We start from the raw sequence: 72,089 nt of genomic DNA, 5'->3' as shown, positions 1-72,089 counted from the left end.
CTGGACGCATATTCGGGTTACAACCAGATCAGATTGAAAGAAGAAGATGAAGTAAAGACAGCGTTCATCACACCTTATGGCATGTTTTGCTACAGAACAATGCCCTTTGGTCTGAAAAACGCGGGAGCAACATATCAGAGGATGATGCAGAAGTGTTTGGCGACACAGATTGGGAAAAACGTGCAAGTATACATCGACGATGTCGTCATAACGTCAAAAAAGGGGGCGACGTTGATCGAGGATCTCAAGGAAACCTTTGACAACCTCGACAAATTCTGCCTCAAGCTGAACCCGACAAAGTGTTCTTTCGGTGTCCCAGCAGGAGAACTTCTGGGGTTTCTAGTTTCAGCAAGAGGGATTGAAGCAAATCCCGACAAAATACAAGCTATCGTAACAATGAGGAAGCCAACGAAGTTGAAAGAAATACAGCAGCTAACTGGGCGAGTCGCAGCTTTGAGCAGATTCGTCGCCAGGCTGGGAGAAAAAGCGTTACCATTTTACGCTCTGATAAAGCAAGGAGAGAAATTCCAGTGGAACGAAGAGGCCGACAGAGCTTTCGAGGATCTGAAGCGCACAATCTCGACACCACCAATCTTGGTGGCGCCGAAGGAAAAGGAACCTCTCCTGCTGTACATTGCAGCCACTCCCCAAGTGGTTAGCACGGTGCTAGTTGTTGAAAGAGAAGAAGAAGGAAAACTCCATGGAGTGCAAAGGCCGGTATATTTCATCAGTGAAGTTTTATCGCCTTCCAAACAGCGGTACCCGCAGTACCAGAAACTAGCATATGGAGTAATTGCAACGGCAAGGAAGTTGCGCCACTATTTTTCGGCACACCCGATAATAGTAGTCAACAAAGCACCTCTTTCAAATATACTGAACAATCTAGAAGCTACAGGGCGTGTCTCCCTTTGGGGAATAGAACTTTCCCCTCGGGACATCACGTATGAAAAAAGAAAGGCAATCAAGTCGCAAGTTCTGCCAGATTTCATTGCAGAGTGGATGGAGCTGCAAAACACGGGACCTCCAGATTTGTCGAGAACTTGGACCATGAACTTCGATGGGTCCAAGAGAGTAGAAGGAGCTGGCGCAGGAGTGGTACTTATATCACCTGAAGGCGACAAGTTAAAATATGTCCTCCGGATGACGTTCCCTAACGCATCCAACAATGAAGCAGAATATGAAGCCCTCATACACGGGATGAAGATGGCGAAAGCTTGCAGAGCAACTCGATTAAAAATCTTTGGCGACTCACAATTGGTGGCTCAGCAAGTTATGAACCAATGTGACGCAGTCAATGATAGCATGATGGCATACAAGGAGGTGTACAATGAGCTCGAGAAGCTGTTTGATGGGTGCGAGGTAAATCACATCAGTAGATTGAGCAATGATGAAGCCGACGTTCTCGCAAACATCGGGTCACAGTGCCTCCCAATCCTGCCAGGAGTATTTTGGGAAGAAATAGCGGAGAGATCCACGAAGCCGAAAAAGGTGCAGAAAAAAGCAAAGGAAGAAAAAGCTTCGGCGCCTCCCAAAGAAACCACGGAGGACGAAGAGGACCAAGAGCTTGTGATGATGGTAGAAGTTCCTTGGATGCAAGCATATATATCATATATCCTCAGAAAAGAAATACCCGACGATCCAGTTGAGGCAAGGCGAGTTATTCGACGATCCAAAGCTTTCACAGTGATCAAAGGGGAATTATACAAGCGAAGTATTTCAGGTGTCCTGCAAAGGTGTGTCACACCCGAAGAAGGAAGAATAATTCTGAAGGATGTACACGAAGGAATATGTGGCCACCACGCAAGTAGTCGAGCTATTGCAGCCAAGGTTTTTCGGGCAGGATTCTATTGGTTGACAGCAATCGAGGATGCCAAGGAAATAGTACGAACCTGCGACGCGTGTCAAAGATTTGCCGCAAAACCTCACTCTCCAGCGGCAGAATTAACACCAATACCATTGTCGTGGCCCTTTGCCCAATGGGGACTTGATATGGTAGGCAAGTTGCATAAAGCTTCGCCAGGAGGATATGAGTACCTGCTGGTCGGTGTCGACAAATTCACCAAGTGGGTAGAAGCGAAGCCAATAAATTCACCAGATGCAGCGTCGGCAATAAAGTTTGTGAAAGGCCTCGTTTTTCGGTTTGGAGTGCCTCATAGCATTGTCACAGATAACGGTTCAAACTTTACATCCAAGGAATTCAAGGAATACTGCGCAGAAGTAGGCATAAAATTGCACTTTGCGTCAGTTGGGCACCCGCAAACCAACGGCCAAGTCGAGAAAGCCAATGGTATCATCTGCAACGGCCTCAAGAAGCGCCTGCTAGGACCGCTTGAAAAAGCTCGACATACCTGGCCAGAGGAATTGCCAAGTGTTTTGTGGAGTATCCGAACAACACCAAATACGGCGACACAAGAAACTCCGTTTTTTCTCGTCCACGGAGCCGAAGCAGTATTACCAATCGAAATAGAGCATGATTCTCCAAGAGTACCAGAGTATGACGAAGAAACATCACAAAAATCTCGGGAGGATGATATGGACGCACTCGACGAAGCTCGAGACGAAGTACTTTCACGAGTCACCAAATACCAGCAGGACCTCAAAAACTACCACAGTCGACGGCTAAGGCCCAGATCTTTCCAGGTCGGGGATTTGGTCTTGCTGTTAAATCAAAAAAGTACTGAAAAGCACGAATCACCATGGTTGGGGCCTTACGTTGTCACGGAAGTCATTGACGGAGGAGCATACAGGATCAAGGACAAGAAGACAGGGGCTCCCGAGAAAAACCCCTGGAATGTGGCGCAACTCAGGCGGTTCTACGCCTAGAGTTGAAATATAGTCCTCCTCTGTAAAAATACAATGTACTGAAACGCCCGCGAGTTTTCAGACGCACTCTTTTCCTTTTCGGGGCACCGAGTGGGGCCGGAAAGGTTTTTAATGAGGCGGGCTCGCGGTGCTGCAATATAATAAAGATAGTGGAGATATACTTCTTATTCTTCGACACGCTCGGGGGCTCAACGCCTTCAAGTCTTAAAATACGTACAATATAGACAAACTAGACTTACCGAAATATTTCGCCTTGGTACACTAATACCTCGCCAAATATAAACATCGGAAGCTAACAATTATAAATATAGTGTACTCGTCAAAATCTTATTGCTTTGGTCCAAGAACCTCGCAACAAAAAATATAGAACTTCGACACCACGACATTCGGGGGTTTCTAACCCATCAATGAAAAAACAAAGATATCTTATTACGATAGGAGGGAAAATCTTCGAGATAACAAAACAGTATAAACTCCAGCCAAAGGCTCGGGGGCTCGGTGATCAAAAATAGGAAAAATACAGAGTTGACAGCTTTACAATATAGATTGTGTTTACAAATACACAAAGATGTATCAACGATGGAAATACAGCAAGAAGAGGAAAAAGTCTTCAAGGGAAACCTAGCACATGGTCTATGGTTATTCGCTCAGTAGAAGGACGAGTACTATGCTCAGCATAGCTTCCCTTCACGAAGAACTCAGAATCCATCCGAAGAAGTTCATCCATCATATCTTCGGCAACAGGAGTCACCAAATCATCAATCTTGCCCATATTTCTCTTTTTCTTTGCCATCTTCGCCAGGCAAGTAGGAACAATTTGATCTATGGGCAATTTCGGATGGCAAATTTTTATCATCATCATGGCAAATCTTGCGCCAGCAGAAAGTTGAGCCCGCACAAAGCCATGGATTCGAGGAGCATCCCGAAATTTTTCCATTAAAGCTCGAAGGGTCTCTGGCATCTTGTTCCGAGGGAACATGGTTCCATAAACTAAGAACAAAGTCTTCGTACAGAAGTCAAGGAAGTCCCGGACCTGAGCCGCGCGATCATGAAATCTGACGATTTGGCGGGTGCGCTCAGGAGTAACCCAAAAGTTAGATCCATGTTGCGCTGCCAATCTCAGCAAAACAGTGGTTCGAGCTTCAACACGTTGGTCTTCGGCAGCAGTATCCAGAAATGAGCCTGGCACAGCAAACAAAATATCAAGGAACGAATAGCAAAGAACAACATCCAACATGGTTATGAGCAGGAAACATACCTGTCATGTCCAAACTGGCGTCAGTCATTAGCTGAAGCATATAATTCTCGCGAGAAGAAGTTTCAGCAGCCTCAGCAACAGCAGCATCCTTCGCAGCGATGGCTTCTGTTGCCTGTTTAAGAGCAATTTTCTCTCTCTCGGACGCTTGTCGAGATCGTTCCATCATCGCAAGGGTTTGTTTCTTCATGGATTGAAGTTGTTGTCGAAGTTCTTGCAAATTTTCCGACAAATGTTTGCTTGAAGAACCCTCGAGGGGGTTATCATCGATTAGCATTTTCTTCGAGAAGGAAGAAGTAGGTGAAGCATCGGCAGAGCAAGGATTGGTTGAATAGTTATCAAATATTAACTGGAAAAGAAAATTCCCAGGATCAATAATAGTGCCAGGAGGAATTTCATTGATTTCTAGAAAATTTACATGGGCATTACAAAAGAAGTTCTCCAAAAGGACTACCAGGATAATTGTCGCCCCAACTAAAGTGGCGACAAGGGCAAAAGAAACAGAGAAAGCAAAGAAAAGAAAAGAAAAAAAGAGGCATGCAACTAGACCTCCGGCCTTGATGAGCTAGGAGTTGCAGATGGCTTGATCCCAAGATAGGCCAGGATTTTCTTCGTGTTGGGCTTGGCTGCCTTGATCAACGACCGCCATTTTGTTTGTTCTATCTGCTCAGTGTCGCCAACCTTCATCCAGTCAACAGTTTGTTGGCTGTCAGCAACCAAGGCAACAGTATTCTCGACAGCAATCTTCATGTTCTCCTGGCGCATCTTCAGTCCAAGATCCTCCGGTGGATTGAAGTCCTTCGCAAGGGCAAGGAAAGTCTTAGGCTCCTCTTTCTTCGGGAAGAAGTAGGGGAACAGCTTCGATAATCCTGCGTCAGCATTTACCACGCCTTCACGAATTTCTTGGCCATGGAACTCCAGATAAGAGAGTGCGTCAAGCAGAGGATCGTTGGTGGGATTCTCAAGATCAAACTCTTGGCTTGTTTGACCTGCCATAGAAAATATATGTTGGTCGACAGCAAGTAAAAACAAAAGAAAGCAAGTCCTAAGAAAAATAGAAGGGATCGACAAAGTTACCGAGGAAGCGTCGATTCTGCGTGTTCAAGCGCTTGAGGATCCCTTTTTCACGAGTAGCCTGCGCGGCCTTGTGCTCGTTTAAAGCAGCTTCGGCATCCTCAAGTCTCTTCTGCAGTTCTTCGACACTAGCAGCTTTTGCCTTGGCCTCATCAGCCTCTGCTTTGGCTCGGCTAGCATCAAGTTCGGCGTTCTTGCGAGCCGTCTCACTTTGCTCCAGTTTCTGAGCAAGAGTGTCGGCAAGCTTGTTAGCCTCTGCAAGTTTCTCTGTCAAAATAGAAAAGAACCGTCAAAATTGTGACAAGAATAGGAGCAAGAAGTTAGAAACAATGGCAGCAAAAAAGTTATTACCTTCAGTCCTGCTGGCATACTCACGGTATCCAATGAATTGGGATCCGATGCGAACAAGCTCTTTGATCATGGGCTGTCAAAGAAGAACAAAGATAGAAAACATCGGTATGAGAAAAATATGAAGGCATAAAGAAGCAAACAGAGGAAATACAGATACTGGCAAGAAAATTAAAAACTTACATCATCTAAGAGCGGATTAGAAGAGCTACCCAATTGAGGGGTAGGCTCCACGATTGTTTCAACCCTTGTCCTTTTTGGTGAAGGAGCAAGGGGGCTTGAAGGAGGAGTGGTGGTGACGATATTTTGTTGAGGAGGCGAGGATTCTTCTCCCTCAACTGGCGTCTCCGAAACAATTAAAGTATGTGATGTGCTCGTCCGAGGAGCCACGTCAAGAGTTGGTACTTCTTCCTCATCATCACTGTGATTAAAGATCGACAGCATAAAAAGCAAGATGAGACAAAAATCTTCGAGTACAGAAATAAGGGGAAATCAAAGTGACTTACGAGCTGACGAGGGATTCGAGATATGGATCATAAGTTGCCTTCTGACGTGAAGGATCAACTTCTTCGGCTTTGGAGGTGCCGGAATCTTCGACATCGTTCCTCTTCCTTTTGTTCCTTGGAGAAACGGCAGGAGGAGGAGATTGTGCTGATGCAGTACCTTCAGAAGCACCATCTTTTTCAGAAGATCCCGCAGATTTTAGAGAATCCACGGGTTCATTCACAAAAGAGGGGGCCTCTTGGTTGTCATCAGTGACAATGGCCCTTTCTTCGACTTCTCCACCTTCAGGAAGAGGAGGAAGCGAGACAAGGTCTGGATGGTTCTGTACAAAATAAAAATAAAACAGGGGAAGATATCAGAAATGGAGTTATAACAAAGACAGCAAAGCAATAACAAGACAATCAATAAAGATTACCTTGGGAAGTTGATTGGCGGCGCTGAATGGTTTTACACGGCAAGAAGAAGGGACAGGATCTTTTTTGCTGAGAGACGAGATTTTTCGGACAAGCTTTTCCAAGTCCTTGACCTCCAAATCCACCGACAGCCGATCTGCGTCCTTCTCACCAGCATATTTCCAGAGAGGATATTTGCGAGCCTGAAGCGGCTGCACTCTAGTCCTAAGAAAGTATGCAGTGATTTGGATACCCGATAACTCTTTGCCGCGAGTATTTTGCAACTCGTGGATGCGAGCCATCAAGGTTTCTGTCGACGCTTTTTCTTCTTCGGTAGCCTCTGCGTCCCAGGAGCGGCGGCGAAGGATTTTTTTGGCGCCATCAAAAGGAGGGATGTTGTCTTCAGCACATCCGTGGTTCTCCTCCTGAATATACAGCCACTTCTTGCGCCACCCTTGAACAGAGTCAGGGAGTTTGACGAAGTAGTCGACAGTGGGCCGAACAGAAATTACAACGCCGCCTATATTATAGGCGACATTGGGCGAGCCATTACGGCGGCAGAAGAAAATGCGCTTCCATAGCGCCCAGTTAGGCTGGACGCCAAGGAAGGCCTCGCAAAGGGTGATGAAAATGGAGATATGGAGGATTGAATTTGGCGTGAGATGGTGGAGTTGCAGACCATAAATGAAGAGCAGTCCACGGAGAAAAGGATGAATGGGGGCGGAAAGACCGCGGATGAGGTGGTCGACAAAACTTACCCGGTACCCCATTGGAGGGGTTGGGTAGTTCTCCTCACTGGGGAAGCACAGCGCCTTGGGTTTCTTGCTGATCCCCAGTTTCTTCAGCATGTTGATGTCCTGAGTGGAAATCTTCGATCTTTCCCACTCCGCCGTCCCCAGATCCACGGCGGCCATGGAGGATTCCGGCGTGCTGTGCCTTGTCAATCGACGCGGTGGCATCAACAATGGCGCAGGGTTTGTAACTTGGAGACGAGGAGCTTAGATGGCTGTGGGTCGCAGGAGGAAATTTGCAGATGAGAGCAGGAGAACGGCGCGAGCGGAAGTGCTCAAGGAGGAAGAAGACGATCTTATATAGGGGTGCGGTGAAACGACGAACCGTTGGATAAGGAAAATGTGTGGCAGATGATAGCCACGTGGAAACAAGGGTAAAAAATTAATTCAACATTGGAGAAGTTACGGTACGTGCGCCAGAAAAAGCGGAGGACGTGTGTCCCCCACTTGCACGACGTGTCAAGATAGTGGATCAATTGGGCCCGCAAGGCAGTGGGAGAAGGCTTCTCGCGATTTTGGGTTCGCAATCGTGGCTATCGTCAGCAATAACGTCACCTTGGCAGAGGAAAAAAATTCGACTCTACAATTTCATAAAAGGCGACATGGAAAATAATGCTGAGCCTTTGATCAAATACAAGTTTTTGATCAAATGCTCGGGGGCTACTTTGGAAAAAAGAAAAAGATCCAGAAAGACAAGATAGAAATGGCGTGAGCCTATGACCAAATACAAATATTTGTTCATAGCCTCGGGGGCTACTCCCATCGGGAGCGCTGTTCGCGCACCCGAGAAATTATAAAATTTCGGGAGATAAAAGAAAATATAGCGGCATAAGGCGTGGAGCCTACACCCAAGTACAAGTCCTTGGCTGTAGCCTCGGGGGCTACTCCCATCGGGAACGCTGCTCGCGTGCCTGATGAAATCATAAAAAAAAAGAGAGAGAAAGAGAAGAAGAAAGAAAAAAGAAAAATAGCAGAGCAAAAAAGTATATTTCGTGTTATAAATAACTCTGCATATACTCCCATCGGGAGAGCAATATAAGTCATCTTTGACTCGATAAAATGTGCCACTCCAACAGCCGAAAAAGCACTCGACAATATATTCTCAGAACGCCAAAGTTGCGATCAATTTCTGAATGCCGCAAATTTGCGAAGGTAAGACCCCAGATCCGTTCTGATGGGCGTGGCATCGCCGAAGACTGCGCTCTGCTACTTTTATCCGTATCAACAGATACGAAGAAAAATCCTAACGGACGCGTTAGGTACCCGATAAATTTTACTGGGACTCGATAGAATGGTAAGACCTTAAGCGGCACCTGTCGAAGTTTACACCAGTATTTTCGAGATCATGTCCAGGGACGTGATCTTGAAGTAGGTTTTTGCGGATTGCCACTACAGCAGTTAACTAGTACCTGATCCGTCAGATGAACTAGCCCCAATTACCATTATCCCTGTACAATATAGAAGTTTATGAGAAGAAATATAGAAAAGTTAAAGTTGTCGAATATAAATAAACAGTGGAGATTTTCCTTGACCCTACGATTCAAGCAAAATCTCGGGGGCTACTGACATAGGAATCCCAAATGGGCCTGCCGAAGATAGTACCCGGGGTTTACTGAAGGCCCACTACCCGAAGTAGAAGATTCGGAAGCCCAAGATATTATTAAGGAAAGCTAGAGTTGTAATAGAAAGTCTTATTTGTAATCTTGCGGGATGAGTTAGAAACCTTCCCGGACTCTGTAACTTGTATGACACGAATCCCTCGGCTCCGCCTCCTATATAAGGGGGAGTCGAGGGACGCAGGAATCATCGAATCATTGTTTACAAACCCTAGTTTCATAATCGTCGAGTACTTTTCGGCTGAAACCTTCGAGATCTACTTGCCCTCTACTTCCAACTAAACCCTAGTCTACAATTTGTAGGCATTGACAAGTTAATACCTTGTCAGTCGTTGTTACAAAATTTATAGCCTGCTACTATGTTTGGTTTACATTCCCTGCTCCGTAGATGTAGCCATCATAACTTCATCTTGCTCAGTCGTTGTTACAAAATTTATAGACTGCTACTATGTTGTTCATGCCAATTTTGTACTCCCTGAACATGTTGGTTTGCATGGGACTCGACAGTAGTAAGTCTGCTGTTTCATTCTAACATGCTCTGTTATATTGGCTGTTGGTATGCGGCATGCACTCTTTGTTTGCTTATTGTGCGCATTACAATGATCTTGTTATAACGACGAAATGATGACTTCCAAATTCTTTGGCAAACAATATTGTAGTGTATTTGCCTTTCCATTGTTGCTGTCTTAACTTGTAATGTCTTTGTTTCAGATATAGGTGCTGCATGGACAACTTAAAAGATTGCCGGATTGCTTCATTGTATTGCTAGGTTTAATTACCATTCAATTTCGTTGGGTACTGTAATATTTTTTTCAAAGCCTTGCAGCTGATGTAATATTTAGTTAGTTTTTATAGTTCTTTCGCGCATTTTTTCTTTGGTGCTTGTGGTAAGTGAGGCTATCCGACAGAAATCAATGCTGCGTAAATATTCTAAGTATCTAAATCACGAATTCTCATCCCTTAAACGGCCCAATTAACCGAAATCACATATGTGCCGGCCCGCAAAATCCTAAAGCGCCTATTATGCCGGCATATAAACAGCAACTAAACGGGCTGGCCCACTTACTTATTGGGCCAGCCCACTTGATTTATGGTGGACCCCACACACTAATTGGGCCGACCCACTTACTATAAGGTGGACCCCACAAACTACTAGGCCGGCCCACTAACTAGTTGGGCCAGCCCAATTGCTTTTGTGGTGGACCCCACATACTAAATGGGCCGGCCCTTTAAGAGGAAAGTGGGACCCACCTGTGCTTTTGGCCCGGCCCACTATCTTGTTGGGCCGGCCCACTTGCTGTATGGTGGACCCTACGTTCTAAATGGGCCGGCCCTTTAACAGGAAAGTGGGACCCACCTGTGCTTTTGGCCCGGCCCACTATCTTGTTGGGCCGGCCCACTTGCTACATGGTGGACCCCACATACTAAATGGGCCGGCCCTTTAAGAGGAAAGTGGGACCCACCTGTATTTTTGGCCCGGCCCACTTGCGTGTTGGGCCGGCCCACTTGCTATATGGTGGACCCCACATACTAAATGGCCGGCCCTTTAACAGGAAAGTGGGACCCACCTGTGCTTTTGGCCCGGCCCACTATCTTGTTGGGCCGGCCCACTTGCTATATGGTGGACCCCACATACTAAATGGGCCGGCCCTTTAACAGGAAAGTGGGACCCACCTGTGGTTTTGGCCCGGCCCATTTGATCTAATGTGGACCCCACGTACTAAATGGGCCAGCCCGATAGCAGGAAAGTGGGACCCACATGCTAATTGGGCCGGCCCAATAACTTCTTGGGCCGGCCCACTTGCTTTAAGGTGGACCCCACTTGGTAAATGGGCCGGCCCGATAACAGGAAAGTGGGTCCCACATGTTTTGTGGGCCGGCCCTTTTGCCTGTTGACCGGTCAAACGAGTGCATTCGGCCCGGCCCACATGCTTAGTGGGCCGGCCCATTAATCTATTGACCAGTCAACCTTAGAGGTTAGGCCCGGCCCACGTAACTAATGGACCAGCCCAGCTATGTAGTTGACCGGTCAAACTAAGTCAGCTGGCCCGGCCCGCAAACATAATGGGCCGGCCCGCTTAAGACGTGGCAGGCCTCGTGTGGGCCTACCATCTACCACGGGGTTTCAGCGGTTAACGCCGTTAACTGCCAGTTAACGGCGTCTGCCACGTGTCAGTTTGCATGACGTCAGCAGTCAACGGGCTCCCGGAAACACTTCTGCAACGGTCCGATTTTCCGTGGCGGAAGGGCGCCCAAGCGCGACAGACCGAAAAAATCGTCGTAGGACTTTGCCTGACGCAGTTTCGACAACAGAACCCATATCGTCGGGTTAGGCCCATAGGCGACGAAAAATACCCCTTAGCGGACGATTTTGAGAAGTTGTCTATCAGAACTTTTCTTGTAGTGTGATATGGCCATAATGTGATGATGAATATGTATGAGATGATCATTATTGTATTGTGGCAACCGGCAGGAGCCTTATGGTTGTCTTTAAATTTCATGTTGAGTAGTATTTCAAAGAAGTTGTAATAGTTGCTACATGGGAGAACAATCATGAAGATGGCGCCATTGACCTTGACGCTACGCCGACGATGATGGAGATCATGCCCGTTGATGATGGAGATCATGTCCGTGCTTTGGAGATGAAGATCAAAGGCGCAAAGACAAAAGGGCCATATCATATCACATGAACTGCATGTGATGTTAATCCTTTTATGCATCTTATTTTGCTTAGATCGCGATGGTAGCATTATAAGATGATACCTCTCACTAAAATATCAAGATAATAAAGTGTTCATCCTTAGTAGCACCGTTGCCAAGACTTGTCGTTTCGAAGCATCTCGTGATGATCGGGTGTGATAGAATCAACATGTGCATACAACGGGTGCAAGCCAGTTTTGCACATGCGGATACTAAGGTGGCCTTGACGAGCCTAGCATGTACAGACATGGTCTCGGAACACGTGATACCGAAAGGTAGAGCATGAATCATATGATTGATATGATGAACACTTTGAATGTTCGCCATTGAAGTTACATCTTGTCTCGTGATGATCGGACTTGGTGTGGTGGATTTGGTTCGTGTGATCACTAAGACAATTCGAGGGATATTGTTTTGAGTGGGAGTTCACCTAGTTTTTAATTATGTTGAATTAAAATTTGAACTCAATTTGTCATAAACTTAGTCTAAACTATTGCAAATATATGTTGTAGATATGGCGTCCCCAATCAATTTTAACCAGTTCCTAGAGAAAGAAAAACTTAAGAGCAACGGTAGCAACTTCACCGACTGGTTCCGTCATGTGAGGATTTTCCTCGCTGGTGGAAACCTGCAATATGTGCTTGATGCACCGCTAGGTGACCCTCCTGCAGAAACTGAAACCGATGAAGTAAAGAATGTTTACGTGACTCGGAAAACTCGGTACTCTCAAGTTCAGTGTACCATCCTATGCAGTCTGGAAGCCGATCTTCAAAAACGTTTTGAGCACCACGATCCTCATGAGTTGGTCAATGAGCTGAAAGCTATCTTTGAAACTCATGCGGCCATGGAATGCTATGAAGCATCGAAACACTTCTTCAGCTGCATGATGGAAGAAGGCAGCTCCGTTAGTGAGCACATGCTCGCCATGACCGGGCATGCGAAGAAACTCAGTGACTTGGGAATAGTGATTCCTAACAGACTGGGGATTAATCGTGTCCTTCAATCACTGCCACCTAGTTACAAGAACTTTGTGATGAACTACAATATGTAGAACATGAACAAAGAGTTACCTGAACTCTTCGCCATGTTAAAGTCTGCTGAGATTGAGATCAAGAAAGAGCACCAAGTGTTGATGGTCAACAAGACCACCAGTTTCAAGAAACATGGCAAGTCTAAGGGAAAATTTAAGAAGGGTGGCAAGAAAGCTGCCACGCCTCCTATGAAACCTAAGAACGGCCCTAAGCCTGATGATGAGTGCTATTACTGCAAGGAGAAGGGACACTGGAAGCGTAATTGCTCCAAGTATTTGGCTGATCTGAAGAGCGGCCTTGTCAAGAAGAAGAAAGAAGGTATATCTGATATACATGTTATAGATGTTTATCTTACTGGTTCTCGTACTAGTACCTGGGTATTTGATACTGGTTCGGTTGCTCATATTTGTAACTTGAAACAGGAACTAATGAATAAACGAAGACTATTGAAGGATGAAGTGACGATGCGCGTTGGAAATAGATCCAAAGTCGATGTGATCGCTGTCGGCACACTTCCTCTACATCTACCTTCGGGATTAGTTTTAAGCCTAAATAATTGTTATTTTGTACCCGCGTTGAGCATGAACATTATATCTGGATCTTGTTTAATGCAAGACGGTTATTCATTCAAGTCTGAGAATAATGGTTGTTCTATTTTTATGAATAATATCTTTTATGGTCGAGCACCTGAAAATAAATTAGATCTCGATAGTAGTGATACACATATTCATAACATTGATGCTAAGCGAATTAGATTGAATGATAATACTACTTATATGTGGCACTGTCGTCTTGGTCATATTGGAGTGAAACGCATGAAGAAACTCCATACCGATGGATTACTTGAATCACGTGACTTTGAGTCACTTGATAAATGCGAAGCATGTCTAATGGGAAAAATGACTAAGACTCCATTCTCTGGTATGATGGAGCGAGCTACTGACTTATTGGAAATCATACATACCGATGTGTGCAGACCAATGAGTGTAGCATCGCGCGGTGGTTATCGTTATGTTCTAACCTTCACAGATGATCTGAGTAGATATGGGTATATCTATTTCATGAAACACAAATCCAAAACTTTCGAGAAGTTTAAGGAATTCCAAAGTGAAGTAGAAAATCAACGTAACAAGAAGATTAAATTTCTACGATCTGATCGCGGAGGTGAATATCTGAGTTATGAGTTTGGCATGCATTTAAAGAAATGCGGAATACTTTCACAATTGACACCGCCGGGAACACCACAACGAAACGGTGTGTCCGAACATCGTAATCAAACTCTCTTAGATATGGTTCGTTCTATGATGTCTCTTACTGATTTGCCATTATCATTTTGGAGTTATGCATTAGAGACATCCGCATTCACTTTAAATAGAGCACCATCAAAATCCGTTGAAACGACACCGTATGAATTATGGTTTAATAAGAAACCTAAGCTGTCGTTCCTTAAAGTTTGGGGTTGCGAAGCCTATGTAAAGAAGTTACAACCGGACAAGCAAGAACCCAAAGTGGAGAAATGCGTCTTCATAGGATACCCTAAGGAAACTATAGGGTACACTTTCTATCACAGATCCGAAGGCAAAATATTTGTTGCTAAGAACGAAACCTTTCTTGAGAAAGAATTTCTCACTAAAGAAGTGACTGGAAGAAAAGTAGAACTCGATGAGATTGATGAATCTTCACTCGTTGCGCAGTACCGGAAGTTGTTCCTGTGCCGCCTACACCAGCAACAGAGGAAGCTAATGATAATGATCATGAATGTGAAACTTCAAACGAGATAGCTACTGAACCTCGCAGATCGACAAGGGAACGTGCCACTCCTGATTGGTATGATCCTTGTCTAAATGTCATGATTGTGGACAACAATGATGAAGACCCTGCGACGTATGAAGAAGCAATGATGAGCCCAGATTCCAACAAATGGCAAGAAGTCATGAAATCCGAAATGGGATCCATGTATGATAACAAAGTGTGGACTTTGGTAGACTTACCTGATAGCCGCAAGGCTGTCGAGAATAAATGGATCTTCAAGAGAAAAACATATGCTGATGGTAATATTACTGTCTATAAAGCTCGACTTGTCGCAAAGGGTTTCTGACAAATTCAAGGAGTTGACTACGATGAGACTTTCTCACCTGTAGCGAAGCTAAAGTCTGTGAGGATTTTGTTAGCAATAGCTGCATTTTTCGATTATGAGATTTGGCAGATGGATGTCAAAACGGCGTTCCTTAATGGAGACATTGAGGAAGAGTTGTATATGGTACAACCCAAAGGTTTTGTCGATCCTAAAAATGCTGACAAAGTATGCAAACTTCAGCGTTCAATTTATGGACTGAAGCAAGCATCAAGAAGTTGGAACCGACGCTTTGATAAGGTAATCAAAGACTTCGGGTTTATACAGTGTCATGGAGAGGCCTGTATTTACAAGAAAGTGAGTGGCAGCTCTGTAGCGTTCCTGATATTATATGTAGATGACATATTATTGATTGGGAATGATATAGAACTATTAAGCAGTGTAAAAGGTTATCTGAATAATAGTTTTTCAATGAAAGACCTTGGTGAAACATCGTATATATTAGGCATCAAGATTTATAGAGATAGATCAAGACGCCTAATAGGGCTATCAAAAAGTACATACCTGGACAAGATTCTAAAGAAGTTTAGAATGGATGAAAGTAAGAAAGGATTCTTACCTATGTTACCTGGCAAGGTCTTGAGTAAGACTCAAGGACTGGCTACGGCAGAAGAAAGAAAAAGGATGAGTCAGATCCCCTATGCCTCGGCAGTAGGCTCTATCATGTATGCCATGCTATGTACTAGACCGGATATAGCACATGTTGTTAGTTTGACTAGCAGATATCAAAGTGATCCAGGAATGGAACACTGGACATCGGTCAAGAATATCCTAAAGTACTTGAAAAGAACTAAGGATATGTTTCTTTGTTATGTAGGTGACCAAGAGCTCGTTGTAACAAGTTACACCGATGCAAGTTGGAACACTGATCCTGATGACTCTAAGTCACAGTCTGGGTATGTGTTTATATTGAATGGTGCTGCAGTAAGCTGGGCAAGCTCGAAGCAGTGCACGGTGGCGAAGTCTTCAACAGAATCGGAGTACATAGCGTCTTCAGAGGCTTCATCAGAAGCAGTATGGATGAAGAGGTTCATTGTAGAGCTCGGTGTGGTTCCTAGTGCATTGGACCCTCTAGTCATCTACTGTGACAACATGGGTGCCATCGCCAATGCACAAGAACCAAGGTCACACAAGAGGCTGAAGCATATCAAGCTGCGTTATCACTCGATTCACGAGTACATCGAAGATGGAGAAGTAAAGATTTGAAAAGTACACACTGATCTGAATGTAGCAGATCCGTTGACTAAAGCTCTCCCTAGGGCAAAGCATGACCAACACCAGAATGCCATGGGTGTTAGGTACCTTACAATATAATCTAGATTATTGACTCTAGTGCAAGTGGGAGACTGTTGGAGATATGCCCAAGAGGCAATAATAAAAGTGGTTATTATATATCTTTATGTTTATGATAAATGTTTATATACCATGCTATAATTGTATTAACCGAAACATTGATACATGTGTGTTATGTAAACACCAATGAGTCCCTAGTAAGCCTCTTAACTAGCTTGTTGATTAATAGATGATTAGTTTCATAATCATGAACATTGGATGTTATTAATAACAAGGTTATATCATTATATGAATGATGTAATGGACACACCCAATTAAGCATAGCATAAGATCACATCATTAAGTTATTTGCTATAAGCTTTCAATACATAGTTACCTAGTCCTTTCGACCATGAGATCATGTAAATCACTTATACCGGAAAGGTACTTTGATTACATCAAACGACACTGCGTAAATGGGTGGTTATAAAGGTGGGATTAAGTATCCGGAAAGTATGAGTTGAGGCATATGGATCAACAGTGGGATTTGTCCATCCCGATGACGGATAGATATACTCTGGGCCCTCTCGGTGGAATGTCGTCCAAATAGCTTGCAAGCATATGAATAGTTCATAAGAGACCACATACCACGGTACGAGTAAAGAGTACTTGTCAGGAGACGAGGTTGAACAAGGTATGGAGTGATACCGATGATCAAACCTCGGAAAAGTAAAATATCGCGTGACAAAGGGAATTGGTATCGTATGTGAATGGTTCATTCGATCACTAAGTCATCGTTGAATATGTGGGAGCCATTATGGATCTCCAGATCCCGCTATTGGTTATTGGCCGGAGAGAGTTCTCAACCATGTCCACATAGTTCGCGAACCGTAGGGTGACACACTTAAGGTTTGATGTTGTATTAGTAGAACTTGAATATGGAATGGAGTTCGAAGTATTGTTCGAAGTCTCGGATGGGATCCCGGACATCACGAGGAGTTCCGGAATGGTCCGGAGAATAAGATTCATACATAGGAAGTCATTTTATAAGTTTGAAAATGATCCGGTGATTTTATGGAAGGTTCTAGAAAAGTCTGGAAGAAAACAGTTTGGAAGGCGGAGTCCCGAAGGGACTCCACCACCCATGGCCGGCCAACCCTAGAGGGGGGAGTCCAAGGTGGACTCCACCAAGGGGGCCGGCCACCCCCCCCCCCCCTCATGGAAGGGTGGGAATCCCACTTGAGGTGGGAGTCCCACCTTGGGTAGGTTTCCCTACAACATGGAAGGTTTTGGGTTGGGGTCTTATTCGAAGACTTGTAGTCCAACACTTGGGGGTTCCACCTATATAATGAGGGGCAAGGGGGAGGGGGCCGGCCACACCAAAGCCATTGTGGCCGCACCCCTCATAGTGGCCGGCCACCCCCTCTCTCCCAAACCCCTAGCCGCCCCCTCTCCTCCACCTCTCCCGCAACGCTTAGCGAAGCTCCGCCGGAGATTGATACGTCTCCAACGTATCTATGATTTCTGATGTTCCATGCTTGTTTTATGACAATACCTACATGTTTTGTTTACACTTTATATCGTTTTGATGCATTTTCCGGAACTAACCTATTGACAAGATGCCGAAGTGCCAGTTCCTATTTTCTGCTGTTTTTGGTTTCAGAAATCTTACACAGGAAATATTCTCGGAATTGGACGAAATCAAAGCCCAACATCTTATTTTTCCCGGAAGCTTCCAGAGCACCGAAGAGGGGCCAGAGAGGAGCTAGGGGGCCCACACGCCAGGGCGGCGTGGCCAAGGGGTGGGGCGCCCCCCCTATGGTGTGGCCCCACCAGGGCCTCTCCGAGGCTGCCCTTCCGCCTACTTAAGGTCTCCGTCGCGAAAACCCTAAAGGAATAAGCCACGGTACGAGAAACCTTCCAGAGCCGCCATCGCGAAGCCAAGATTTGGGGGACAAAAGTCTCTGTTCCGGCACGCCGCTGGGACGGGGAATTGCCCCCAGAAGGCATCTCCATCGACACCACCGCCATCTTCATCACCGCTGCTGTCTCCCATGATGAGGAGGGAGTAGTTCTCCCTCGAGGCTGAGGGATCTACCGGTAGCTATGTGGTTCATCTCTCTCCCATGTACTTCAATACAATGATCTCATGAGCTGCCTTACATGATTGAGATCCATATGATGAGCTTTGTATCACTATTAATCTATGTGCTACTCTAGTGATGTTATTAAAGTACTCTATTCCTCCTCCATGATGTAATGTTGACAGTGTGTGCATCATTCAGTACGTACTTGGCGTAGGTTATGATTGTAATCTCTTGTAGATTATGGAGTTAACTATTACTATGATAGTATTGATGCGATCTATTCCTCCTTTCATAGTCTGTCGGTGACGGTGTGCATGCTATGTTAGTACTCGGTATAATTGTGTTGGTCTATCATGCACTCTAAGGTTACTTAAATATGAACATCAAATGTTGTGGAGCTTGTTAACTCCGGCATTGAGGTGCTCTTGTAGCCCTACACAATTAATGGTGTTTGTCATCCAACAAGAGAGTGTAGAGTGGTTTTATTATGTGATCAATGTTGAGAGTGTCCACTAGTGAAAGTATGATCCCTAGGCCTTGTTTCCACACATCGAATCTCCGTTTATTTACTGTTCTACTGCATGTTTGCTTGCTGCCATCTTTATTTCAGATTGCTATTACCACTCATATTCATCCATATTACTTGTATTTCACTATCTCTTCGCCGAACTAGTGCACCTATATATCTGACAAGTGTATTGGGTGTGTTGGGTACACAAGAGACTTCTTGTATCGTGATTGCAGGGTTGCTTGAGAGGGATATATTTGACCTCTACCTCCCTGAGTTCGATAAACCTTGGGTGATTCACTTAAGGGAAACTTGCTGCTGTTCTACAAACCTCTGCTCTTGGACGCCCAACACTGTCTACAGGAATAGAAGCGTGCGTAGACATCAAGCTATTTTCTGGCGCCGTTGCAGGGGAGGTAAGGTAAAAGGCACTCACACTCCGGTCCCCGGCAACTAAGCTATTTTCTGGCGCCGTTGCCGGGGAGGTAAGGTAAAAGGTATTCACATCCTCCGACTACTAAGCTATTTCCTAGCACTGTTACCGGTGTGTGAGTGCTCGAAGCTATTTCCTTTAGATACTGCAATTGCATCTTTTTGTTTCTTGTTCACTAGTTAGGCATAATGGAAAACAACTGTGAGCTTTTTAATCTATTTCCTGAGTTAAGACATGGATTGTTTGATGCGAAAATTAAAAAACCTATGGAACCTTATTTGCATGCTAGTAGCAATGATATTAGTATGAACGCTTTAAACACCATTGTTGCTAATGCTATGGAAAATTCTAAGCTTGGGGAAGCTGGTTTTGATGGGCATGATATTTTTAGTCCCCCAAGCATGGAGGAGAAAACTTACTTTGATGATACTTTGCCTCCTATTTATGATGATTATAATGATAGTGGTATTTTGGTGCCGCCTACTATGGAGGATAAATTTTATTATGATTATACTATGCCTCCTACACTTGATGAGAATAATAATGATAGCTACTTTGTTGAATTTGCTCCCACCATAATTAATAAGAATGACTATGCTTATGTTGGGAGTAGTAATAATTTTATGCATGTAGCTCATGATAAGAATGTTTCATTTGATAGTTATATTTTTGAGTTTGTTCATGATGCTACTGAAAATCTTTATGAGAGAGGAAAATATGGTTGTAGAAATTTTCATGTTACTAAAACACCTCTCTATATGCTGAAATTTTTGAAGTTACACTTGTTTTATCTTCCTATGCTTATTGCATTATGCCTACATGACTTGTTTATTTACAAGATTCCCTTTCATAGGAAGTGGGTTAGACTTAAATTTGTTCCATACTTGCTTTTTGATGCTCTCTTTTGCTTCAACTCTTATTTCTTGGGAGTGCATCATTAAAATTGCTGAGCACATCTTAATGGCTATAAAGAAAGCACTTCTTGGGAGAAAACCCATGTTTTTATTTTACTACAGCAATTTTGTTTTATATTTGAGTATTGGAAGTTGTTACTACTGTAGCAACCTCTCCTTATCTTTATTTTATTGCATTGTTGTGCCAAGTAAAGTCTTTGATAACAAGGTTCATACTAGATTTGGATTACTGCGCAGAAACAGATTTCTTACTGTCACGAATTTGGGCAGGGTTCTCTGTAGGTAACTCAGAAAAATCTGCCAATTTACGTGCGTGATCCTCAGATATGTATGCAACTTTCATTCAATTTGAGCATTTTCATCTGAGCAAGTTAAGTGCCCCAGAAAAATTCGTCTTTACAGACTGTTCTGTTTTGACAAATTCTGCCTTTTATTTCACATTGCCTGTTTTGCTATGTTCGATGGATTTCTTTATTTCATTAACTTTCAATAGCTTTGGGCAATGTCTAGAAGTATTAAGAATGATTGTGTCACCTTTGAACATGTGAATTTTTGATTATGCACTAACCCCCTAATGAGTTTGTTTTGAGTTTGGTGTGGAGGAAGTTTTCAAGGGTCAAGAGAGGAGGATGATATATGATTAAGAAGAGTGAAAGGTCTAAGCTTGGGGATGCCCCCGTGGTTCATCCCTGCATATTTCAAGAATACTCAAGCGTCTAAGCTTGGGGATGCCCAAGGCATCCCCTTCTTCATCAACAATTTATCAGGTTTCTTCTATTGAAACTATATTTTTATTCCGTCACATCTTATGTACTTTACTTAGAGCGTCTGTGTGTTTTATTTTAGTTTTGTTCTCTGAATAAATTCATGCTTGTGTGGGAGAGAGACACGCTCCACTTTTTCATATGAACACTAGTGTTCTTCACTCTTACTTTTAATGTTCAATGGCAAAAGTTGGAAGCTACTGCACTTATTGTTATTTGGTTGGAAACATAAAATGCCTCATATTGTTTTGGATAATTTGATACTTGGCAATTGTTTTGAGCTCTCAAGTAGATCATGTTTAAGCTCATGCATCATGTAGTTTGAACCTATTAGTGAAGAACTACCGTAGAGCTTGTTGAAATTGGTTTGCATGATTGGTCTCTCTAAGGTCTAGATATTTTCTGGTAAAAGTGTTTGAGCAACAAGGAAGACAGTGTAGAGTCTTATAATGCTTGAAATATGTTCTTATGTGAGTTTTGCTGTACCGATTCATACTTGTGTTTGCTTCAAATAACCTTGCTAGCCAAAGCCTTGTACTGAGAGGGAATGCTTCTCGTGCATCCAAAATCCTTGAGCCAAAAACTATGCCAGTTGTGTCCACCATACCTACCTACTACATGGTATTTTTCTGCCATTCCAAGTAAATACTTCGTGTGCTACCTTTAAACAATTCAAAAGTTATTATCTCTTATTTGTGTCAATGTTTTATAGCTCATGAGGAAGTATGTGGTGTTTTATCTTTCAATCTTGTTGGGCAGACTTTCACCAATTTTGCAAAAAGAAGCTAAAACAGCAGGGTTCCCAGCCCCAATTAATTAACTTTCATTAATAATTCTCTTCACATGTTTTGCTCTGATTCGTCAGTAAGCAATTTAATTTTGCAAATAGACACTCTTCCATGGTATGTGAAATGTTGGAAGGCACCCGAGGATTCGGTTAGCCATGGCTTGAGAAAGCAAAGGTGGGGAGGAGTGTCATCTCTAAATAAAACTAAAATAAATAGACACTCCTTCATGGTATGTGATTGTTGGAAGGCACCCGAGGATTCGGTTAGCCATGGCTTGTGAAAGCAAATGTTGGAAGGAGTGTCACCCAAAAATAAAAATAAACCAAACTAAAGTACATGTGTAAACAAAAGAGTAGAGGGATGATCTACCTTGGTGGTAGAAATAACGTCCTTCATGGGAGCCGCTCTTTGAAAGTCTGTTTGGCAAGGGGGTTAGAAGTGCCCACTACCATTCGTTGACAACAACAAACACCTCTCAAAATTTTACTTTTATGCTCTCTTTATGATTTCAAAACTTAAAAAGCTCTAGCACATGATTTAATCCCTGCTTCCCTCTGCGAAGGGCCTTTCTTTTACTTTATGTTGAGTCAGTTTACCTACTTCCTTCCATCTTAGAAGCAAACACTTGTGTCAACTGTGCATTGATTCTTACATACTTGCTTATTTGCACTTATTATTTTACTTTGTGTTGACAATTATCCATGAGATATGCATGTTGAAAGTTGAAAGCAACCGCTGAAACTTAAATCTTCCTTTGTGTTGCTCCAATGCCTTTACTTTGAATCTATTGCTTTATGAGTTAACTCTTATGCAAGACTTAATGATGCTTGTCTTGAAAGTACTATTCATGAAAAGTGTTTGCTATATGGTTCAATTGTTTACTCATTGTCTTTACCATTGCTTCGAATCACTTCATTCATCTCATATGCTTTATAATAGTATGATCAAGATTATGTTGGTAGCATGCAACTACAGAAATTATCTTTGTTATCGTTTACCTACTCGAGGACGAGTAGGAACTAAGCTTGGGGATGCTGATACGTCTCCAACGTATCTATAATTTCTGATGTTCCATGCTTGTTTTATGACAATACCTACATGTTTTGTTCACACTTTATATCGTTTTGATGCATTTTCCGGAACTAACCTATTGACAAGATGCCGAATTGTCAGTTCCTGTTTTCTGCTGTTTTTGGTTTCAGAAATCTTACACAGGAAATATTCTCGGAATTGGACGAAATCAACGCCCAACATCTTATTTTTCCCGGAAGCTTCTAGAGCACCGAAGAGGGGCCAGAGAGGAGCCAGGGGGCCCACACGCCAGGGCGGCGCGGCCAAGGGGTGGGGCGTGCCCCCTATGGTGTGGCCCCACCAGGGCCCCTCTGAGGATGCCCTTCCGCCTACTTAAGGTCTCCGTCGCGAAAACCCTAAAGGAATAAGCCACGGTACGAGAAACCTTCCAGAGCCACCGCCATCGCGAAGCCAAGATTCGGGGGACAGAAGTCTCTGTTCCGGCACGCCGCCGAGACGGGGAATTGCCCCCGGAAGGCATCTCCATCGACACCACCGCCATCTTCATCACTGCTGCTGTCTCCCATGATGAGGAGGGAGTAGTTCTCCCCCGAGGCTGAGGGCTCTACCGGTAGCTATGTGGTTCATCTATCTCCCATGTACTTCAATACAATGATCTCATGAGCTGCCTTACATGATTGAGATCCATATGATGAGCTTTGTATCACTATTAATCTATGTGCTACTCTAGTGATGTTATTAAAGTACTCTATTCCTCCTCCATGATGTAATGTTGACAGTATGTGCATCATGTAGTACTTGGCGTAGGTTATGATTGTAATCTCTTGTAGATTATGGAGTTAACTATTACTATGATAGTATTGATGCGATCTATTCCTCCTTTCATAGTCTGTCGGTGACGGTGTGCATGCTATGTTAGTACTCGGTATAATTGCGTTGGTCTATCATGCACTCTAAGGTTACTTAAATATGAACATCGAATGTTGTGGAGCTTGTTAACTCCGGCATTGAGGTGCTCTTGTAGCCCTACACAAATAATGGTGTTTGTCATCCAACAAGAGAGTGTAGAGTGGTTTTATTATGTGATCAATGTTGAGAGTGTCCACTAGTGAAAGTATGATCCCTAGGCCTTGTTTCCACACATCGAATCTCCGTTTATTTACTATTCTACTGCATATTTGCTTGCTGCCATCTTTATTTCAGATTGCTATTACCACTCATATTCATCCATATTACTTGTATTTCACTATCTCTTCGCCGAACTAGTGCACCTATACATCTGACAAGTGTATTGGGTGTGTTGGGGACGCAAGAGACTTCTTGTATCGTGATTGCAGGGTTGCTTGAGAGGGATATCTTTGACCTCTACCTCCCTGAGTTCGATAAACCTTGGGTGATTCACTTAAGGGAAACTTTGCTGCTGTTCTACAAACCTCTGCTCTTGGAGGCCCAACACTGTCTACAGGAATAGAAGCGTGCGTAGACATCAAAGATCTCCATCGCCACCGCCACCACGCCGTCGTGCTGCCGGATTCAAGTAGGAACTACTACTTCCGCTGCCCGCTGGAACGGGGAGAAGGACGTCGTCTTCATCAACACCGAACGTGTGACCGAGTACGGAGGTGCTGCCCGATTGTGGCACCGTCAAGATCTTCTACGCACTTTTGAAAGCGGCAAGTGATCGTCTACCGCAGCAACAAGAGCCTCATCTTGTAGGCTTTGGAAATCTTCAAGGGTGAGTCTCGTTCATCCTCTCGTTGCTCCCATCTTCTAGATTGCATCTTGGCTTGGATTGCGTTCTCGCGGTAGGAAACTTTTTTGTTTTCTATGCAACGTATCCCTACAGAAGATAGAATCAGTGAGGAACTCCCTCACAGAGGTTCCCGAGCCACGGACCTCTCCACATGGGAAGGTCCCTTTGAAGGTGACTGATGCGTGTGGTTGACACGTCCGTTGGGAACCCCAAGAGGAAGGTGTGATGCGCACAGCGGCAAGTTTCCCTCAGTAAGAAACCAAGGTTTAATCGAACCAGTAGGAGTCAAGAAGCACGTTGAAGGTTGATGGCGGCGGGATGTAGTGCGGCGCAACACCAGAGATTCCGGCGCCAACGTGGAACCTGCACAACACAACCAAAGTACTTTGCCCCAACGAAACAGTGAGGTTGTCAATCTCACCGGCTTGCTGTAACAAAGGATTAACCGTATTGTGTGGAAGATGATTGTTTGCAGAAAACAGTAGAACAAGTATTGCAGTAGATTGTATTTCAGTATAGAGAATTGGACCGGGGTCCACAGTTCACTAGAGGTGTCTCTCCCATAAGATAAACAGCATGTTGGGTGAACAAATTACAGTTGGGCAATTGACAAATAAAGAGGGCATGACCATGCACATACATATTATGATGAGTATAGTGAGATTTAATTGGGCATTACGACAAAGTACATAGACCGCCATCCAGCATGCATCTATGCCTAAAAAGTCCACCTTCAGGTTATCATCCGAACCCCCTCCAGTATTAAGTTGCTAACAACAGACAATTGCATTAAGTATTGCGCGTAATGTAACTAGTAACTACATCCTTGAACATAGCACTAATGTTTTATCCCTAGTGGCAACAGCACATCCACAACCTTAGAACTTTCTGTCACTGTCCCAGATATCAATGGAGGCATGAACCCACTATCGAGCATAAATACTCCCTCTTGGAGTTACAAGCATCTACTTGGCCAGAGCATCTACTAGTAACGGAGAGCATGCAAGATCATAAACAACACATAGACATAACTTTGATAATCAACATAACAAGTATTCTCTATTCATCGGATCCCAACAAACGCAACATATAGAATTACAGATAGATGATCTTGATCATGTTAGGCAGCTCACAAGATCCGACAATGAAGCACAATGGGGAGAAGACAACCATCTAGCTACTGCTATGGACCCATAGTCCAGGGGTAGACTACTCACACATCACTCCGGAGGCGACCATGGCGGCGTAGAGTCCTCCGGGAGATGATTCCCCTCTCCGGCAGGGTGCCGGAGGCGATCTCCTGGATCCCCCGAGATGGGATCGGCGGCGGCGGCGTCTCTGGAAGGTTTTCCGTATCGTGGCTCTCGGTACTGGGGGTTTCGCAACGGAGGCTTTAAGTAGGCGGAAGGGCAGGTCAGGAGGCGGCACGAGGGCCCCACACTACAGGGCCGCGCGACCAAGGGGGGGGGCCGCGCCGCCCTAGGGTGTGGCCCCCTCGTGGCCCCACTTCGTCTCCTCTTCGGACTTCTGGAAGCTTCGTGGCAAAATAGGACCCTGGGCGTTGATTTCGTCCAATTCCGAGAATATTTCGTTACTAGGATTTCTGAAACCAAAAACAGCAGAAAACAAAGAATCGGCACTTCGGCATCTTGTTAATAGGTTAGTTCCAGAAAATGCACGAATATGACATAAAGTGTGCATAAAACATGTAGATAACATCAATAATGTGGCATGGAACATAAGAAATTATCGATACGTCGGAGACGTATCAGCATCCCCAAGCTTAGTTCTGCTCGTCCCGAGCAGGTAAAACGATAACACAGATAATTTCTGGAGTGACATGCCATCATACCCTTGATCATACTATTTGTAAAGCATATGTAGTGAATGCAGCGATCAAAACAATGTATATGACATGAGTAAACAAGTGAATCATAAAGCAAAGACTTTTCATGAATAGCATTTCAAGACAAGCATCAATAAGTCTTGCATAAGAGTTAACTCATAAAGCAATAATTCATAGTAAAAGCATTGAAGCAACACAAAGGAAGATTAAGTTTCAGCGGTTGCTTTCAACTTGTAACATGTATATCTCATGGATATTGTCAACATAGAGTAATATAATAAGTGCAATAAGCAAATATGTAGGAATCAATGCACAGTTCACACAAGTGTTTGCTTCTTGAGGTGGAGAGAAATAGGTGAACTGACTCAACATAGAAAGTAAAAGAATGGTCCTCCATAGAGGAAAAGCATCGATTGCTATATTTGTGCTAGAGCTTTGATTTTGAAAACATGAAACAATTTTGTCAACGGTAGTAATAAAGCATATGTATCATGTAAATTATATCTTACAAGTTGCAAGCCTCATGCATAGTGTACTAATAGTGCCCGCACCTTGTCCTAATTAGCTTGGACTACCGGATCATCACAATGCACATGTTTTAACCAAGTGTCACAAAGGGGTACCTCTATGCCGCCTGTACAAAGGTCTAAGGAGAAAGCTCGCATTGGATTTCTCGCTATTGATTATTCTCAACTTAGACATCCATACCGGGACAACATAGACAACAGATAATGGACTCCTGTTTTATGCATAAGCATGTAACAACAATTAATAATTTTCTCATATGAGATTGAGGATATATGTCCAAAACTGAAACTTCCACCATGGATCATGGCTTTAGTTAGCGGCCCAATGTTCTTCTCTAACAATATGCATACTTAACCATAAGGTGGTAGATCGCTCTTACTTCAGACAAGACGAACATGCATAGCAACTCACATGAAATTCAACAGAGTAGTTGATGGCGTCCCCAGTGAACATGGTTATCGCACAACAAGCAACTTAATAAGAGATAAAGTGCATAATTACATATTCAATACCACAATAGTTTTTAAGCTATTTGTCCCATGAGCTATATATTGCAAAGGTGAATGATGGAATTTTAAAGGTAGCACTCAAGCAATTTACTTTGGAATGATGGGAAATACCATGTAGTAGGTAGGTATGGTGGACACAAATGGCATAGTGGTTGGCTCAAGTATTTTGGATGCATGAGAAGTATTCCCTCTCGATACAAGGTTTAGGCTAGCAAGGCTTATTTGAAACAAACACAAGGATGAACCGGTGCAGCAAAACTCACATAAAAGACATATTGAAAACATTATAAGACACTACACCGTCTTCCTTGTTGTTCAAACTCAATACTAGGAATTATCTAGACCTTAGAGAAACCAAATATGCAAACCAAATTTTAGCATGCTCTATGTATTTCTTCATTAATGGGTGCAAAGCATATGATGCAAGAGCTTAAACATGAGCACAACAATTGCCAAGTATCACATTACCCAAGACATTAATAGCAATTACTACATGTATCATTTTCCAATTCCAACCATATAACAATTTAACGAAGAAGAAACTTTGCCATGAATACTATGAGTAGAAACTAAGGACATACTTGTCCATATGCTACAGCGGAGCGTGTCTCTCTCCCATAAAGTGAATGCTAGGATCCATTTTATTCAAACAAAACAAAAAACAAAAACAAACCGACGCTCCAAGAAAAGCACATAAGATGTGATGGAATAAAAATATAGTTTCAGGGGAGGAACCTGATAATATTGTCGATGAAGAAGGGGATGCCTTGGGCATCCCCAAGCTTAGACGCTTGAGTCTTCTTGATATATGCAGGGGTGAACCACCGGGGCATCCCCAAGCTTAGAGCTTTCACTCTCCTTGATCATGTTGCATCATACTCCTCTCTTGATCCTTGAAAACTTCCTCCACACCAAACTTAGAACAACTCATTAGAGGGTTAGCGACAATAAAAATTAACATGTTCAGAGGTGACACAATCATTCTCAACACTTCTGGACATTGCATAAAGCTACTGGACATTAATGGATCAAAGAAATTCATCCAACATAGCAAAAGAGGCAATGCGAAATAAAAGGCAGAATCTGTCAAAACAGAACAGTTCGTATTGACGAATTTTATCGAGGCACCATACTTGCTCAAATGAAAATGCTCAAATTGAATGAAAGTTGCGTACATATCTGAGGATCACTCACGTAAATTGGCATAATTTTCTGAGTTACCTACAGGGAAAACAGCCCAGATTCGTGACAGCAAAGAAATCTGTTTCTGCGCAGTAATCCAAATCTAGTATGAACTTTTCTATCAACGACTTTACTTGGCACAACAAAACACTAAACTAAGATAAGGAGAGGTTGCTACAGTAGTAAACAACTTCCAAGACACAAAATAAAAACAAAGTACTGTAGGTAAAAACATGGGTTGTCTCCCATAAGCGCTTTTCTTTAACGCCTTTCAGCTAGGCGCAGAAAGTGTATATCAAGTATTATCAAAGGGTGGTGCATTCTCAGCGGGGTGTGGAGTTTTCTCAACCAGGCATAGTATATTAGATACATAAGTTTTAGCATCTCCCTTTTCATTAGTCTTAGGCGTGCTACTCTCATCAAACAAATTTTCAGGAACAAGCCAAGCATAGTTATTTTCTAGTGCATCATTCATAGCTAAGAGTTTACATGGTATTGGTGCTTTGATCTCCCCTCCATCATTAATATTATTAGTGTACTTTATTCTATCCATATCCATCTTTTCAAGGAGACTAACAAAATTGGTATAAGAACCAAGCATATTAAATTTAGCAAAGACCTTTCTAGCCTCTCTTGCTATACCACCAAATTCTCTAAGAAGGGTTTCTAAAACAAAATCTTTCTTTTCCCCTTCTTCCATATCACCAAGTGTGAGAAACATGTGTTGGATTATAGGATTGAGATTAACAAATTTAGTTTCCAACATGCGAACTAAAGCAGCAGCAGCAATTTCATAGGTAGGGGCAAGGTCTACCAAGTGTCTATCCTCAAAATCGTCAACGGTACTGACATGGTTGAAAAATTCCTCTATATTATTTCTCCCAATTATAGACCCACGTCCTACCGGTATATCTTTCGTGGTAAAATTAAAAGGAAACATGATGAATCAAGTAAGGTAAATGCAAGTAACTAATTTTTTTGTGTTTTTGATATAGCAAACAAGATAGCAAATAAAGTAAAACTAGCAACTAATTTTTTTGTATTTTAATTTAGTGCAGCAAACAAAGTAGTATATAAAACTAAGCAAGACAAAAACAAAGTAAAGAGATTGGGAAGTGGAGACTCCCCTTGCAGCGTGTCTTGATCTCCCCGGCAACGGTGCCAGAAATTTGCTTGATGCGTGTGGTTGACACGTCCGTTGGGAACCCCAAGAGGAAGGTGTGATGCGCACAGCGGCAAGTTTCCCTCAGTAAGAAACCAAGGTTTAATCGAACCAGTAGGAGTCAAGAAGCACGTTGAAGGTTGATGGCGGCGGGATGTAGTGCGGCGCAACACCAGAGATTCCGGCGCCAACGTGGAACCTGCACAACACAACCAAAGTACTTTGCCCCAACGAAACAGTGAGGTTGTCAGTCTCACCGGCTTGCTGTAACAAAGGATTAACCGTATTGTGTGGAAGATGATTGTTTGCAGAAAACAGTAGAACAAGTATTGCAGTAGATTGTATTTCAGTATAGAGAATTGGACCGGGGTCCACAGTTCACTAGAGGTGTCTCTCCCATAAGATAAACAGCATGTTGGGTGAACAAATTACAGTTGGGCAATTGACAAATAAAGAGGGCATGACCATGCACATACATATTATGATGAGTATAGTGAGATTTAATTGGGCATGACGACAAAGTACATAGACCGCCATCCAGCATGCATCTATGCCTAAAAAGTCCACCTTCAGGTTATCATCCGAACCCCCTCCAGTATTAAGTTGCTAACAACAGACAATTGCATTAAGTATTGCGCGTAATGTAACTAGTAACTACATCCTTGAACATAGCACTAATGTTTTATCCCTAGTGGCAACAGCACATCCACAACCTTAGAACTTTCTGTCACATCGTCCCGAGATATCAATGGAGGCATGAACCCACTATCGAGCATAAATACTCCCTCTTGGAGTTACAAGCATCTACTTGGCCAGAGCATCTACTAGTAACGGAGAGCATGCAAGATCATAAACAACACATAGACATAACTTTGATAATCAACATAACAAGTATTCTCTATTCATCGGATCCCAACAAACGCAACATATAGAATTACAGATAGATGATCTTGATCATGTTAGGCAGCTCACAAGATCCGACAATGAAGCACAATGGGGAGAAGACAACCATCTAGCTACTGCTATGGACCCATAGTCCAGGGGTAGACTACTCACACATCACTCCGGAGGCGACCATGGCGGCGTAGAGTCCTCCGGGAGATGATTCCCCTCTCCAGCAAGGTGCCGGAGGCGATCTCCTGGATCCCCCGAGATGGGATCGGCGGCGGCGGCGTCTCTGGAAGGTTTTCCGTATCGTGGCTCTCGGTACTGGGGGTTTCGCAACGGAGGCTTTAAGTAGGCGGAAGGGCAGGTCAGGAGGCGGCACGAGGGCCCCACACCACAGGGCCGCGCGGCCAAGGGGGGGCCGCGCCACCCTAGGGTGTGGCCCCCTCGTGGCCCCACTTCGTCTCCTCTTCGGACTTCTGGAAGCTTCGTGGCAAAATAGGACCACAGGCGTTGATTTCGTCCAATTCCGAGAATATTTCGTTACTAGGATTTCTGAAACCAAAAACAGCGAGAAAACAAAGAATCGGCACTTCGGCATCTTGTTAATAGGTTAGTTCCAGAAAATGCACGAATATGACATAAAGTGTGCATAAAACATGTAGATAACATCAATAATGTGGCATGGAACATAAGAAATTATCGATACGTCGGAGACGTATCAGTGACAAGACTAGCCAAGGAGCTTAGGATTCCTTCTCCACCAAGCCTGCTGCAAGGACATGCGGAGGGGGCTCCCAGGCTACAAGACAAGAAAATCCTGCGCCACTCGCGTCATGGCTGAGCTCACAAAGCTCCATCCTGAGGAGGCAAGATTCCTTTTCCCCTTTGGTGATTAAAGCAGGATCGATGAGGAACAGAAGACCAAGGCCCTGCCCTTGCCTCTTTAGTGAAAGGCACAAGCTTCCAACCGAGGCGTCATTGACGACCTCAGCATCTGCCATGGACCGACACTTTAATCGGTCATGGACTATGTCCATCTTGTAAAGGGCGGGGAGTTTCCTGCCCACAGTTTGGAGATGTGGGAACCCTTCCTCCTGAAGATATTTCGACGGGAAGAGGACCATCTCCTCTGTAAAAGGGCTAGCCTTGCTAGCGTAGGGGGACGATCCTGGGCGATCGCAAACCCTAGACACATGTACGGTCATCTTCTCCATTGTGACCTGCAATACATACACCGAGGCAGGACGTAGGGGTTTTACCCTTTCGAGGGCCCTGAACCTGGGTATCTCTCTGCAGTGCCCAATGTCGGTGAAGCGATGACGTGACCTTGAGTCCCCTGTGTTCGAACCTTTCGGGTTCGGTGATACCCGTGTTCCTTCGCGGACACGAATCTCCGGCAGTTGCGTATATTTCCTTTCTCACTTAGAGGAAAGGCAAAATATTGGTTTCTAGCATTTCCTCGGGGCACTATTATTTCATTGGAGGAATGCACTAATATTTTCATGACTACGTTTTTCCACCCAGCTAAGACTAGGTGGTGTGAGGTGTGCTCCTCCGCTGCCTATGTTGGTGGAGGTGTCCGTGGTGTGTGGGTGGGGTAGTGAGCGTGGTGCGGTGCGTGGTGTTAGGTGGCGTGGGCATGAAGTGTGTGCATGTGTGGTGGTGTGCGTGTGTGGGGTGGTGTGCATGGTTTTAGGTCTTTTCTTTTTGTGGCGTGGATCGTGCTTTCCTATGGATGTACTACTGCGCATTGGCCTGAATTCTAAATATCACCGGTGCACTCACCACTTGGTACACTGACAGTAAAATTTACCGCCAGTGTATCAAATAGTAGGTGAGTCGGTGGTTCTATGGACTGTGATCTGGGTGTTCATTACAATTGCCATACAAAACTACTGGTATGTCGACGATATGAGGATACAACCGACACACCAAATAAGTGGTACACTGATGCATCTAAAATGCATACATGAAATTTGTAGTTTATTACCACATATTCCTTCATATTTGCATCTCATATAAGGTTATATCAATGTTTTATATTGTTTTTCGGAATTTTCCAAGGACCCCCTTTATTTTGGTTTAACTCTGCGGAACCGGAATCTCCTATTTTGTGTATTTTTTACTTTTAGGGACCTATATATACAGAGTCAAATGGACCTAGGGTTTTTCGAGGATCAATATTTTACCAAGACTGATGATATGAAGCTTTGATATCACGGAAACAGAGCTCGAAAGGCAAAAAGCCTATGGATGGCATGGCCCACACCCCTGGCCGTGCCACCTAGGTGTTTCGCCTCCTCGAGCATCTTCATCCGTCCATCAAGAGCCCCAGATGATGGTCTTGACCTAAAAATGCCTATATAAAGGAGCCCCACCGCGTATCGGAAAGGGGCAGAGAATAGCTCAGAAACACCAAAATAGAGTCAGCACCAACAAAAGATTGAGGGGAACCTCTTCCGGAGCCGCCGCTGGAGAGATCTCCTACCCCTCAAAGATCTGCATCCACTCCACCATGATTAGAATGGACTAGTCCACCTCTGGACTATGGGTTTGTGGTCGTAGTTTGTTTTATCCCTCTCTCGTTTTATCATTGTATTAGCTCCGATGAGCTGCCCAATATAACTATGGTCATCTATGTAACCCCTTTGTAGTGGATCTCTTTTCTATGAGTTGAAATTTGAGATTGGAATCCTATTTTGTGTGAGATGTATAAGTAGATGCATATTATGTACCCTTCTTGAGTAATTATTTTGGTCCAACTTGTATGAGAGAAGATTGTGGGGAACATGTGTATTAGATGGAGTAACTTACACAAAATGGATAAAATGGATACATGTACTATAGTTTCATCTAGGGGCATTCTAGGTGGTCTTGTTAAATCAAGGTAGTATATTTGAGATCCAACCATTATATCAAAGTTCTTAAAGTCTGTTAATTCTTAAATACCAGATTGCTTGGAGTTTTCCCTTTCTGGAGGAGTATATAAGAGAGATGTGTTGTATCATCTCTATGTGAGGAGGTAATGGCCATATAAATACTTATTTCACAATATGATATTCCACCAACATAATATAACTTATGAATTTTTTAAGTCCATTACACCTTTATGAGAGAGTAGACAAGTGAAACCATGAATCTCGGTCCAATTTTAATCATCAGAAACACCAAACCAACAATTTTATCAACCTCTACAATTTCAGCACTTCTGAATTTCCAAAATCCAAAATACTAGTACCTTTTGCAAATCCAAAAACCCAAAAGAGTTTTGCTTTATTGTTTTACTTTTATTGCCTAGTATAGATTGCTTTACTTCTATTTATTTATTACTATACTCTTCATACTACTTACATAAAACTTTGTGCTTGACAACCACACAATAAAGTTGGGGACACAAGGCAATTTATTTTGTTTTGTAGATTGTTTGAAGAGGAGAAGGGGAGTAATTCTTCGCCAATTCCCCGAGAGTTTGATATAAACCCTCGAGTCACCCTTGTGAAGAAAAGACGCTTGCTACGACACTCTGCACTTGAAGTCTCAACATATTAGTACACATGGAGTTGTTGCCATCATACATCGGCGGTAAATAACGTTGGCGTATCATTTATTTGGTGCACCCGTTGTATCTTTGCCTGGTTGTGGACCTTCCACGACACTTTCGGTCGGCATATGTGCCATGCCAGATATTGGTGGAATAGGCTAATGGCCACACCATTAATAATATACGGTAGGCCGGGGACACCGGGCCCATACACTAGGGCGTGTCCCTACAAGGGAGAGACGGCGTGTCGGTTTGCATCTAACAAGGATTTTGCATGGGCCTCCACTTCATACTTTTCCCTTGTCAGGCCATCTCTAGCTAGCGTTTTAGTAAGATAAACTCTAGCAGACCCCGATATAGCGATATCCCCAACCTAGATATCACGGATTGGGTACTTACCACAACTTTAAGGTCTAGAAAATACATTGAGTAGATTAGGATTGGGTACCCAATAGAGCTTTAAGGTCCAGAAAATACATCGCGGAGATTAGAAGCTGGAAACGGAAACTACAAATTTGAAATTGATGTTTGCAGACTATTTTCGACATAGATAGCTCTTATTCATAGTTTATCATAGCAAATAGATAGCTCATCATTTCTACCTAGATTAAACCTAAATTTAGATAATAAAAAAGGACGTGGGGTCACAGGGGACTTCACTAGTGATGCCTCGACACGGTCTTCGGCTTGAGTGAGTAATGGAGGTGTGCCTGCTTGCGCCAATAGATGCTCCGTGCCTCATGACATTCGTAGGTGAAAATCTTCATCTCGTCGCGCGTGGCTGCGCCCAACGATCGTGCGAGGACCCACCACATCACCGCATCTTCGGCTTCGGGAGCGCTGAAATTCCCATCACTCTCTTTGTTTACCTCCTCTGCGTCCTCGCACCTCCGAATCGTCGTCGGCCTCCTCCTCCTCCTCCTCGTGCGAAGACACAGGGTACACAATGATGCACTAACGCTCGGTGGCCTAGGAGCTCTCCGCCGCAGGAGGGGAAGCGGGAGTGGGATACTGGAACCGTGTGCTGTACGTGTTGCAGCGAGCGCGTGCGCCTCCTGCGCTCTCCTGTGCACAAACTGAGCGTGGGTGCTCACTAACGCCGGGGCTGGAAGGTGCGCGACAGAGCCTGTCGATCCGGCCATGGGTATGCCAGATATGCTGTTAATTGCTCGCTAGAATGCATAGAGACAACGGACCAGCGGGCGATTTTGCAGCGGAGGAGGCGATGCATGGAGGTGGAAATGAGGATTTTCTACCCGATACCCCCATTGTCCTGGATATAGAATGCGTCGTTGTGTACTTGATAAAATTATCTGGCCGGCCCATTTTTGGGATCTGTCCTAGGCACAAAAATAGCATAAAACCGGATAACGGCATGAGTTTTTCAGTTTTATGGTATTGTCGGAAATCTACTAGAGTTACTATAAGGACTCATGTTTTTTTAGGAACCGGGCAATGCCATATCTCTTCTTCGAGCTTGGCCTCTGACCATGTGGCAGACAGCTCACAGCTCCAACTCCCTAGTGAATCAATTGGGCCACCTTGTTCTCAAAATAAAATAAAATCTGCCAACTCAACCCCCCATGTCAAACTGTCCCGGTTTTAGCCCTTGTCCAAAAAGGACCTGACATAAACATTTTGGCGGAGCTAGATTGTCTACGAGCGCTGCTAATTCCGCGTGAGCTATTGATGAAAGGGAATAAATACATGAAAAACATAAGTAAAAATGGTGCTACCGCCGATCTTAATATAGATAGGAGTGAAGAAGTAGAGCAAATCCTCGAGAATCAGAGATATAACATCCAATGGTACTTGATCTAAGATAGGAAAATGCCCCATGAACAAGGGCAATACCTGAACATGCAACACGTTTACACAAGAAACCAGAACTATTCTAGAGACGGATCATCCTGCAATCCTTCATCACGAGGGTTCACATTGTCACCATTTATACTGCACCAGAATCCCTTTTCCCTTCGAGAAATCATCTGATCCTGTAGGAAATCATTGTTGTGCTGATTTAACAGCTAATTAAAGAGGGTTGTTGGTCTGGAGTTTGAGAGGCTCATAGATAACCGCGTTCACCTCCCCGAGCATTTCTGTTGGCGAGCTAAACCCGTCGGTGTTAGAGTAGAACAAATGATTAACCTGGTACATCCTCAAGTACAACTCCTTGCACGGCTTAGGAACAACAGTACCTTCCCTAAGAACCAACCTTATCAACTCTGTCCGACACGAGGCAATATGGTCCTGTACTTTCTTTTTAGCTGCTTCTACAGACATAGAACCACCACTGTGGAGAACAAGTAGTGAAACACTATTCAGTTTTCCCTGGATGCTCTCCCTCTACACAAGAGTAGGTAAAGTTTTTGTCAGAATCTCCAAGAAACAGTTTACAGGTTTAACCATCAGTATTATTACTGGCTTGCAAATTCATTTTGGAAATTTCCTGCAAAAATATCATTTTGGAAATTGGATACACATAACCTACATATATTGTAAATATTTCCCCTTTACTTAAAATATATACTCCCTCCATCTCATGAAACTTCTCTGAGATTCGACAAAATTTGAATGCATGTATATACTATCTTGTACGTAGACACATCCAAATTTTGACAAATCTCAGACAATTTTCATGAGACGGAGGGAATACATTTGTTTGGTAATAGTATGTACTCCCTCTGTTCCATTCTATAGTGCCTATTGTTTTTTGGCACATAAATTAGCGCAAGAGCATTTTTTACACAAGACCCCTAGCTGAACGATTTGAGATCAACATAAAATTTGGGAAATCCATATCTTCCTAACTCACCATAAAATTTTTGGGAACTGAACGATTTGGAAGTTCAACAGGGAGGGGGTAATTGAAAGAAAGCTAAGCTAAAACCTTATATTCTGAAACAAATGCCAAAAATTATAGACACTATAGAAAGGAACAGAGGGAGCAATACGTAATACTGCAACCCAAAAAAGTAATAGTATGTAATACGTAATACTGTAAAACGCGGTTGAGTAATCTGTAACATTTTACCTAGGATCCACCAAACTAACTTGGAGAATTGACATCATTTTACATACGTAGAGCAGATGACAACGATGTCTTTGTGAGTGGAGCTTTTTTAGCATGCTCGGACTTACTTCACATTGATTGATCTGAACCGTTGATTTTAATAGTTTCTTTTACGAGGGGGTTGATTTTAATAGTTAGCGAGACCTTAGCACATCAAAAGTAGCCGCAGTCAGACCCTCTCCCAAGGGCCGACCCATAGAGCGGGGCGCCCACCTTGGGCCCTCGGGAGTCAGGGACCCCGACCTGGTAGTAGCTTAATGCTGTACTAGAACCTGCTTAGGGGTCCACGAATATAGAAAAAAATGCGACGGCCCAAGGAGCAGCTGGGACCAGCGGCAGGAATTTATGAAGAATGTTCCTCCCTTTGACAGAATTTTGTATCACTTCAATTTCTCATTGTCCTAGGGAGGCTAATTTAGCGGCACATAGCCTAGCCAGTCATTTAGAAGGGTCTATGTCAATTGCTTGGCAAGAGGATCCTCCCAATTACTTCTTAGAGCATCTCCAGCCGCGTCTCCCAAAGCGTTCTCCAAACAACACCGGATCGAGCGTTTGGGGGATGCGTTTTCTTCGTGCCGCGTTTGGGGGACGTCGCTCCCCAGCCGCGTCCCCCAAACGCGACCCTCCAAACTTGTTTGTGTGTCAATGACGCGTCAGACCCGTCACTCTCTGCCTCCCTTCTCGTTGTGTCCGGCGTTCCCGGAGCGTTTCCTGTGGACCGAGGACGGGAGTATATATAGGGCCGCGTCGGACGGAAGGAGGCTTTGGGGCACGCGGCTCGGAACGAAAAAAATGTCTGACACGCCCCAAAAACCTTTAGCAGACGCTTTGGGAGACGCGTCTGGAGATGCTCTTAGTTTCTGTTCTGTCAAACGATGTATCCATATGCCGATTTAAGGAAATTAGCCTTCCTGGCTTTCCCTCAGAAAAGAAAGAAAGTGGAAACCCGAAAAAGTAAATAATACTCCTCCCCAAAAATCGCTCCTCTCCCCAAATATCTCTCCTCAAATCTATATGGAGAGAGTGCAGAAAAAACTCCTCACCGCAATCACCACACCGTTCCAAATGTTTTTCTAGATTTTATCTCCAAGGGCAATGCTTTAAAATTCAGATTTTGTACTCTACTGCTGATGAGAAATTCACAAATCCCGATTTTGATATGTCATTTCATATTTTCCCCATGTCAATTATTATGTGACGTACTTTCTTATAGCCATGACACTTAATGGCTCCAATCACATTAATTATGAATATGGTACTACGTACTCCCTCCGTCCCAGTTCGCAAGGTAAAGTTCCAAAAAATATTTGTCCCAAAATGCCTCACCTCATAGGCACATTTGCATTTAATGTGGGAGTAAAACTGATTCATTATTGCATGCAAAAGACTCCTCTTTCGTATCCCACCGTGTAAAACGAGGTTCATTAGTACTTTGCATGCACCATGTGTGAAAGGGTTTCAGTTTTTGCATGTTCATTAGTACTTTGCATGCACCATTTGCATTTAATGTGGGAGTAAAAATGAATTAAAGGGTAGAAAATAAAGTTCTTTTTAATTTCCCAATTAATTGCAGCGCCGATGTTAACGTTTTTACGTGGAAATTTAGAGCCAATGAGAATTCACATTGGGCCAAGATATTTGAAAACTTTGCCTTGCGAACTGGGACGGAGGGAGTACTATACTAGTAATTTCCATAAGGTAGGAGTATAATGTTGAAATTTATAGTTCATTGATTAGACTTAAATATTGTAGTGGTATCACTAAACTCAGCGGTTAGTTATACTCATATGTGAATCATATAACGAATGAATGGGAAAGTAATTTACAAGGATACACAAAAATTATCATAGAGCAACCCAAATACCTCAAGGCCTTGGAGATCATTCAGTAGACGACCACACGTGCTCAGTAGCCTGAATAGCTCATTATACTCTTGATCTTTTTCAGCCGACTCCAAAAGCTCTTGCCCAACAAAGTACAATGACGGGGGCACAATTGGCGCTAGTCCATAGGAGACATACGCATTTGCTATGTACTCATCTGTTGTCGGCACATATTTCGTCCTCCCCCATTCGGCTTCAGTCATCATAGACCTCAATGTACGTATCCACTATAGATGAATTTGAAGTCATTTATATCTTAAATATCATTTTGAACTTGTAATACTTACTATAATATAACTCAGAATTAGTAGGTCACAAATAAAAATCACCTGCTCAATCAGGTGTTCCCTAACATCACGGTTTTGTACTATAGAAGCCATTTCTCCAATCTGATTGACTGTAGCATAGATAGCACAAAATAATATCTTTACTCTCTCTGAGTAAAACTGAAGCTCGTGGTGCTCATCCCACCTAAGAAAACCATTAGGCCAGCACAAGATAGCATATTAGGAACGGCACAAGATGCCAATACTTGACAAAAACTAGACAAAGAGATCAAGTTGAGAAACTTTACATCTCAACTAATGCTCCAAGGTTTTCTAACTCTTCTTTTGATCCCCCCACATCATAGAAGTCGTCACAAATAGTTAAGAGCACGCAATTTTTGGCCCATAAAGTCCGAGCATCAGCTAATTCAGGAGGGAAAATACAAGCAGAAGCAGTGAGAAAGGCATAAGTCTGTACTTGTCTTGCAAATTTTAGCTGGTCCAGCCTATTTTCTTTCACCCAGCTGTTGCAAAAAGAAGTTATATATCATGTAAAAAAGGAATTTAATAATATATGATAATAAAACAAATTCAGATTACCTTTCAAGATCCAGGAGTTCATTCAGGTAAATACCTTGAGAAAATGTGAAATCTTCAGTAGCCAAAGCAAGATGATCTTTTTTGACACTACATGGCCTAATTTAGCAACATATATATACATATATGAGAAATTGGTGGAAAATATATACATACATATAACCACGCCAATACTTCCTTTTGGAAATATAAGAATCTTACAAGTATGATGTCTTCAACATTTGGCAACCTGTAACATCAAAATGTTCAATGTTTCTCTTGTGGTGTAGACGCTCCATTGTGGCATAAAAAGGGAACTGAATAGCATAGTCCACCTGAAATTACATAAACATACATTTTATTTCATCTTTTGATACATTAACTCTTGAAGCCTTGTATAGTTCCAATAAAGATTCGGTATCATCTGAATACCCTTGAAGTGAATTATAGAAAGTGGAGGCTTCAGACATATGGGACAACTCATCTGCGTAAAATGAAACTTCTGAGTTAAGTCAAGATCTGAAGATAAAATTAGTAAGTAGGGAAATTTCATCAAAAGGAAATACCTGCGGAAACATCATATCCATTCATTCGTAAAATACGAAATGCCATTGCACATGTTTTTATATCCAGCATGATTTCATCATCTCTATGTAACCACAAACTACAAGATGGATATAGTAAAGTTTAGAACCTACTAAATATATCTAGAAAAGAGTTACTCGTGGTGATTACCTATATATCCTGTCTAGGATACTCATTATCTCACTAGAAAAATGACGAGAAATTCCAATCTTCTCAAGTGAATCTACCATCCACAGCTGACAATATATATTTATTGGGAACACAGTTGGTACTGCAAACGACCAATTTTGTAAGATATTTATCATCAGACCAAACCTTGCAAAAGAAACTCATAATTAAAGGTACATAGTCACACCTGCACTGCCAAATTTACTAACAAGTAAGTTTAGGTATTGTTGGGCTTTGTCATCATAAGAATAGATTAATGCTGCAGCCGTAGTGGAAGGAGAATTGAACAATGACCCATTCTTCCTTTGGAACTTCATAACTTCATTCCAGTCCACTAGCTTCCCCAACCCTTCCGCAACATATGCCATATATGATTCTCTCCCATAAGATTTATCCACATCATATCTGCACAAATATAAAGATTTTCAAAATGTCAATCATCATTATCTAATTTATTACTTCTATATTCGTTGCAAAAAGTATCAATGACATCATGGATCACTTTTCATTTCGAATTACTTATGGATCTTCTAAGTACTTAAAAAATAGAAGCTTATTCATGAATGAAAGAGAAACAAAAAACAAGTTTCCAAACAAACATAGATTCACAATACCATCTCTTGTATATGTACTAATCCCCCTAACCCAAGCCGCCACCCTCCCCATCTCCTTCCTCGATGTCGCTAGAAGAGGCTGTTGGGCATATCCCACATAGCGGATGGAGGGGGCAGGGCCCTTCCCCATGGGTGGCACATCCCTTCATTTAGCAGTGGAGGGTGGGTAGTTGGGTTTTGGCGACGCGATGCTCCGGGTCTCCGGAGATCTTAGCGCATTCAACAGTTGCGGGGGCTCCCTACGCATGATGGTGTGCCTCCCTATAGCTACAAACGGGGTGTCCGGGTCGGTGGCTATAGGCAGCGGGGCGTGCGGTTCATTTTGGCTGCGTAGGCTAGCTAGGACCATGGTGGTTTGGCGCTGAAGAGCTAGGTGGCAATGGCCATGGCATGGCTGTGTGTCATCCCGCAACAGATCTAGTGATCGTGCAGAGGATGTCGTCAAGACTTCTCTCCATTCAGATCGACAACGGTTGGAGTCGTGGTAGCCTCTCTCTCTCTCTCCAGACACCATTTTGGAGAATTAGATGCCCGGATGTGGTCTACTTGGAGGAGCGGTGTTGTTAGTAGGGCATCAACGGCGGTGTGTCGAAGGTGGCATGGCATGGCAGGTCCTTGATGGCAGAAGCGTGATGTTCAACACGTGCAAGGCGGAGGCAGAGTTTGGCGTCATGATGGCGTCGATGGCAGGAACGCCACCAATTTTTTCTATCCCGAAGTGTTATAAAAGTGACAAGCAAATAACGAAGAACGAAACAAGAACACACACAGGGGACACACGATTTTAACGTGAAAAACCCTCTCCAACAAACAGAGGTAAAAAACACGGGCGCCAGCTAGCAAAACTTCTCTATATCGGGGAGTGTTTACAAACGTCGTGGGATATCTTATAATCTGATGAACCCTAGCTGCCGGCTTACAAGATGTATTTATAGACGGTGGAAACGGTCAGTACCGCGGGGGCTGCCGCCCCCCGTGATACGTCTCCGACGTATCGATAATTTCTTATGTTCCATGCCACATTATTGATGATATCTACATGTTTTATGCACACTTTATGTCATATTCGTGCATTTTCTGGAACTAACCTATTAACGAGATGCCGAAGGGCCAGTTGCTGTTTTCTGCTGTTTTTGGTTTCAGAAATCCTAATAAGGAAATATTCTCGGAATCGGACGAAATCAACGCCCAGGTTCCTATTTTTCCCGGAACCATCCAGAACACCCGAGAGCCGCCAGAGGGAAGCCCTGGGGGCCCCACACCACACCCTGGCGCGGCCAGAGGGGGGGCCGCGCCGCCCTATGGTGTGGTGGCCCCAGGCCCCCTCCGAGGCTGCCCTTCCGCCTATTTAAAGCCTCCGTCGCGAAAACCCTATCACGTTCGACGAAACCCACAGAAACCTTCCAGAGCCGCCGCCATCGCGAGGCCAAGATCTGGGGGACAGGAGTCTCTGTTCCGGCACGCCGCCGGAACGGGGAAGTGCCCCCGGAAGGCTTCTCCATCGACACCGCTGCCATCTCCACCGCCATCTTCATCACCGCTGCTGCTCCCATGAGGAGGGAGTAGTTCTCCATCGAGGCTCGGGGCTGTACCGGTAGCTATGTGGTTCATCTCTCTCCTATGTACTTCAATACAATAATCTCATGAGCTGCCTTACATGATTGAGATTCATATGATGATGCTTGTAATCTAGATGTCATTATGCTAGTCAAGTGAATTTTACTTATGTGATCTCCGGAGACTCCTTGTCCCACGTGTGTAAAGGTGACAGTGTGTGCACCGTGTGGGTCTCTTAGGCTATATTTCACAGAATACTTATTCACTGTTATGAAGAGCATAGTGAAGTGCTTATTTATATCTCTTTATGATTGCAATGTGTTTGTATCACAATTTATCTATGTGCTACTCTAGCAATGTTATTAAAGTAGTTTTATTCCTCCTGCACGATGTAATGGTGACAGTGTGTGCATCCGTGTTAGTACTTGGTTTATGCTATGATCATGATCTCTTGTAGATTGCGAAGTTAACTATTGCTATGATAGTATTGATGTGTACTATTCCTCCTACATAAGCATGAAGGTGACAGTGTGCATGCTATGTTAGTACTTGGTTTAGTCGAATTGATCTTTCTTACACTCTAAGGTTATTTAAATATGAACATTGAATTGTGGAGCTTGTTAACTCCGGCATTGAGGGTTCGTGTAATCCTACGCAATGGTGTTCATCATCCAACAAGAGAGTGTAGAGTATGCATTTATCTATTCTGTTATGTGATCAAAGTTGAGAGTGTCCACTAGTGAAAGTATGATCCCTAGGCCTTGTTCCTAAATACTGCTATCGCTGCTTGTTTACTGTTTTACTGCGTTACTACTGCTGCAATACTACCACCATCAACTACACGCCAGCAAGCTATTTTCTGGCACCGTTGCTACTGCTCATACTTATTCATACCACCTGTATTTCACTATCTCTTCGCCGAACTAGTGCACCTATTAGGTGTGTTGGGGACACAAGAGACTTCTTGCTTTGTGGTTGCAGGGTTGCATGAGAGGGATATCTTTGACCTCTTCCTCCCTGAGTTCGATAAACCTTGGGTGATCCACTTAAGGGAAAACTTGCTGCTGTTCTACAAACCTCTGCTCTTGGAGGCCCAACACTGTCTACAGGAAAAGGAGGGGGAAGTAGACATCAAGCTATTTTCTGGCGCCGTTGCCGGGGAGGAAAGGTAAAAGGTACTCACACTCCGGATCTCGGCTACTAAGCTATTTTCCGGCGCCTCGTAAGTACTCAAAGCTATTTCCTTTAGATCCTGCAATTGCAACTTTTTGTTTCTTGTTTACACTAGTTTGGCATAATGGACAAGAATGAGCTTCTTATGCTATTTCCTGATTTAAAACATGGATTGTTTGATGCGAAAATTAAAAAACCTATGGAATCTTATTTGCATGCTGGTAGTAATATTAGTATGAACGCTTTGAACACCATTGTTGATAATGATATAGAAAGTTCTAAGCTTGGGAAAGCTGGTTTTCATGATCTTTTTAGTCCCCCAAGCATTGAGGAGAAAATTTTCTTTGATGATACTTTGCCTCCCATATATGATGATTATAATGATAGTGGTCTTTTGGTGCCACCTACTATGGAGAGTAAATTTTGTTGTGATTATACTATGCCTCCTACACTTGATGAGAATAATAATGATAGCTACTTTGTTGAATTTGCTCCCACTAGTACCAATAAAATTGATTATGCTTATCTGGAGAGTAATAATTTTATGCATGAGACTCATGATAAGAATGCTTTATGTGATAGTTATATTGTTGAGTTTGCTCATGACACTACTGAAAGTTATTATGAGAGAGGAAAATATGGTTGCAAAAATTTTCATGTTACTAAAACACCTCTCTATGTGCTGAAATTTTTGAAGCTACACTTGTTTTATCTTCTTATGCTTGTTACTTTGCTCTTCATGAACTTGTTTATTTACAAGATTCCTATGCATAGGAAGCATGTTAGACTTAAATGTGTTTTGAATTTGCCTTTTGATGCTCTCTTTTGCTTCAAATATTATTTCTTGCGAGTGCATCATTAAAACTGCTGAGCCCATCTTAATGGCTATAAAGAAAGAACTTCTTGGGAGATAACCCATGTGTTATTTTGCTACAGTACTTTGTTTTTATTTTGTGTCTTGGAAGTTGTTTACTACTGTAGCAACCTCTCCTTATCTTAGTTTTGTGTTTTGTTGTGCCAAGTGAAGCCTCTAATCGAAGGTTGATACTAGATTTGGATTTCTTCGCAGAAACAGATTTCTATCTGTCACGAATCTGGGCTGTTTTCTCTGTAGAAAAATCAGAAAAATATGCCAATTTACGTGCGTGTTCCTCAGATATGTACGCAACTTTAATTAGTTTTGAGTTTTCTGATCTGAGCAACGGAAGTATTAATTAAAAATTCTTCTTTACGGACTGTTCTGTTTTGACAGATTCTGCCTTTTATTTCGCATTGCTTCTTTCGCTGTGTTGGGTGGATTTCTTTGTTCCATTACCTTCCAGTAGCTTTGAGCAATGTCCAGAAGTGTTAAGAATGATTGTGTCACCTCTGAACATGTGAGTTTTTGATTATGTACTAACCCCTCTAATGAAGTTTATGAGAAGTTTGGTGTGGAGGAAGTTTTCAAGGATCAAGAGAGGAGTATGATGCAACATGATCAAGGAGAGTGAAAGCTCTAAGCTTGGGGATGCCCCGGTGGTTCACCCCTGCATATTCTAAGAAGACTCAAGCGTCTAAGCTTGGGGATGCCCAAGGCATCCCCTTCTTCATCGACAACATTATCAGGTTCCTCCCCTGAAACTATATTTTTATTCCATCACATCTTATGTGCTTTTCTTGGAGCGTCGGTTTGTTTTTGTTTTTGTTTTGTTTGAATAAAATGGATCCTAGCATTCACTTTATGGGAGAGAGACACGCTCCGCTGTAGCATATGGATAAGTATGTCCTTAGTTTCTACTCATAGTATTCATGGCGAAGTTTCTTCTTCGTTAAATTGTTATATGTTGGAATTGGAAAATGATACATGTAGTAATTGCTATTAATGTCTTGGGTAATGTGATACTTGGCAATTGTTGTGCTCATGTTTAAGCTCTTGCATCATATGCTTTGCACCCATTAATGAAGAAAAACATAGAGCATGCTAAAATTTGGTTTGCATATTTGGTTTCTCTAAGGTCTAGATAATTTCTAGTATTGAGTTTGAACAACAAGGAAGACGGTGTAGAGTCTTATAATGTTTTCAATATGTCTTTTATGTGAGTTTTGCTGCACCGGTTCATCCTTGTGTTTGTTTCAAATAACCTTGCTAGCCTAAACCTTGTATCGAGAGGGAACACTTCTCATGCATCCAAATACTTGAGCCAACCACTATGCCATTTGTGTCCACCATACCTACCTACTACATGGTATTTTCCGCCATTCCAAAGTAAATTGCTTGAGTGCTACCTTTAAAATTCCATCATTCACCTTTGCAATATATAGCTCATGGGACAAATAGCTTAAAAACTATTGTGGTATTGAATATGTAATTATGCACTTTATCTCTTATTAAGTTGCTTGTTGTGCGATAACCATGTTCACTGGGGACGCCATCAACTACTCTTGTTGAATTTCATGTGAGTTGCTATGCATGTTCGTCTTGTCTGAAGTAAGAGCGATCTACCACCTTATGGTTAAGCATGCATATTGTTAGAGAAGAACATTGGGCCGCTAACTAAAGCCATGATCCATGGTGGAAGTTTCAGTTTTGGACATATATCCTCAATCTCATATGAGAAAATTATTAATTGTTGTTACATGCTTATGCATAAAAGAGGAGTCCATTATCTGTTGTCTATGTTGTCCCGGCATGGATGTCTAAGTTGAGAATAATCAATAGCGAGAAATCCAATGCGAGCTTTCTCCTTAGACCTTTGTACAGGCGGCATAGAGGTACCCCTTTGTGACACTTGGTTAAAACATGTGCATTGTGATGATCCGGTAGTCCAAGCTAATTAGGACAAGGTGCGGGCACTATTAGTACACTATGCATGAGGCTTGCAACTTGTAAGATATAATTTACATGATACATATGCTTTATTACTACCGTTGACAAAATTGTTTCATGTTTTCAAAATCAAAGCTCTAGCACAAATATAGCAATCGATGCTTTTCCTCTACGGAGGACCATTCTTTTACTTTCAATGTTGAGTCAGTTCACCTATTTCTCTCCACCTCAAGAAGCAAACACTTGTGTGAACTGTGCATTGATTCCTACATACTTGCATATTGCACTTATTATATTACTCTATGTTGACAATATCCATGAGATATATATGTTATAAGTTGAAAGCAACCGCTGAAACTTAATCTTCCTTTGTGTTGCTTCAATGCCTTTACTTTGAATTATTGCTTTATGAGTTAACTCTTATGCAAGACTTATTGATGCTTGTCTTGAAGTGCTATTCATGAAAAGTCTTTGCTTTATGATTCACTTGTTTACTCATGTCATATACATTGTTTTGATCGCTGCATTCACTACATATGCTTTACAAATAGTATGATCAAGGTTATGATGGCATGTCACTCCAGAAATTATACGTGTTATCGTTTTACCTGCTCGGGACGAGCAGAACTAAGCTTGGGGATGCTGATACGTCTCCGACGTATCGATAATTTCTTATGTTCCATGCCACATTATTGATGATATCTACATGTTTTATGCACACTTTATGTCATATTCGTGCATTTTCTGGAACTAACCTATTAACGAGATGCCGAAGGGCCAGTTGCTATTTTCTGCTGTTTTTGGTTTCAGAAATCCTAGTAAGGAAATATTCTCGGAATCGGACGAAATCAACGCCCAGGTTCCTATTTTTCCCGGAACCATCCAAAACACCCGAGAGCCGCGGAGGGAAGCCCCGGGGGCCCCACACCACACCCGGCGCGGCCGTAGGGGGCCGCGCCGCCCTATGGTGTGGTGGCCCCAGGCCCCCTCCGAGGCTGCCCTTCCACCTATTTAAAGCCTCCGTCGTGAAAACCCTATCACGTTCGACGAAACCCACAGAAACCTTCCAGAGCCGCCGCCATCGCGAGGCCAAGATCTGGGGGACAGGAGTCTCTGTTCCGGCACGCCGCCGGAACGGGGAAGTGCCCCCGGAAGGCTTCTCCATCGACACCGCTGCCATCTCCACCGCCATCTTCATCACCGCTGCTGCTCCCATGAGGAGGGAGTAGTTCTCCATCGAGGCTCGGGGCTGTACCGGTAGCTATGTGGTTCATCTCTCTCCTATGTACTTCAATACAATAATCTCATGAGCTGCCTTACATGATTGAGATTCATATGATGATGCTTGTAATCTAGATGTCATTATGCTAGTCAAGTGAATTTTACTTATGTGATCTCCGGAGACTCCTTGTCCCACGTGTGTAAAGGTGACAGTGTGTGCACCGTGTGGGTCTCTTAGGCTATATTTCACAGAATACTTATTCACCGTTATGAAGAGCATAGTGAAGTGCTTATTTATATCTCTTTATGATTGCAATGTGTTTGTATCACAATTTATCTATGTGCTACTCTAGCAATGTTATTAAAGTAGTTTTATTCCTCCTGCACGATGTAATGGTGACAGTGTGTGCATCCGTGTTAGTACTTGGTTTATGCTATGATCATGATCTCTTGTAGATTGCGAAGTTAACTATTGCTATGATAGTATTGATGTGTACTATTCCTCCTACATAAGCATGAAGGTGACAGTGTGCATGCTATGTTAGTACTTGGTTTAGTCGAATTGATCTTTCTTACACTCTAAGGTTATTTAAATATGAACATTGAATTGTGGAGCTTGTTAACTCCGGCATTGAGGGTTCGTGTAATCCTACGCAATGGTGTTCATCATCCAACAAGAGAGTGTAGAGTATGCATTTATCTATTCTGTTATGTGATCAAAGTTGAGAGTTTCCACTAGTGAAAGTATGATCCCTAGGCCTTGTTCCTAAATACTGCTATCGCTGCTTGTTTACTGTTTTACTGCGTTACACATCGCTGCAATACTACCACCATCAACTACACGCCAGCAAGCTATTTTCTGGCACCGTTGCTACTGCTCATACTTATTCATACCACCTGTATTTCACTATCTCTTCGCCGAACTAGTGCACCTATTAGGTGTGTTGGGGACACAAGAGACTTCTTGCTTTGTGGTTGCAGGGTTGCATGAGAGGGATATCTTTGACCTCTTCCTCCCTGAGTTCGATAAACCTTGGGTGATCCACTTAAGGGAAAACTTGCTGCTGTTCTACAAACCTCTGCTCTTGGAGGCCCAACACTGTCTACAGGAAAAGGAGGGGGAAGTAGACATCAAGCTATTTTCTGGCGCCGTTGCCGGGGAGGAAAGGTAAAAGGTACTCACACTCCGGATCTCGGCTACTAAGCTATTTTCCGGCGCCTCGTAAGTACTCAAAGCTATTTCCTTTAGATCCTGCAATTGCAACTTTTTGTTTCTTGTTTACACTAGTTTGGCATAATGGACAAGAATGAGCTTCTTATGCTATTTCCTGATTTAAAACATGGATTGTTTGATGCGAAAATTAAAAAACCTATGGAATCTTATTTGCATGCTGGTAGTAATATTAGTATGAACGCTTTGAACACCATTGTTGATAATGATATAGAAAGTTCTAAGCTTGGGAAAGCTAGTTTTCATGATCTTTTTAGTCCCCCAAGCATTGAGGAGAAAATTTTCTTTGATGATACTTTGCCTCCCATATATGATGATTATAATGATAGTGGTCTTTTGGTGCCACCTACTATGGAGAGTAAATTTTGTTGTGATTATACTATGCCTCCTACACTTGATGAGAATAATAATGATAGCTACTTTGTTGAATTTGCTCCCACTAGTACCAATAAAATTGATTATGCTTATGTGGAGAGTAATAATTTTATGCATGAGACTCATGATAAGAATGCTTTATGTGATAGTTATATTGTTGAGTTTGCTCATGACACTACTGAAAGTTATTATGAGAGAGGAAAATATGGTTGCAAAAATTTTCATGTTACTAAAACACCTCTCTATGTGCTGAAATTTTTGAAGCTACACTTGTTTTATCTTCTTATGCTTGTTACTTTGCTCTTCATGAACTTGTTTATTTACAAGATTCCTATGCATAGGAAGCATGTTAGACTTAAATGTGTTTTGAATTTGCCTTTTGATGCTCTCTTTTGCTTCAAATATTATTTCTTGCGAGTGCATCATTAAAACTGCTGAGCCCATCTTAATGGCTATAAAGAAAGAACTTCTTGGGAGATAACCCATGTGTTATTTTGCTACAGTACTTTGTTTTTATTTTGTGTCTTGGAAGTTGTTTACTACTGTAGCAACCTCTCCTTATCTTAGTTTTGTGTTTTGTTGTGCCAAGTGAAGCCTCTAATCGAAGGTTGATACTAGATTTGGATTTCTGCGCAGAAACAGATTTCTATCTGTCACGAATCTGGGCTGTTTTCTCTGTAGAAAAATCAGAAAATATGCCAATTTACGTGCTTGTTCCTCAGATATGTACGCAACTTTCATTAGTTTTGAGTTTTCTGATCTGAGCAACGGAAGTATTTATTAAAAATTCTTCTTTACGGACTGTTCTGTTTTGACAGATTCTGCCTTTTATTTCGCATTGCTTCTTTCGCTGTGTTGGGTGGATTTCTTTGTTCCATTACCTTCCAGTAGCTTTGAGCAATGTCCAGAAGTGTTAAGAATGATTGTGTCACCTCTGAACATGTGAGTTTTTGATTATGTACTAACCCCTCTAATGAAGTTTATGAGAAGTTTGGTGTGGAGGAAGTTTTCAAGGATCAAGAGAGGAGTATGATGCAACATGATCAAGGAGAGTGAAAGCTCTAAGCTTGGGGATGCCCCGGTGGTTCACCCCTGCATATTCTAAGAAGACTCAAGCGTCTAAGCTTGGGGATGCCCAAGGCATCCCCTTCTTCATCGACAACATTATCAGGTTCCTCCCCTGAAACTATATTTTTATTCCATCACATCTTATGTGCTTTTCTTGGAGCGTCGGTTTGTTTTTGTTTTTGTTTTGTTTGAATAAAATGGATCCTAGCATTCACTTTATGGGAGAGAGACACGCTCCGCTGTAGCATATGGACAAGTATGTCCTTAGTTTCTACTCATAGTATTCATGGCGAAGTTTCTTCTTCGTTAAATTGTTATATGGTTGGAATTGGAAAATGATACATGTAGTAATTGCTATTAATGTCTTGGGTAATGTGATACTTGGCAATTGTTGTGCTCATGTTTAAGCTCTTGCATCATATGCTTTGCACCCATTAATGAAGAAATACATAGAGCATGCTAAAATTTGGTTTGCATATTTGGTTTCTCTAAGGTCTAGATAATTTCTAGTATTGAGTTTGAACAACAAGGAAGACGGTGTAGAGTCTTATAATGTTTTCAATATGTCTTTTATGTGAGTTTTGCTGCACCGGTTCATCCTTGTGTTTGTTTCAAATAACCTTGCTAGCCTAAACCTTGTATCGAGAGGGAACACTTCTCATGCATCCAAATACTTGAGCCAACCACTATGCCATTTGTGTCCACCATACCTACCTACTACATGGTATTTTTCGCCATTCCAAAGTAAATTGCTTGAGTGCTACCTTTAAAATTCCATCATTCACCTTTGCAATATATAGCTCATGGGACAAATAGCTTAAAAACTATTGTGGTATTGAATATGTAATTATGCACTTTATCTCTTATTAAGTTGCTTGTTGTGCGATAACCATGTTCACTGGGGACGCCATCAACTACTCTTGTTGAATTTCATGTGAGTTGCTATGCATGTTCGTCTTGTCTGAAGTAAGAGCGATCTACCACCTTATGGTTAAGCATGCATATTGTTAGAGAAGAACATTGGGCCGCTAACTAAAGCCATGATCCATGGTGGAAGTTTCAGTTTTGGACATATATCCTCAATCTCATATGAGAAAATTATTAATTGTTGTTACATGCTTATGCATAAAAGAGGAGTCCATTATCTGTTGTCTATGTTGTCCCGGTATGGATGTCTAAGTTGAGAATAATCAATAGCGAGAAATCCAATGCGAGCTTTCTCCTTAGACCTTTGTACAAAGTGCATAGAGGTACCCCTTTGTGACACTTGGTTAAAACATGTGCATTGTGATGATCCGGTAGTCCAAGCTAATTAGGACAAGGTGCGGGCACTATTAGTACACTATGCATGAGGCTTGCAACTTGTAAGATATAATTTACATGATACATATGCTTTATTACTACCGTTGACAAAATTGTTTCATGTTTTCAAAATCAAAGCTCTAGCACAAATATAGCAATCGATGCTTTTCCTCTACGGAGGACCATTCTTTTACTTTCAATGTTGAGTCAGTTCACCTATTTCTCTCCACCTCAAGAAGCAAACACTTGTGTGAACTGTGCATTGATTCCTACATACTTGCATATTGCACTTATTATATTACTCTATGTTGACAATATCCATGAGATATATATGTTATAAGTTGAAAGCAACCGCTGAAACTTAATCTTCCTTTGTGTTGCTTCAATGCCTTTACTTTGAATTATTGCTTTATGAGTTAACTCTTATGCAAGACTTATTGATGCTTGTCTTGAAGTGCTATTCATGAAAAGTCTTTGCTTTATGATTCACTTGTTTACTCATGTCATATACATTGTTTTGATCGCTGCATTCACTACATATGCTTTACAAATAGTATGATCAAGGTTATGATGGCATGTCACTCCAGAAATTATCTGTGTTATCGTTTTACCTGCTCGGGACGAGCAGAACTAAGCTTGGGGATGCTGATACGTCTCCGACGTATCGATAATTTCTTATGTTCCATGCCACATTATTGATGATATCTACATGTTTTATGCACACTTTATGTCATATTCGTGCATTTTCTGGAACTAACCTATTAACGAGATGCCGAAGGGCCAGTTGCTATTTTCTGCTGTTTTTGGTTTCAGAAATCCTAGTAAGGAAATATTCTCGGAATCGGACGAAATCAACGCCCAGGTTCCTATTTTTCCCGGAACCATCCAGAACACCCGAGAGCCGCCAGAGGGAAGCCCTGGGGGCCCCACACCACACCCTGGCGTGGCCAGAGGGGGGGCCGCGCCGCCCTATGGTGTGGTGGCCCTGTGCCCCTCCGAGGCTGCCCTTCCGCCTATTTAAAGCCTCCGTCGTGAAAACCCTATCACGTTCGACGAAACCCACGTAAACCTTCCAGAGCCGCCGCCATCGCGAGGCCAAGATCTGGGGGACAGAGTCTCTGTTCCGCACGCCGCCGAACGGGGAAGTGCCCCCGAAGGCTTCTCCATCGACACCGCCGCCATCTCCACCGCCCACTTCATCACCGCGGCTGCTCCCATGAGGAGGGAGTAGTTCTCCATCGAGGCTCGGGGCTGTACCGGTAGCTATGTGGTTCATCTCTCTCCTATGTACTTCAATACAATAATCTCATGAGCTGCCTTACATGATTGAGATTCATATGATGATGCTTGTAATCTAGATGTCATTATGCTAGTCAAGTGAATTTTACTTATGTGATCTCCGGAGACTCCTTGTCCCACGTGTGTAAAGGTGACAGTGTGTGCACCGTGTGGGTCTCCTAGGCTATATTTCACAGAATACTTATTCACTGTTATGAAGAGCATAGTGAAGTGCTTATTTATATCTCTTTATGATTGCAATGTGTTTGTATCACAATTTATCTATGTGCTACTCTAGCAATGTTATTAAAGTAGTTTTATTCCTCCTGCACGATGTAATGGTGACAGTGTGTGCATCCGTGTTAGTACTTGGTTTATGCTATGATCATGATCTCTTGTAGATTGCGAAGTTAACTATTGCTATGATAGTATTGATGTGTACTATTCCTCCTACATAAGCATGAAGGTGACAGTGTGCATGCTATGTTAGTACTTGGTTTAGTCGAATTGATCTTTCTTACACTCTAAGGTTATTTAAATATGAACATTGAATTGTGGAGCTTGTTAACTCCGGCATTGAGGGTTCGTGTAATCCTACGCAATGGTGTTCATCATCCAACAAGAGAGTGTAGAGTATGCATTTATCTATTCTGTTATGTGATCAAAGTTGAGAGTGTCCACTAGTGAAAGTATGATCCCTAGGCCTTGTTCCTAAATACTGCTATCGCTGCTTGTTTACTGTTTTACTGTGTTACTACTGCTGCAATACTACCACCATCAACTACATGCCAGCAAGCTATTTTCTGGCACCGTTGCTACTGCTCATACTTATTCATACCACCTGTATTTCACTATCTCTTCGCCGAACTAGTGCACCTATTAGGTGTGTTGGGGACACAAGAGACTTCTTGCTTTATGGTTTCAGGGTTGCATGAGAGGGATATCTTTGACCTCTTCCTCCCTGAGTTCGATAAACCTTGGGTGATCCACTTAAGGGAAAACTTGCTGCTGTTCTACAAACCTCTGCTCTTGGAGGCCCAACACTGTCTACAGGAAAAGGAGGGGGAAGTAGACATCACCCCGCACCCCTCGCTCCGCTCGTCAGGAGTTAGCCTCCCTTTAGAATGAATTTGGATCACAATACAACAAAGGTTGCTCATCGGTTCAATGGTATCGACAACTACTCTAGTGTGTGCAAGAGATGCTCGTTAAGAATCTACTAGATGGGATAAGATCTCCGGTTTCGCCTAGAGGGTGATTCGTGATATACGATGTTCCCGGTCCCTAGTTGATATGTGGTTTTCGTGTTTTTAGAGCATAAGACCATGTTGGCATGGTTTTCCCTCATTGTCGGGTGTGTAAGTGTTGCATGGTGGCTTCGGATTATTTTAATGTATCATCTTTGTCAGCCCTTTGTTAAATAAATTGATAAAAAAAGTCGTATGCATCTTTTCGATTGAGAGACTGGGGGTCCATCCTCCATTTCGAAAAAATAACAATCAATTCTCCTACAAGTACAAATGAAAAGGAAAAACATAAACATAGTTTTCGTATTTTTAGGGCATATAAGACCCCATTGGCATGATTTTCCCTCATTGTCGGGTGTTTAAGAGTTGCATGGTGGATTCGGATTATTTTAATGTATCATATTTATCTGATCGTTGTTAAGTAAATTAATAAAAAAAGCGTATGCATCTTTTCGATTGAGAGACTAGGGGTCCATCCTCCATTTCCAAAGAAAACGTTTCTCCTACCAGTATACAAATGAAAAGGAAAAACACAATTAGAGATGTCGTATGATCAACCTGTTTAATTCCATCTCCCGGATATGAAGAACCGCGTCAACATCAGTTTGTCTACCAGGAAATTCCAAACCCATTCCGGTGGCTAGGCTTATCATTCCTGTAAAGGTAATATTGAAGCCTATAGGAGCAGTAATCTGCTCATCCATAACAATGGAGAAATTTGTTCCAATAAAGTGTAGTCCTGTCTCACCAAAGGAGAGAAAAAAGTATTCATGTGAGTATATATCATTTATGTCATTGAGATCTTTCAAATCTTCAAGTAAACGAATTTAAAAATAACACTAACAAGTAGATTTATCTCTTTTCATACCTCTCGCAATATGCTGTGGGCCAACATTCCATTTCTTAAGTGCAATAACACATGCCAAAGTGGATAAGAGAGTACACTTGCTGGTCGACAAATCCAATTCGCTGATACCCCAAGATCCATTATCCTCTTGGTTTTGCAATATCCATTCCACGCATTGAGGGTAGCATGGAGTCTGAGGAAAACCTCGTGAGGGCACCATAGCCACCCATGCAATGTCGTATGGAGATGGTGACGGTCTAGGCTCCTCGAGCTCTCTCTTTATTCTAGCCTCCCGTTCCTAAGCAGCATTTTATCACATCATTTAGTTGAGACAACAATCTCATGAATGATAAAAAAATGATCGAAAGAGAGATGTTCAAACCTTGTTTCGTAGGCCTGCATTTTCCGCTACCAAACTCCTCTCGGCTAGTTGAAGCAAAGATTTATATCACGCGTCAATTACAAAGTGTTGATATCAGACATAAGTAAATATCTAGTAAACACTCTTCTGAGTATCTGAAAAAGGAACCATATTCTAGGCGCATGATCCTTTTTTCGGAAAGGGGGGTATCCCGGCCTATGATCCTTGTTTCGAAACCATATTCTAGGTGTGTGGTTCTTTAAACTTGTTGAACTCCAGACTTTATATCACGCGTCAATTACAAAGTGTTGATATCAGACATAAGTAAATATCTAGTAAACACTCTTCTGAGTATCTGAAAAAGGAACCATATTCTAGGCGCATGATCCTTTTTTCGGAAAGGGGGGTATCCCGGCCTATGATCCTTGTTTCGAAACCATATTCTAGGTGTGTGGTTCTTTAAACTTGTTGAACTCCAGACTTTATTAATTTAAAGTCGGACATCCAATGCCTTCTATCTAAAAAAATCCCAGCCTGTGTATCAAAGTGATACATGCGGCCTTTACTATTTATTCAACAAAAACTAAAAAAAAAACTTACAACAGATACACAGACCGAAGCCACTAAATAAGGTGACAACGCACCATCAACTAGCTCGACAATAGGCACGAGAGGTAGCTCCCTGGACACAACCATTGTCGGCTGGCCAAAACGAATGCCTCATGCGTCATCGGCTCGCCGACTAGAACTAGAGAGAGTGTCTTATAAAACTATTCCAAAAGTCGCATCCGTCATGGTCTGCTAACCCATCTTTGACTATGGTACAGGTTGCCTTACTCTTTTTACGTGTCTCTTATGTGTACTCCCTATCTTCTACTACCCCATCTTTGACCACACTACATTTTCCCTACCACCCTACCAATCTATTCTGCAGTGTGATTTTGTTGTGCTCTTGCGGCGTCATAACTAGAGCTCCGGGAAGCAGAAACAAATCCATGGCTGCCGTTATCGCTGCCTAATTAATTCTGTCGTTACCACCGCTGCCACGTCAAGACCGGTGCTTTTTTTGCGTAATTCCCCAATAGTTGGTGGGTTTTTTAGTGACCGTCTCAAATGTGGTGGTTTTATGCAATTATGTCGTAATTTTAAGTGCTGAAGGGAAAAAAAATATTTCATTGGCTAGTATGCAACTATGCATCAGTATGTGCACATGTTTACTTGTTTAGCAATTATGTAGAATCTAAGGCTGGTCATAGTGGGGAGTAACTTAGACTAGTAACATGACATATGTTACTAGTCTAAGTTACTACCTCCATAGTGGGTAGTAACTAATATGTGGTGTCATGCATTGTGTCATTTACTATGGTGTAGACTCAACTTGTCTTGGGGTGTGTGATGTTATGGTAACATAGCTAGTTACCACCTCACTCTCTTTCTTCATTCATTGCCATGCCATGTCACCAAAATGCCTTGGATTGTGTGATGTTACTAGCTAAGTTACTCCCACTATGAGCAGTCTTATACCAAGTCATTGAAGTGATTATCTTGTAAAATGTTACCCCAGAGATACAATTTTTTTAGAAGGTGTGTTGTAATTAACTGGACTAATAGTAATACCGGAAACCGTTAAGCTAGCAGTAGCCTAGCGGTATAGCAGTGTAGCTTGAAAATTTTGGGTGCTTGGTGAGGTGATCAGTGCTGGGCCTAGTGGTGAGAGCGGACTTAAAATACTGATCAGGCGCTTGGGCCCACCCACGTGCGTTTCCTCCACAAGTCTCTCGTCGCCTCCTTCGTCTTCGACCCTTTTCAGCCATTAATTCCTCCACCAGCGGTCCAGATTTCATGCTACAGTACATATGGTACAGAAACAGGGCAGAACAGGCACAGTGTTTCGCTACAGTGTTTCACCTACAGTGTTCCGCTACAGTGTTCGTCTCAATCTTTGCCTTCCATTTCTGATCCAAGGGTCAAGGTTGTCAAGTTAGGGTAATGTACCTCTAACTTTGCTTACCCAAGTTATAGAATGGAAAAGGCTGCGTTTCCGCGGGAGGCTGTGTCGCGCGGTGCCTCCGGACAGCGCGCCGTTGGATGGTTTTAATCGCACGCTAAACGTGTGACACGCGTCCTCCACGTGGTGAGACAGCGATGGCTGGGAGACCTACCCACGCTGCCTTATCTCTTTCGTGATGCCTTATCTCTTCCATCGTCCACCCGTTGCCCACTTCTTCTCTGCCCATAGCCTATGAGCTCCACCACGCCGGCAAGCTTCCGCTCTGCCCCTCGCACGCGCCTCCGGTGAGATTCCAGACCGCGCGCGTCGCTGCCGGAGAGATTCCAGATCGCCACGCCGCCGTTTCTCGCTAGCCCCTGGTGTCGTCACGATGCGAGTACCAGGTGGGCAGAGCTCGGAGGGCAGCCATGGTAGCGCGAGGTCTCCGAAGACGACGCCAGGTTAGTGGCTCTGCTGCGAAGTGCCACCACGTGAGTGCGAAATCCAAGCTCGTCAGCACTGCGGCGGCGCTATGACGCAGCTGCAGCAAGGGGCGGCGGCGACGAGGAGGTCATCCATGAGGGTCGAGCTACAGAGGCCGGCCGCCGGAGCTACAACCCTACGTCCCCGGAGCTGCAAAGGCCGACCGCTGGTGCTTCAAAAGCCGAGCGGCGGTGCTGCAACATTTCGTCGCCGGAGCTGCAAGGGCCAGCCGCCGGTGCTGCAAGCCTCCTGTCACAAGAGCTGCAAAGGCTGGTCGCCGGTGCTTCAAAAGTCGGGCGACGGTGCTGCGACCCCTCGTCGCCGGAGCTGCAAGGACCGGCCGCCGGTGCTGCAAACCCCCCGTCACCGGAGCTGCCAAGGCTGGCTGCAGGTTCTTCAAAATCGGGGCGATGGTGCTGCAACACCCCATCACCGGAGCTACAAAGACCGGCCGCATGAGCTTCAAAAGTTGGGCGACGGTGCTGCCGGCGGTGCTTCCATGGGCGGACGATGATGCTGCAAGGAGAGGTGGTGGCGCTTTTAGCCGGAGTTGACGCGTTGCCGGCGAGGTACCTCGCCGGACTTCTTCTTCGGGAATGATGGTGCGGGGAGGAGGACGAGTTGTCTCCGCGCGTAGTAATTTTTCAGTTTTTTCTGTGCGGGAGAAGAGATGAGTTGTGCAAAAGGTGGGTGGTGGTCCTGGGACACGTGTCGTTCGGAGGAGTCGGAGGTTCGGAGGGAATTATCCTCCGGAGGATCCTCAGTACGCCCCTTAGAGAATCCGCGCCACCCAGCAACTTCCCATGTCTCCTTTTTCTCTGTGCTCCACCACAGGCGAGGTGCCGGTATTGGCCGCCACCTGCTCCTGCTCCGCAACCGCCGCCGTCGTTAGTATTCTCCAGAACCTCCGGCGGTTCCTGCTCCCGCTAGTGCTGCAAGGAACAGAGGGCGTTGGGCGCGAGGGCTGACTGTCGGCGCTACAAGGGGAGGCCTGCGATGCTGCGACCGCTGGCCACCGGCGCTGCAAGTCGTTGGCGCCGTTGCTACATACCACTTGCGCCATCCCTACAAAGACTAACCGCCGGTGCTACTAGGGGCAAGCGCCAGGCGGCGCTTCTGCCACCGCTGGGCGCACTAGTGCTACATGGCGCTGGCGGCAGTGGCGGAGCCACGCCTAAGCAGTGTAGTCAATTGACTACACTGGTTTTTGGCAATACATACTAAACGTAATGCAAAAAATAATGAACAAATCATATAAATACATGTATTGTTCTAAACTGACTACACATGTTTGCTGGCCTGGCTCCGCCACTGGCTGGCGGCACTGCTGTCAAGGTCGATCGCCATTGCTACAAGGGATGAGCCGCGCTGCTGCAACTGCTGGACACCGGTGCTATATGCCGCCGGCGTCCAGGGTGGACGTGGACGGAGCACGCCGGTGTGGGGACCAGCAGGCGGTGTAGCGGGTTGGCTGAGTCGGATAGTCTGACTTTTAGAAAGGGCAACGGTTGGCAGGTCTGTCTACGAACTGATTAATCACTACAAAGTTGCACACAAGTCTACAAAAATGGCCTAAGCAAAACTTACAAGAGGTCCTTGATTCTTAAAAGAAAATACAATTGCCAGAGGTCCTTTACCTAAACAGTTAGCAGTCATCGTGCGAGTCCTCACGCGCGGCGCGGACAGGAGATGAGGATGATGAAGCCAGCCTCTAGAGAAGACCTGGAGGCGGCGAGGGTTTGCTCGGAGATGGTGGCATCTAGACGACCTTGGCAAGGACGGCGCCGTTACCGCAGCAGGGAAAGTTGGGTTCGAGATCGACCACATATTGGAATGGAAGCGAGAGGAAGAGGATGGAATGACCTCAGCCAGAGGTTGGTTGAGCAATTCAGTTTGCTATGCCCTTATATATTACGCCAAGGGCCAATGCAGGATGCGCAGCGTATATAGTAGCTAGCTAGATCATGGTAGTTGGAGCCAATGCTTGTTGACAAGTGCCCACGTGGTAGACTATCTCATACGGCCGTTTGGTATTTTGCGATCAAGTGTTGCCCGTGACAGCGGCCAAAAAGGAAATAAAAATATTTCAGGCATCTCGACTCCTTGAAGAGTCTTCGATCGCAAACGGTTGCTACTCCCTTCGGCTAGATACATACGTTTCCCTTGTGAGAAATGCCCACGGTCGAGGAAACTTCAATCGGCTGAGGAGAATGTATCCTGTATTCCAATTACCAAGCTGACTTGTACTCCTGCGCTGCACCTGCACCAGACAAGTCGTAGCCATTATATTGGACTAGATGACCCGTTGCGCTATCGCGCAAATGGCAGAATCAATGCAAAAATTAAATTGTAAGTTTTAGCTTATTTTAGTATTAAGAATAAGCTTGAAATTTAAATACTTTAGTACAATTGTAGACACGCCATTCTATCAAGGTGCTGCAATAAAATACTATGACAATTTCAGCGCAAAGGCAAAAGCGAATCAATAGCTCATATAAATATTTTTCAAGGAAAAACCCAGGACCATAATACTCCAGCTCTAATACAATCGTATGGTGCGGCAAGCATGACCAGCCATTTTCAAATCAAGGCAGGAACTTATTGGATGGAAATTCAAGGAACTTATAGAATGACAATTCTATCATTTATTCATTTCATCTGTAAATTACGTTTTTTTTTGTGTGTGCAATGATATGACAATAGCGTCGAAGCTGAAAGGCAAATGGCGGAATCAAGATTAGTTTATTTGCAAATAAAGGTTTAGGTTTCATAGCTACAATTGTATCTATTTTTTTAGTAGAAGTAGTTTACCAAGGTATGAAAATATGACATGTTTTGTGATCACGTGTTTAGTTGTCCCGGCGTAAAGATAAACGAGACAATATTGTAACCATTATATTAATATTGTCATAAGTGTATTATATGACCTAGGTGGTGGAATTTGTATGTACATTCTATGAAAATTAAGCCAATGTACAATAATATTGTCCTACATGCAACATTGCATAAAAGATCAAATCGAGTCGAAACTCTTATGGAACAGTTGAAGCTCTCGGATGACTTGGCGTGGGTTTTGAAATCACTCCAGATTTTATTTCCATTGGATGACCAGTTGCGCCACGAGTGCAAGTGACAGAATCACGAATAAATACATTTGCAAATGAAGGCTCGGTTTTTTGAAGCCATAATTGGGTTTATTATGTTTGGCAAATATTGTGTACTCAAGTCTGAACATATAACAGGTTTAGTTGGTCAGGAATTCAGTAGTTTAGTTACGTTTCCCTCATGTTCTCATTTTCGAAACGGAGCAAGATTGCATGTTGATAGCTAAGGACATTTAGAACATCAATGCATTTTATTATACACATGTTCAAGAAGCAACAACTAGGAGAGGTGAAAGCAAGAAGAGAAGATTACCCAGATAGCCAACAGAGACCAATTGTTGAGAGTTTATTTTATTTTATAGCCAACAGCTAAGGCTTTCTTTTTCCGGAAAAGACCATCTTTCAAGCACTTGTGTAATACCTATTTGTCTTTAAAAAAATTAATACATGTATAATACAACATCATGATCATGCCCAATTGCTAATCTTCAGTGCCCATGATCCAAATTCTAGACAAACATAAACAGTAGTTATTTAGAGCAGTCACGCAGAAAGAAAAGCAAAGCACGCTCTTAAGAAACTTTTCACTCTTAAGGATCCTCCTCTTTAGCATCTTTTTTTTTTTAGATAAAGGGGTCCCCCCGGTTCCATTATATGTTCCATTATATGCAAAGCAGTCACATCATCAGGTTACAGTAACAAAGCCGAAAACAGAAAATGGCAACAGGCGAGAGGCAACAACACTTTCAGGTAGCTACAGGAATAAGCCTACAGAGTCACAAGGTATTGCCAATCATCCCAATAAAGCTTCACAGGCCAGCTCCTGACGCCATTTCTTCAGAAGGGGGACAGATGATGTAGATTCAGTAGACATACACCCCAGGATCAGTTCATTCATGTCCATCCAATTCAAAGAAGTTCCCCTTTCAAGGGGTTCAGCTTCATCAGGTACTCCTCCAGGATCCAGCAAACTGGAATGTTTGTCCAACCAAAGCACCTTCCAGCTTCCAATCAACATCTCGATTCTTGTTAACATCTCCCTGACACGCAACCATCTTAGTACCTGAAAGCACATTCCATTACACACAGTCCACAATGTCCAAAGTGCAGCAGAGGTAATATAGATCACTGGATTGTTATTTTCACTAACCCACTATGTGTCAACAAAGAGACCAAGTCTAACCATATATGGAACACTCACTGAGACACAGTTCTGCAGAGAGTAAGCTTAAGATTTACCCCATCCCAAGCATCAGCAACCCTTCAACAATGAATATCGGTAATCCGTGTCATACATATTCCATAGTCTCAGATTTGATGAGTACCGAACAATGAAACGAGATGATGATAACTCACCAGCCAGAACACCACTTCGTCCGCCTTAGCTCTACCAATGGCCGTAGAACCTGCCTTCTGAGAGGTCGATGCCCCCATGCCACACCGATGGTTTTGGCATGGGGGCAAGTGGAGCCAGGACACAGCAATATGAAACTCTAGAACCCTTCTTAGAATCTGAGACTCTCCCGTATATTTGGTTCCTAAATTGGTGATCATATTTGGTTTCTCTTAAGTCTCTCACAAGATATATACATATGCTCATATCCATGAATTTAAGCTATCTGCATAAGCCCAATTGGATAGATGGTGCAAAACTACAACTATTTCACACTGGAACGACCCAAAAGCTCCAACATGTACTGAAATTATTAATTTCTTCCAAACATGGACTCACCGCTAGAGTAAATAAACATGATTTCATGGCAAAGAAGATGCAAGGATCACCGTCACATACATCACGGACAATGAGAAAATTTAAATTAGTTAGGTTCGCACTGAAAAATATCACTCAAAATATGAGTTCAGATATCACTGTCACTACATCCAAAAGCAATTCCAGTGAGATTTGGCAACTAAGTAGGTAAACTTTTATTTCCACCATCATGAGTAATGGGATATATGGAAAATAAAACATCCACGCTGTCTCTACAAATTAGCTCAGCTCTTAGTGTTCAGCCATATTACTAACCATACAAAGAACAAAATGCTTTTACCAATTCAACCTAACAACAAGAGAGAGATAAGTATACCAGTTTACATTGAGCATCCTCATGTGCTTACGAGCTATTTAAATCTTATAATTGCCAACCAAAGAGAAGAACAAAATAATTTTTTTTATATACTGGAGTTCAGAGAAATCTGGGACGCAAGCGAGTGTTCAAATTCAAGCAGAGCTCAGAAAATTCACTATGGCTGTACACCTCAGCCACGGTAGGGGTCAATCCACCTAAAGAGCATGTGTCCACCAAATATCGTCAGACTGAATTCTTGAGCAGTAAAAAATCCAAAAGCCACACGTCCACACCATTTTAGCACTCATCAGATAGATATAGGACCTCAGATGACACATCAATGTTAACAAAAAAAACATTGAATCAGTTAATCTGTGCAGCTAACCAATCAGTTGTATTTTCAATATGCACAAGGGATGACAATATACTACTTGACTAATTACAGAAAACCAATCAACGTGGTCAGAGCTAACCAAACAGAATAGCATGCAACGTATTACCAAATCACCTTTAGGGACAAGGCCATCCAGCGTGTGCCGGAGCTGCACCAGAGTGGCAGGCATGGCAATAGAAACCCCATACATTTATAATCCACACATCAACAAATTTTTAAAGCCTGAAACGACACCAGAAAACTCAGATTAGACAAGCAAGATCAAAGGCTACAAGAGAAAGATATGGAGCAGATGGAAAGGATCGTGAGATGCTCACCTTGGCGTCTAGGCATCGGCTGAGCTCGCCCTCAAGTGAGTGCATGAGGTCTCGCATCCAGCCTTCACACATGGTCTGCGGTGCCTGGGTTGTGCGTCCCCAACGCCATGGTGCCTGGGAGGAGCACGTGGGAGTCCGGCGGCGAGGGTCGAGCGACGGGCGCGGGCAGGCGTCGCCCGGACGGCGTCCTCCATGAGAATAGCTCACAGGTGGCGCCGATGCCACATATCGTACACCCGTTGTGCGCGCCGCTGGGCACCATTGTACACCACCACCAGCCGCTCGAGACCTGATATGAGAACATCGTCACGTTATATTTATTTGCCAAAAGTTCCAAGCAGAGATGAGCATATTAATGCATAATCATAATTTTATTCACAACTTTCTAGGATGCAATGTGCAGATTTCAGGAAATCATTTTTCACTTACTTCCTAATCAGCCAAGTCAAAAATATGTCCACGATAAGATGCCTTACTATTGTAAATCTGCATGCACTGTTTGCAGAGGCTAAGGTTCTGATTTTAGTGTTACAGAAAATCTATTACTAAGAGATGACAAGGAAAGTGCGACCCAGTTGACAAATGATGAAAGCCTCTTCTATACATGTTCCACCAAGTCCGAGCCAAGCTGTGGATGGGAGACAAAGGAGGATAGCAGGGAGTCATCAACGCCAGCGCCATGGCCAGTCCGAGCCAAGCTGCCTCCCTCACTGGCATCCACGGATCTCCGCCTTCTCTGACCGGTGACGCACATTACAATAGTACATAAGTTAATACATGCAAAGTTGTCCTTTTCCAGCATATATGTTGACCTCAGTCTCAACTAAATCAAGTAAATGACAAAAAGAGTAGTTGCTAGTGTACCTGAATCCAGTATTGTGTGGGGGTCACAATCCATAACAAAGATGTTGTACAACCTAATAGCCAGAAACAATGTCATCAAATCCTGGGACTTGAGTGATACTCCTGAAAACAATATAAGAAAAAAAAATCTTGAGCAAGTCAGAGCATGGGCAAGAAACTACACAACCATAAACATGGACAAACGATAGGAAGGGAAAAATAATGTATCTTAGAATTGTGTTGTTTGCATACAATGATACGCTAGTTAGTCAGATTGCACTAATTTTAAAACTTTACTATCAGCAGAGACAGGTGAGAAGGTGATTAAGTGACCATAAAAATAAACCACTTGTTTTGAAGATGCAAAATAAGATACATAAGCACATACAACTATTAGTTGCAATAACCTTATATTGAGCTCCTTGCAGGTGATTTATACTATTAGTTCATAGTAATAACATAGAGAAATCAAACTTGCGGCGAAAGAACAAAATGCAGTAGGAGACCTCCACAAATTTTATCTCACTTACAATCATTCAAGGGATAATCGCTATTGACTACATAGTAAATGCAGTAGGAGACCTCCACAAATTTTATCTCACTTGCAATCATTCAAGGGATGATCGCTATTGACTACATGGTAGGCAGAAATAGCCTCAAATCAATACACTAAAAAGGAAGCAACTGAGAAGTGAGAAGGCTCAGTACAACACTATATGCAGCCCTTGAAAATGTAAATGGGTCCAAGGTGGTGTAGGAGAACCAACTCTGTGTTTGATTAGGGAGACAATTAATAACCAGTTAAAAGACCTGTAGGAGAAATGACCAATCCCTAACATGGCAAGCATCCAAGCAAGAAAGTAGCTGAACCTCATGGCATTGATCTTGAGTAGTGCCACTGCTGGCAGTACGCCTGACTCTGCCTTACCACCAACTGCTCCCACCATGTCCTGATTGCCATAACCCCTGGCATATGAGGGCATGCAAGGGAGGACCAGCGAGGCCTAAATCAAGAGATGGTGTATGAGAGTAGCCTTGAGACACAGAAAAATTGTACCCATGGCATGAAAGAAATAGCATAGGGCGAAGTGCGGACCTGGGTAGCTGTGAGTGTATCATCATGGGTTGGCGGCCTTGTCCTCTCCGATGGCTTCGACAAGGGGGCAAGGGGAGAGCCGTAGGCTGCAGCAAGGGAGCTGACTCAACCATGCTCCAAGCAGCAACTGCAAGTATTGTACAAAACATCAGAAAAAATATAATTTCGGTGTTACAAAAGTTTCAGAAGATCATCTCAATCTTGTGAGCTCCTATGCCACAATAGATTTTAGCTGTGCTAACTGCTAAGATGAGCAATGAACTAAGCCATTGTCACCAGACCACTCATGTAATTTGCATCACAAATCAGTTTCACCAACTTGTACTGCAACAATAGTATTGGAAACTAAGGCCTTTCATCTGTACTTTTAGCTGCAGTAGGCAAATTGGCATGATTCTTGATAGTAATTACAAGGAGCCTGCTAGAAGTAGAAACAAGCATTATGTCACATCTATAATAGAACAAAGGATACCAAAAGAGAGAGAAATTAGCATACAATTAAGCATTTTCCTCTAGGAGCCATGATACTTAGAAGTATTTATGTTAACAAACGTAAAAAATCTTTGTGTCTTGGAAATTGAACCGTTGGAGCACAACAGCTGCATTGTGTGGAGTGAAAGAATGGTTTTTTCCAACGCTGGTTAGCAATTGACATAATCCATTTGCACCATGATAAGAAAAGAAGTAATAGCAAGGTCACGCTCACACATTGTTTGTCCCAAAAGCTTCCAAATGTTTTAGTAAGAATATTAATATTATTGATAGAGAATACGACCTATCATAAGAAAAGCTCAGCACTAATTATTTAGAGCTCTTCATTAAATAAATATATCTCTTCTTTTTTAGTAAGCAATGCATCATTAATCCCAAATTTTCTTCACTCCTTTTGCATCTGTGTGGACCACCAAACAATATTGAGAACACCACACCAACTGAGCATAAATCATGAATTCCATTGGAGAATTAAAGAAGATCCGGGAGGGAGATGGTATACCTAGTAACAAGCCAGAGATGGCGAGGCTGCTGGCAGGCCACCGGATCCAGCGTTGCAAACACGCCACAAGGCCGCACCACCTCCTCACTGTGCATCATTGGCACAAGAAATCTCGCTGACATCTCCTGGCTGAGGGAGGAGATGAAGGAGCACCAACTCCTCGCAATCAATCTGTTGTGTTTGTTGTAGCTTATTACTGCAGAAATAAGGAGAAAGTGAATAACACAAACAAGCTTAGTCAAACACAGAAAGCAACAACCTTCTATCAGCATTCAACAGTAATGTTCAACTGAAAATCTAATCAATGTAAACTCTTTATCCTGCAAAGAAATTGTGTTGACTCTTTATCCTGAATATTTTAACCAGATAATCGTCCTATCATGAATATTTCAACAGTATATTATATGGATGATAACAATATGTTAACCATGACAAAACAAATATTGGGAAACAGTTTCCTACATACCCTAGCCTACTTGCACTCACTAATTGGCGTTGCATTTCATTTTGTATCCTACCCGATATTTTAACCAGATAATCGTCCTATCATGAAGGTGTCATGAACCAGAAATGCTTCAAGCAACTTTGTAAGTTTTTGGGACATAGTCTGTGAGGTATATCTTGTCTCTTGAGCCATTCGCCATACGGGTGATCTTTCAAGTATAGTTCCTTAATTAAGTGCATCATCATGTAGCTCAGTATCAATTCCTACAGGTATTATAATCACACAAAAAATAAGTTTGAAAAACAAATTTGGCAAAAGAAAATTGGTAAACAAAATAAAACATCCACTGCAACCAAAGCCCTCGCACATCTGATCAGAATCCTCGTCATATGCAACTTCTCCATAGATTTGCAAACATAGCAAATCTACACAAGTTGAACAAGATGCACCTCATCACTTTTTTAGAGTAAATTAACAGACGATGAGCACGGAGCTTACATGTGGCATTGAAGCTATTGTCCTCATTTTCTTCCAGGAGCAGTCCGTCACCGCACAAAGTGCCTTGCTTGGCCAGCAGCTGCTGCACGGGGAGCCAAAAAAATAGAGCAGCAAGAATGAATCAGTACACATACATTTCATCAAACAGTTCACACGCAAGATCTTAAAGTACAAGCAAATCGAAAGAAAAAGCCCAAAAGAGAGATCGGGAGCATATAGAAAGAAGGATTGAGAGGTGCTCACCATGGCGTCACAGGAACGGGCGACCGTGCATCCCAGAGTGTGTTCCAAAGTGTGTTGCTGCATGGCCCGTCCCCAACGCAGTAGTGCCTACCACCACCGCTGCCGCGTCCAGCCGCTGCCGGTGCTCCGGCCGCGCTCCCTGCTGCCGCTGAATCCCTCGTCCAACCGCTGCCTGTGCTGGAGCTGGGGAAGGAGGCCGGCCGACCTGGGAAGCCTCCATCGCCGCCGCCGCGCGACAAGGAATAGGCTTCGCGGAGAGCCCGCCATCAGCTCCACCGCGCGGTCACCTTGCGCTGCTGCAGCTCGCAGCCGCACCGCGGCGCGCCTGGCCTCCCGCAGCACGGCGAGGAGCTCCCAGGGAGCCCGCCCGCTTCCGTGCCGCCTGGCCTCCCGCTAGACCTCGGCCAGGAGCGCCTCCTCCTCCACTTCCACCGAGGACAGCACCGCCGCCGCCTCGACCCCGCCGCCACGCCCTGCACACGCACGCCCACACCAAGGCCCGCGCCGCTCGCGCTTGACTCGTCCACCACCAAACCGTGCTCTGTTGCGCACCGGCCTCACGCGGGGCTGGAGCAGAGGTGAGATCTGATGGGGGAGAAGGAGATCGCCATTGGGGAGAAGACGGGCGGGGAGGATTGGGGCTCGTCCATGGCTCCACGCCGATCTAGGTTTTCACCGTCTCCAGTGGTAGGAGACGGAAGGCGACGAGAATGAGCACCCTAGGCTGCCTCTGATGGCCGGGTCCCAAACGAAGCTGGCCCCAGTCGTCATGGGCTCGGTGGGACACATAAGAAGTGAGAAAAAAAATTACCGATCGGACGGCTGCAGTGAAAAGCGGGATTGGTGCTGGTGGAATGGACGAGCACGATGTGTTTGCCCCTTTCAGACCCCTGAATGGTAGAGTAGTGTTTCAACATTTATAGGAAGAATGTGTAGACAATTTTGAAGAGCAAAGTCGTTGGCGCACATCATTTGATGTCCTTCGTCCACAAGATTCTCCCGTGCTGAAATTTGTCCTGTACATGTGGCTCCAGCCAAGGACCGATGAACCCTTTGTCCGTCAATGCATGGGGTCTTACTTTTCCCCAAGTAGGCACAAGTCATCACCTTAAATTATTATTACTCAAAGTAGGCACATGAGAGCATCTCCAGTCGCGTCCCCCAAACCGTCCCCCAAACCGCGCCGGATCGAGCGTTTGGGGGACGTGTTTTGTTCGTGCCGCGTTTGGGGGACGTCGCTCCCCAGCCGCGTCCCCCAAACGCCGCCCCCAATCAGAAATTCAAATAGATGCATTCAAAAGAGATCGTTCCCGCCGATTCGTCGCGATCAGAGTAGCGGCGATCGATCAAAGTACTGGGCGCGCGATCATATTACAGACCGGTGGTGCATGCAAATTAGAAGAAGGGGAAGGGGTTGGTCGACGGCGTCGTGTCCTGAGTCGACGCAGGCCCGTCGAGCACGACGACCTCGTCGCGATCTGCCTGTTCCTGTGCATGGTGCGTCTGTTCCGTCGCCGACGCGGAGGCCGACGCAGGTGTAGCAGTAGAAGACGCGTCAGCCTGCTCTTGCTGCGCTGCCGATGCCGCTGCCAGGGCCGCCGCGTCCGCCGCCGCCATTTTGGCTTCGATGTCGTCGAGGATCTGGCCTTTGAAGAAGTTGTGCGCCGCTCGCGTCCGGGGAGACATTCCCTCTGTCGACGTTCTCAGCAGGGACATGTCGTCCCTGCGTTTCTTGAGCTCCAGCTTCTCCTCTTGCCTCTTGAGCAGCTCGGCCCACCTTTGGTCGGCCTTCTTGTCGCGGGAGATAAAGGTCGAGGAGACGTCGGCGAGGCATTTCGTGATCGACGCCTGCGTCTTCTCAGACGACGCAGCGTCGGCCAAGGCGGCCTTGGCAGCCTTGTTGCCAGTAGGACGCCCTGTCGAAGTTGCCAGCGGCGCGTCCAGATCAATGGCGTCCTTCCCCTTGGACAGCGACAAGCGCGTCAGCCGCCATTTCTCATTCATTTTGAGCTTGCCATAGCAATGCATCAGCGCGAACGGCTTATGCCCATCTGAATTCCTCGCGTAAACCTCCATGGCCCTATCAAACTAACCAAAGGAAGCAGAGTCATTTCATCGAACACAATGTAGGCGCTACAGATTATGGAAGAAACAGTCGTACCAGTTGGGCGACGTCGGCGCCGCTGTCGCCTCTGGTCTCTAAGTCCTGATGGTACCCATGGAAGGAGTTCACCGACGCCTGGATGATGGCCCATCGCGTCGACATTGCCTTCTGGCTCCTCTTCATTGTCACTTTGTTGTAGTCGCTGTTGATGAGCTTGCGCTCATCGAACTCGGCCTTGATCCTCGCCCAATACTTCCCGCCTTTTTGGTTGGCGCCGATGATGGAGTCATGGCTCACCGTCGCCCACGACTCGCACAGACAAAGATCTTCCAGAGGCGTCCACTTCGGGCCTCGTGTGCCCGACGCCTTCTTCTTCTTCTTCTTCTTCTTCTTCGTCCTCACGCCGTCCGCGTCTACCTCCACGAGATCATCGTCACCGGCACCCTCGTCGTCCTCTTCGTCGCCGCCCTCTTCGTCCTCATCGTCGTCCTCCTCGTCGTCCTCCACCCCCTCCTCTTCCTCGTCGTCCTCCTCCTCAACCCCGTCGTCCTCCTCAGGACCGGCGCCGTCGTATTCGAGCGGACCCCTGCGGCCGGTGAAAGGGTCGCTGTCCGGACCGGGTCCTGGCTCGCGCTGCTCGTACGCCGGGGAGTAGAGGTTGTTGGGGTTGAAGCCGCCGTGTGGCAGCGCATCCTGGTAGTGCGGCGACAAGTTAGGCGTCACGCACCCGGGAGTGGCGGAGGGGCCGTCGTTGTAGAAGGCGGCTTGCGACGGAGAGATCACTCCGGGAACGTACACCGGCATGGACGTACTCCATGGGCTCGCGTTGGTGGCGGCGATACACCCGGCCATTACGTGCTGGTGCTGGCGCGCCGCCTGAGCCTTCTTCTCCAGCTCCACCGCCCTCCGTCCTTTCCGCTCCGCCGTCGATAGCTTCCGGCGCAGGCAATCTTGCTGCCATTCATCGTCGGTCATTCCTTCAGGCTTCTTCTTCGCAGCCGGCGCCTTCCGCGGCTTCGCGAACGACGCTTTCGCCCCTATCGTCGCATTGCCCGGCGGCTTCTTGGCCGCTTTCTTCGCCATCTTTTTGGGGGCTGTCGGCGGCGCCATGGAATGGGGAGAGGGTAGCGGCGGCGGGTGGACGGCGGGAGGGAGAAAGAAATCGGCGGGATAGGAGAAATGAATCGGCGGCGGGATGTGTTTTGGGAGGCCTGTGCGCGGCGGTATAGGCGCGATTTGGCGGGAGCGGCGGGATTTGGCGGGAGTGTGAGACGAATTTTCCCTGTGCCGCTGACGCGTCGGCCCCGCGCCTCCTCGCCTCTCATTTCGTTGTGTCCGGCGTCCCCGGAGCGTCCCATGTGGGACGGGGACGGGCTCGGGGCGCCGGACACCGTATGGGGCCGCGCCGGACAAAAATGGGCTTTGGGGGACGCGGCTGGAACGCTTTTTTTGTCCGGCGCGCCCCAAATCCCTTTGGGGGACGGTTTGGGGGACGCGACTGGAGATGCTCTGAAGCCAGCAGGTGGGAGACTATACAAGCGGCGCGCAGGTTTGGACCCACACAGCACGGCATATGTGCACATTCACTCCATCACAGACTCGTCAACGCCGGAGCCAAGTGAACTTGTTGCCTTTTTTCACAAGATGAAATGGATAATTTTTGCTGTGTACATCGTCAATTTCTCGGCTAGCTATTGACAACATTTTATTGCTGAGGTTGCGTGCAATAATCTTGATATATACTAGTATTTTAGATGGTGTCCAGCCATTCTCCCCCCATCCTCCTCTCACGCGTGAACAGTAACTGAGTGAAGCTCGTGTGCTCCCAGGTCGCTCCCGAGCCCTCCCCAGTGGCGGTGCCGACTGGAGATGGCGGAGGAGTGATGCCAGATTAGGTAGGACTATGAGTAGTGGCGTTATGCCGGTAGTTTGGAGTAGGGCTCTGAGATTTTTTGGCCAGATCTCAAGCATCTTGGGATGGCGGTCAGCTTGTCTTCTGCTCT

The 72,089-nt window shown here is 44.0% G+C and overlaps 1 protein-coding gene and 1 pseudogene across 7 annotated transcripts; both read right to left on the bottom strand.

Annotated features, from left to right (window-relative positions):
* Nucleotides 1-35,650: 35,650 nt before the first annotated feature.
* LOC127311505 (ent-kaur-16-ene synthase, chloroplastic-like) lies at nt 35,651-59,871 on the bottom strand (annotated as a pseudogene).
* A 2,601-nt stretch (nt 59,872-62,472) lies between these two features.
* On the bottom strand, nt 62,473-68,597 carry LOC127311506 (uncharacterized). 7 transcript variants are annotated; one of them, XR_011749180.1, is made up of 9 exons: nt 67,983-68,597; nt 67,740-67,821; nt 66,797-66,992; nt 65,803-65,929; nt 65,577-65,710; nt 64,728-64,829; nt 63,864-64,599; nt 63,661-63,768; nt 62,473-62,621 (listed from the first exon to the last, which is right to left on the bottom strand). XR_011749180.1 is itself a non-coding variant. In XM_071823724.1 (9 exons), the coding sequence occupies exons 1-4, from the start codon at nt 68,043-68,045 to the stop codon at nt 65,908-65,910; spliced, it is 363 nt and encodes a 120-aa protein (XP_071679825.1). In that variant the 5' UTR covers nt 68,046-68,597; the 3' UTR covers nt 63,340-63,768; nt 63,864-64,152; nt 64,293-64,599; nt 64,728-64,829; nt 65,577-65,710; nt 65,803-65,907. The 7 variants fall into 7 exon arrangements, 4 of the variants coding, with proteins under 4 accessions (XP_071679825.1, XP_071679824.1, XP_071679826.1 ...); XR_007857721.2 differs by lacking the exon at nt 62,473-62,621 and having other exon boundaries at nt 63,340-63,768; nt 63,864-64,152; nt 64,435-64,599; XR_007857722.2 differs by lacking the exon at nt 62,473-62,621 and having other exon boundaries at nt 63,340-63,768; nt 63,864-64,152; nt 64,468-64,599.
* Nucleotides 68,598-72,089: the final 3,492 nt, after the last annotated feature.

This window comes from Lolium perenne, chromosome 7, assembly GCF_019359855.2.
Source record: "Lolium perenne isolate Kyuss_39 chromosome 7, Kyuss_2.0, whole genome shotgun sequence".
NCBI classification, from domain to species: domain Eukaryota; kingdom Viridiplantae; phylum Streptophyta; class Magnoliopsida; order Poales; family Poaceae; genus Lolium; species Lolium perenne.
The sequence above is the reverse complement of the archived record's forward strand: the minus strand, read 5'-3'. Positions and strand labels throughout refer to the sequence as shown.

Excerpts from the sequence above, each read along its gene's own strand:
- LOC127311506 (XM_071823723.1), bottom strand. The coding sequence starts at position 68,045 with ATGCAGCAACACACTTTGGAACACACTCTGGGATGCACGGTCGCCCGT. Across the intron at positions 66,993-67,739 it reads CAATAGCTTCAATGCCACAT|TAATAAGCTACAACAAACAC; the intron begins GTAAGCTCCGTG and ends TTATTTCTGCAG. Across the intron at positions 65,930-66,796 it reads CATCTCTGGCTTGTTACTAG|TTGCTGCTTGGAGCATGGTT; the intron begins GTATACCATCTC and ends CAATACTTGCAG.